The sequence below is a fragment of the Emydura macquarii genome, unplaced genomic scaffold (assembly GCF_026122565.2).
Source record: "Emydura macquarii macquarii isolate MOO-44397 ecotype Brisbane River unplaced genomic scaffold, CSIRO-AGI_Emac_v2 contig_320, whole genome shotgun sequence".
NCBI classification, from domain to species: Eukaryota; Metazoa; Chordata; order Testudines; family Chelidae; genus Emydura; species Emydura macquarii.
The window spans coordinates 13,751,584-13,823,672 of NW_027130457.1; positions in this window are offsets into that span (position 1 = coordinate 13,751,584).

Genomic DNA, 72,089 nt, shown 5'->3' on the forward strand with positions numbered 1-72,089 from the left:
CTCAATGAACCAAGTGCAAGACCAGATGACTGAAAGTGTAACAGGTACTCCATGATGTCCTGGATAGGAGCCAGCATCAGATGAAGTCCCTGAACTAACACCCATATCAAGAACCACTTCCACTTGGCCAAATAGGTCACTCTGACGGAGGGCTTCCTACTATTCAGCAAGACTTGCTGGATTGCCTCTAAACTTCATTCCTCCTCCTCATCTAACCATGCAGCACCTATGCTGTGAAATGCAGGGACCTGAGTGCTGGGGGCAAAATCTGACCATGATGCTGAGTCAGGAGGTTGGGATGAAGAGGAGGGTATATGAGAGGCTGAACGGATAATGTGAGGCTGTCAGAGAACTAACATTTTCTCAGCCACACTGGAGCAATTAGAATGAGCTCAGCCTAGCCCAATTTCAGCTTGAGAATGACTTGCCGAATGATCGGAATTGGAGGAAAAAAGCATACAGCAGTGCCGATTCTCAGCTCAGATGAAAAACATCACTCAAGGAGCCTGGATTGGTAGCAGAACAGCTGGCATTTCTTGTCTCTCATAGCAAACAGGTCAATTGTCAGGATGCCCCAAACTGCAAAAATAGACTGCAGTACTCCGGGCTTCAGAGACCACTCCTGATTCAGGGAGAAATTTCTGCTGAGATGATCCATCAGGTGGATTGTGTATCCCAGGTAAGTGATCAGCCACAGGGAGTAATGTTCTCCCCAATGAAAAACTATCAAGGCCTGATTGTCTCCTGACACAGCAAGATGAGAATAGGGAGCATTAATGTCATTTTTAGTGTGCTGTATGGTCCCATGCACTGAATTTGGAAGTGTGTTTCTTACTTGAAAATAGGTATCACTTCCCTTTTAAGGATGTATTTGCCTCCGTACTTTTTTAAAAATATTAGGATTGGAAACTAGCAAGTACACATCTTTGAAATTCCTAAATTCTGGGACAGTGTGCTCAGGAGGATTAACATGATTTGACTTCCAGAGATTGCCAGCATATGCTATTCTGGATTCAGAAATCGAACCAAATAAATAACTACCCTGTTTACCTATTGTGGTGAGGTGGGCCTGTTTTGACCCGTGGGTCTGTGCTCCTTATGGCTATGCCAATGGTCTGGCTGGGTGGGAGCAGGGGGGAGGCCCGGTCCCGCCCTCTACCCCGGGCCCCGACCCAGGGACCCTGCGAGGAATAGCCTCAAACAACTTAGTCCAAGGGCTACTACCTTCCCTGGGTCGCTCATCTGTAGCCCCCCCTGGCTTGTGGCTCTCCTTCAGGCTCTTTGGGGCCGGTGTCCTCTGGTCTTGGTTGCACAGGCTCCTTCTTACCTCCCATGGCTGGGTGCTCTCGCCACACCCACACTAGCTCCTCCACCAGCTCCACACCATGCTGCTGCTGCTGCTGCTGCTGCTGCTGCTGCTGCTGCTCCACACCTTATAGCAGCTCTGCTCAATTCCCTCTCAGCTGCACCCATCTGCCTGACTGGGAGGCTTTTAACTGCTGGGGCAAGCTCCTTGATTGGCCCCAGCTGGCCTGATTGGCATAATTGGCCTAATTGCCCTGGAGTGGCCCCAGCTGGCCTGATTGGCCTAATTGTCCTGGAGTGGCCGCAGCTGGATCACCCAGGGAACAAGGATTTGCTAAGCCTAGGGCTGATATATATGCCTTCCAGCACCCTCCTATAGCCCTCAGGGCTGGCCCCGTCACACTATACTATTTAACATTTTTCTCAATGACCTGAGGGGAAAAAATTGTTACTGATAAAATCTGCTAATAACAGAAAGATTGGAGGGGTGATAAATAATGAAAACAGGTCACTGACACAGAGTGATCTAAATCACTTGGGAAGCTGAGCTGAAGCAAACAATATGCATTTTGATATGGCTAAATGTAAAAATATATGGTTAGAAACAAAGAATGTAGGCCACACTTACAGGCTGGGGAACTCTATCATGGGAAGAAGAGATTCTGAGAAAAAAAAAAGTCTTGTGGGTCATGTTTGGATAATCAATTGAACATGAGCTCCCATTGCAACACTGTGGCTGAAATGTTCAGAGAAGAGCCACACAAATGATTAAAAGATTGAAAAACATGCCTGATAGTGAGAGACTGAAGGAAGGCAATCTATTTAGATTATCAAAGAGAGTGACTTGATCATAATTTATAAGTACCTATAGAGAGAACAAAAATTTGATAATAGGCTCTTCAATCTAGCAGACAGGCAGAGTAAGATCCATTGGCTAGAAGTTGAAGCTAGACAAATTCAGAATGGAAATATAGTGCAAATTTTTAACCATGAGAATTATTTACCATTGAACAATAATAGTCATTTTTAAATCAATGTCGGATTTTTTTTTCCTTAAAATATGCTCTAGTTTAAACAGGAATTATTTTGGGGAAATTCTGCAGCCTGTATTATGCAGGAGGTCAGATCAAATAATCACAGTCATCCCTTCTGGCATTATAATCTATGAATCTATATAGATACAAGCCTTTTTTTTCATAGTATACCAAGATATACCAGATACTTTTACACTATACTATGCATATAAGCCCAGTCGTTTAGATTAATAAGTAGTGTCTCAAGCTTTACTCATTATTTCTAGTTGAAATGGTAGAGGTCTGGGCCATGTAACTGAAGATTGTGGGTTCAAAACTGTTTGATCATTTTGGGAGATGTAAAATTTATGTCAGTTAGTGTGAGGATATTGGAACATCCAAAGTTATAATAGTTAATGCTAACAACATTTTTGGGAGGTATATAAAATCTCCAGCTGCAGGGTTTATACTACTATCTAATTATAAGGGGTTAGGAAGAGATTTTCCTGGGATCAGATTTGGCACATCTGTTTACTGTGTGGTTGTTATACCTTCTGCTAAAGACTGTGGTGCTGGCCAGTGTTGGAATCAGGATATTGGACTGAATGAACCACATCTCTGAAACAGTATGGCAATTCCTACTTTCTAATTCTGTTTCAGAGGAGTTTTAGCCATTCTTCTTGACTCCCTGTGTGTATTTGTGAAAGCCCCTGCCTACCCCCCCCCCCCCCCCCGACCTCCATATGTTTGTTGAATAATAAATGTACTGCTCTTTTAACACTTGGTCTTTTCCCTTTCCATAGAAGTAATTTGATCATGTCTTGAATTGAGCAGAATTTTAAGTGGTGGCATACTGAATAAATAGGTCAGATGTGGAATTGCTCCCTTTTTTAAAGATTAGATCTAACCCCATGAGGAAAGCATAATTTTGTAAAGAGACACTATTGTCTCTCACCATATGGTCTAGTATTCTGTTCAACAATAATACGCCTGAATACTTTATGCCCTTTCCTAACCATCAGAAATCCTATTTAGATCAGGAGTAAAAGTAGAGAGATTATAAATTCATAAAACGAAAGATTGCTTGTGTTCCAAATATACATTGTTATTTATTTGTACTACAGTGTCACCTCGGGGTCCTGACCAGGACTGGGGCTATGTTGTGCATATACTGATAAGGCAGTCCCTGCCCTGAAGTATTTATAGTCTAACTGAACAGAGAAAACAGACAGTCAAAGTAGTTTTTCCCCCATTTTCTAGATGGGGGAACTGAAGTATAGAGCAATTTGTGACTTGCTCCGGGGCCATACAGGAAGTCTGTATGAAAGCCTGGAATTTAACCTAGATCTCCTCCAGGCCAGTCCAATGCCTTAACCACAAGTCCAGCTTTCCTCTCTCAGGGCTCAATGTGCAGGATCTGCTGTATTAGGCTGAGGTCTGAATATTAATCCCTCAATATAAATTATACATTTCATAATTATACCTTTCATAATTAACTTATTTTCTTGACGCTAGTGAGTATCCCTACTTGAATACATTCAGAAGTTCTGAGAGAGACACTTTTTCCAATCCAATCCTGTCTATCTGAAGCAATGAAAAGGTGGCTAACCCACAATTAAGGTACCAGTAAGGATGTCTGGATAGGGTCACTTAAATAGATTAATGTTTTACCAGAATCACTCATTAATACTACAATCTAGAGGCTAAAATAAAAATGAAGGATAGGTTTCTTTAATGGGAGAAATGGCAAGTGAAGTGCATGCAGTAACAGAAACTGATGATAATGCAAGCACAGAACTAGAGGATTTATTGAAACTGTGTCCCAAACAAGTCAGGAAATTACCAGTAATCTGAATATCAGCTATGAAATATAAGCACCATATGAAGATTTGTGAGGTCACTTGATTTTTTGACTGCTGATGTGGAAGTTCAATCAATATTAGGGGTTTAAATTAGTGAAGAATTGAGTCCTGTCAAATGTATAATGGAAGTTTCTTATGATCTAAAAGAAAATAATATATTGTACTACCAGAATTCAGTGATTTGTTCGATTGGTTTAATTAAGAACACACATCATTTTTTTTTAAACCCGGAGTAACCCCAGTTATTAATCCATCCTAAAATACTCCATCTCCAGTTCTTCAGGAAATAATGCACAAGGTGAATTTAAATGCTATAGGCAAAGTCAGTGAAGCAACTGACTAGTTATAACCAATAGAGACAATAAGATAGGACTCAGATAATATGCCTAGCTGCAAAGGAACATTATAAAGCTTGCAGATTAGGTCAATTTGATCTTCCAGCTGTGGAAGAGATAAGTAGAGGAAGTAGATAAGAGAGAAGATTGCACTGAGTTAAATACTGCTAATATCCAGTGGATTTTATCAATAAAATAGCCCTGGATAAAGCAACAAAATATACAAGGATAGAAGCAATTCTGACAGGTGGTTATGTACTTTTCCAAATTCACACTACAAATTCCATAGATGCTGCTATACCAAGCCTTAATGCAGAAGTCTGTGGGAAGCAGGACGTGTTCAAAGTGGAATTATTGCATTCAGTGGAACTGTTGCAATTGACATCAGTGAGAGCAAGATTGAGCTCAGAACATTTGAGATGCTACAGAAGAACTATAAATGTAATCTCCTGCATTATTTTGCTCAAACAAAATTTAACCACTTGCTGATGCCTCACAAAGTGGACTGGGTGTAGTTTTTATAGGCCATTGCTCCAATCGCTTTTGCTCTCACGATGACTCAAAGCAGAAAATTTCCATGTCCAAACAGAAACAGTGGTACTCATTGTGGGTTAGATTGGAACCTTACAATTTGCTCCAAGTAAAGGGCAGAGCACAGTTGTGCTGCCCCATTCGCTGAACAGGGACCAAACCATGACTTATTTTCTCTTGCATTTGCTTGCTGAATGGAGGAGGTAAGCTATGTGAGCCTTTTTCCTTGCATAGCTTACATCCCCCTCCACTCTGACTCTGCATCTCTGGTAAGCATGTTGTGGGGGTAGAGCTCAACTTCCATATACTCCATACCTGCTCTCTGGCCACTGCTCCTGGAAGGTGAAAAGCAGTCCCCTTGACACTGCTCTCCCCGCTGAATACCACCAACATTGGTAGCTTGCACATGATAAGAAGGGAGTGCCTTGTGCCCCTTAATCCTCTGCGCACAGGTGCACAGACTGGCTCACAACTGAACTCTAACCCAGTGGTTCTCAAGCAGGGGTATGTGTACACCTGGAGGTACACAGAGGTCTTCCAGGGGGTACATCAGCTCCTTTAGATATTTGCCTAGTTTTTCAACAGGCTACATAAAAAGTACTAGCAAAGTCAGCACAAACTAAAATTTCATACAAACAATGACTTGTTTGTACTGCTCTGTATACTGTACACTGAAACATAAGTACAATATTTATATTCCAATTGATTTATTTTATAATTATACGGTAAAAATGAGAAAGTAAGCAATTTATCAGTAATAGTGTGCTGTGACACTTTTGTATTTTTATGTCTGATTTTGTAAGCAAATAGGTTTTAAATGAAGTGAAACTTGGGGTTTGCAAGACAAATCAGATTTCTGAAAGGGGTACAGTAGTCTGGAAAGGTGGAGAACCACTGCGTTAAACTATTGGGATGTGAAAGATGCCACCAGTGTTTATAATAAACAGTTTGACCCAAACCTCAACCAAATAACTACATTTGTTTTTATTTAGGACCTAAGCAAATATCTGAACCCAAATTCTGTTTCCTCTTACATAAGCTTAAACCCGGATTAGCTGCACTGATTTCTGTATTTACAGTAGATTTATACTGATGTAACCCAATCCATTTTGAGCCCAAGTCTCCAGAAGTGAAAGGCTGCTAGCAAGGTCCCCTTTCCCACTTTCATTCTAAATGTGTCTCTTTAATTTTCAGAAGATATTTTGTTTGTGTGTGTGCTTACAGAATGCCTTTTCTGAGATCTTTCAGATGACATTGCAAGCTGTCTTTGGTACTGGAATCTTAAATTAACATTTCCTTCTCTCTAGTATCATATGCGGCAACTCTCTCATGAAAGAACAGTTATTTCTTACTCAATCTTCCAGTCATATATGTCCTCCACAAAGAGACCTCATGGATAAGTGCAGTAAAACAAAGTTATTTATCTTACTTTAGGAACATATATAGACAAACCCTTTGTGATTTATCACAACAGACAAACTAAATAAAATAGACAGAGACTATCTATCTATGCAGTGTCAGCAAATGAAGGAACAATATGTAAGAGTCCAAAGTTGGACAGTGAAGCATATGTATTAAGATAGATTACATGATGTAAATGCAATTTGTTAGTTGATATAGTTAAGAATTTCCAAATACTTCCCCCAACCCCTTTTTCTCAGATAATCTAGTATTACAAAATACACAGAGCTCAGCAGAAACAAAAACAAAACAAAAAAAAACCCTCTCTTTTCCCTTTCTTATCTTTGATTAATTGGATTCTGGATCTCTTTCAGGGTGATTGGCCTGTTGACTGATCATATTCTGAGTCAACAGCAAAAAAAACTATTTCCCTCCAGGCTGTTTGCTGACTAGGTGGTCCTGATCATTCTCCAATGTGCCATCATCATCATAATATTTATTAATAATTATAATAATAATAATGAAACCTTCCCCAGTCTCCCACACAGATTCAACTTGTTCATCTCTGTTACTTACCTCTCTTTGCCTTGTTGTTTGATGATCTGAAAATCCTCTGGTGTTGGCCCTTTCTCTCATATCCATGCATTGAATAATTTGAATCCAGAGATCTGTGGGCCTGGGACTTTAATTTAAAAAGGAATGTATATTTTGGGGGGGTGGGTTACATGCTGCATCTCCCCTATTCTCCCCACCACCGCACCCCACATACACACACAACAAAATGATCACTCAATGCAATTGTCCTTGGAAAACATCTAGTCCTCTGCCACACTTACTCAGCAGCTCTTATCCATTCAGAAATTAAATATTATTCCCCCATAATACTGTCCAAACAACTTGGAGACCAAGTTGTATAAATAAAGTGGTCCCCAATAATCTATCCTACAACCCAGCAGTTAAACTACCTCCTCCTCTCCAAATAGAATTGCCAACTCTGAACCTGTCCTCAAAGTTCAGATCTGCTCCTGATTCTACTACTGTGAGAGTGACAAGAGAAGAGAATGCCAGGGTTATATTTCAGGCATCCAGCAGCCAGTGGAATGAATTAAACTCATTTGCTTTGGAGACAAGTCTGAGGTTCAGTGTAAAGGTGGGAATGGACATTATGGGGACTCCAGAAGCTACATTAAAGGTGAGCCACAATGCTAAGAATGTGGAAAAAGGCAACAAGTTCTACTAGCGTTGCCAACTCTAGCGATTTTACTGTTAGTCTTGTGATATTTGGTGCTTTTCTTAAAGACTCAAGCTTCTGGAATCATGTAATGACATGAAAATCTTAGCTTCCAGTTTTTTAAAAAGTATGTTTCTAGCCCTCATGGTTGCAGAGAAAAACTTGAAAACTTGACCTGAACTCAGAACGCAGAAAGCACATAAAATTAACCCAAAATTTATTATTTTTGAAAATCTCATGATTTTAAAGCCTATCTCAGTATCTTTTGCATTTGAATTCATGATTTTTGAATGCTTGGGGTTGGCAATACAGCTGAACTAAATTCATACCTTACATATTTAGTTCTGAGTCTCTAAATTCATAATCTGCCATTTGAATTTCAGCATTATGTGTTACTTCTGGTTATATTATTAAAGTGAAATCCTTTAGACCAAATTTTCTACTGGTCCAAATTGGCAAAATGCCATTGGAGGCATTGGAACTGCACCCCTTGGCACCAGTGGAGAACTGGGCCATATGTATTGTTCCTTTTATAATCTTGAGGGTTGACTTGCAAAAATGACTCTGTTCCCCTGCTTGGCTAAAGCAGAGGAAAGCTCCTTTCCTCATCCTGGACTGGGTAAGTAGTGCTCCCCCACAATTCTCCCCCACTCCTTAGTTAGTGTGGTAAGAGCTCCCCCTTCTGTTTCAATCTACTATAACCACTGGTTCTGTTCATGAAAATGATGGGAGAAAAACTGCACGGTTCTTTTATGCCTTGCCCTAAGAAAGAACAGTGTGTGTCTGTTTGTGCATGAGTCCATCCATTGCTATTCATTATTATTGAAGGTGTCAATGAGAAGACTCTCCTACTTCACCAGCCTGGAATTTTTGTCACATATAAACTCTTCCATTTTTCTTAACAAGCTATCAAAGCTGTTAACATGAGATATATAGTGAATCAAGGATACCCACTCAGTTTGTTGATTGTAGGTGTTCTGGTCAGATGGGAATTTCAGACTGGTGAAGGCCATTATATTGGTTACATCTTCACTAAGAAAAACATAATGTGTTCTGACCTGGAGTCAGCTAACATGTCATGTCATTCCTGGACAAATCACTTTCCTGGGTCCCATATACAGAGGAATCACTACACCCAAATTGGTGGAACTCTCACAATTGGTGATAGCCCACAGGCAAAATACTCAATCTTAATCTTCTCCAGGCTCTCATACATCTCTGTGTTGGAAGAAATTTGTTTCAGGCTGAATGATCAGTAAGGGCTAAATTCACGATGGTGTTTAAGGCCCAGGCTCTCAAAGGTACTCCCCATGGGAGTTAGGTGCCAAATACCTGATAATCTGGGCTTTAGGAACCTGATTGCATCTTTAGGTGCCTAAGTGCAACATTTAAGAGCTACTGACTTCCACGAAACCACTGCTCAGCTTCCACCTAACCCTTTATGTTTCTGCCAGTGAGCATGCACAAAAATACTGGTGTCCTGATGCCACCAAGCTGTTTGACAGCCTTGCCCAGGTGGGATTTTCAAACTAGGCATTGTTCCCCTACCTAGCACATCAGACCCAGTTGGTGTGCTCAGAGCATGCCTAACCAGCATAAGGGGCAGCAAATAGCAAACTCTGTGTTTGTCCAGTGGGTCCACTTCCTTCACAGGTGGGAGACCCAGGTTTGAATCCCTGCCTTGGAGCAAGAATCTAAACCCATATCTATCACCTCCCAGAAGAGTGCCCTAACCACCAGGCTCCTGGGTAACCTGCAGTGTTTCTATGTCAGCCTCTCCTGTTGAAGCTGAACTACGTTGTATAAATAGTCACTAGAGTTGTGACTTGAACCTGAGTCTCCCACATCCTAGGGAAGTGTCCAAACCACCAAGGCTATAATTTCAACCTCTTGTTTTTCCTCCCTGTCTGGCCCAATGAATATTTAATTATTTATACAAATTGGAACAGCTTCAATTGTAGTGACTGAGAAGCACTTACTCCAATGTACCTCCATAGCCCAGTAGGCAAGACACTTTCCTAGAAGTAGGAGACCTGGATTCATGTCCCTAGTCAAATAGGCAGAGTAGGGACTTGAAAACAGGGCTTTCATCTCTCAGGTGAGTGCCTTAACCACTGGGTTATAATAGGCCAAGGGCCTTTCTCAGAAGAAAGGGCTGGCTAGGCTTAGGCACCTAACTCCAGGACAGGGTTCACAGCTGAAAATCCTGATTGGAGGGAGGCACCTCCCTGCAGCCTCTCAGTTAAGCAACAAAGTTCCTTTCTTGATCTGGGCCCTAAGCCCCACCCCTTTGCTCTGCATTTCCTACTGTCTAGCTTAGGCAGCTCCTTACTCAACTTGCTGGCTTCTGTGAGAATTCCCCTTAGTCACCTAACACTCCCCATGTGCATGGGGAGCCTGGGTGCCTAACCTGAGGCTCTGAATTCCACTGGGCAGCAGGGTACTTAAGGGCTAAGCATAGCAGCCCTCAGCAGTGCAGGGCTTAAGTTTCCTTTGTGAATCTAGCCTTAAGTGCCTGGTGAGGTTGTCTCACCTTTCCTTGGTTTTGTATGCAGTATGTTGCCAATTATGCTAACACAAGGAGATATTTCAGTTTATGAAAGCTCTTTGTCAAAATGAATCTGGGACTACAGGAAATTCAGGATAAAATTAGTCAAACCACAGTTACCTCAGAGGAAGAAACACTTATGCCTACCTCTGCCGAACAGTTAAATCTACAGCTTGTCATGTCAAATGAAATATCCAAGCCAGTGGTTAGCATTAAAGTCTGAAATTAGTTGGAGACAAATTGGTGTCTAACGTGTTCAGACACACTGCAGGAAAGGACTGGCTGGTCCTCATCACACCATCTCCCCTAGCCCTCTTCTCTCTCTCAAGAGCGAAAAGCAGCAATTATTATAGTTCTTCACATTACAAAGTGAAGCTTTTGATCTTAAAAGGGAAGCTAGGGTATTCTATTTCTCATCTCTTGGCTACTATTTACTATTTCACAGGCTTGCATTTCTCTTTAAATTAATAAGAAAACAGTGTCTCATGAGTACAGAGGGTTTATTTTATGACAGATTTAGTCCATAAAATCTAGATCAGCTATGTCACTTTCATAATTAATAGCACATGTATGCTATCCCTAAGGACTTTTACCTCCAGATTATACACTGTGAAACATTGTCATAGAAACAAATGATAAATTTCTCATCCAGCTCATATAAATCATCTCTCTTGGATAAATATTAAAGACAAATAGTCTAAGTCAATTTCTGGGTATTTTAAATTTGTTTGTGAGTTAACAGCTTTAGCCATTTCAATCTTAATAAAATCATAGTTGGAAGAAGCAAGATGTACCAGAATTTGTAGCTGGTGAGTTATGCAGGATATAACGTAAGTACTATATGAAATAACAAATTATAACAGAAAAAGGAATCTTAATTTAAATATTAACTCAAACTTTGATTTTTCCTGATCCGTGATAGACATATCATAAGATTATACTTCCTATTATGTTCCTGTCAGGCTCCTGGAAGGCTTGGTTTTTATTACCTTGTGATATTGTCTCAAAATAATGTAATTTTGGAGCAATAATCCAAATGGACACATTAATCACCTTCTAGGTTTGCAGTGTTTTTTATACTTTCCCCAAGATCACTGCAATTATAAATCATTCTTTCTTTACTACATTCTAGCAGATAATAAATCATATGATCACATTTTCGTGCAGTCTGTAACCTTGTTCATCTTTGCAATAACAAACATGACTTGGGTCTTCTTCTCGAAACACTGTAAGTGTTGTCTAAGCTAAAGTTACCTGCTTTTTTTGGCTTCCTAAGTGTCAGCAATTTAATATATATCATTTATACAGCTGGTAATTTCTAGGTAGGCAAATAGCTGGGAATAGTTTATGCAATCAATAAAACAGTCTTCTAGAACTACCAATACATATGCCAGCCATCACTAGGCCACTGTGGAGGATGCCTTCTTATCCCCATCTCCCAGCCTTCAGTCTTTCGCTTTTTGTTTTGCAGATTATTTTTATTTATTATTTTTGGACAATAGCTCCTAGAGGTCTCAGTTGAGACTAGGGCCCTGTTAGGAGAGAGATCTTCCTACCTACAAGAGGGACCTGCAGCTAGAACCTCCAAGGGTCTGAGCTGTGCTACATCCTGTATGACAGAATGTAGAATAATGAGCACCAGGTGAGAGGGCAAATCAGTGACAAAAGATAAAGAAACAGTCAGTCCTGCAGATCTGTTTATAATTTCTCAGATATATAAACCAAAAGTCTTTTACTAAAAAGCTTCAGGGATTTAAAAGCATTTGAACAGCAATGCTGGATCAGACCAATGGTCCATCTTGTCCACTATCCTCTCTTTCAACAGTGGCTAGTGTCAGATGGTCTAGAAGGAATTAACAGAGCAGGGCAATCATCAAGTGATCTACCACCTGTTGTCCAGTCCCAGCTTCTGGCAGTTGACCCTGACCATCTTGGCTAATAGCTATTGATGGATCTCTCCAGCCAGTGAAGCCTACCTGTTCCTGTCAACAAAGCTTCTGTATGCTAGTACATAGAGAACAAAGACCATAATCCAAAATCCTGCCCAGTTATGTCTCCTTGGGGCCCTACAGGCAGCTGGAAATATGGGTCAGCTTCGAACTTCCACTTCTTAAGTGCAAACAGCCAGATGACAATTTGGAGGTCTAATGGGCATTTAAGTACTGACATAGTCCCCATGGATTCCCATGGTTGTGAGGCACCTGACCATTACCCACCCTTAGCATGAAGGAGTCTTATCTGTTCCTGCTAGGATCAGCTCCCTGAGACCACCAGCCTCTGGCAACACAAGCACTGCTTTCCAGGCCTCCCTTCCAGGCTGCCCCAGCTCTTGCTATCCAGGTAGCAACAGGCACACACCAATCACCAAGGTTATTGTGACAATAGGTGATACGGTGTTTTTGCCTTTTATCATATTTCTGTGTGAGTTCATTTGAAAGTGTGTAGGTGAAACCAGACTATCACTACACTCTCGAACAAAGTCACACACACAAAAATGATAGAAGACAAAAACACCATATCATCTGTGCGTGAACACTTTTCACAAAGCAATCAATCTATATCTGATCACTCAGTCCTCATCTTCAAAGGAAACCCTCACAACACCTTCAAAAGATGAGCCTCAGAGCTTAAATTCATAATTTTGCTAGACTGAACAGCGACCCTGGATTTATGCCTTATACAAGAATCTATAACCCACTAAACATGTCCCCCACCAGCTTTTTCCTCCCTGTGACTGGAGATGTTAACAGACCATTTCATTGGAGTGGTTCCTTGAAATGTGTGTTATATTAAACAATCTGTTCCAACCTGTTCCAACCTGCATTTAGTTGTCACACTCTGCGGACATTTCCCAGACCTGAAGAAGGTTTGTGAAAGCGTGACAGTTTGTCTTTCCCACCAATATAAGCTGGTCCAATAAAAGATATTATCACGCCTACCTTCTCGCTAAATAAGTTTATCTTACCAAGATACAGACTCTCCGAACATATTTTCAGTATACAGATAACTCTTTCATAGTTTCTGTACATATATTTCATGATGATATTAGTAACCTGTGTCACCTCAGCTTTCATTTGAGAATTCACATGACATTCTTTGGTGAGCCAGAATGTACATACCAGAATCAGATCATTCCTCTAACCCACTTGCCAGTTGGCATAAAGAGGATGTTGGGTCAAAAGTACCTTAAAATAACATATCTATGTGCCTAACATTAATTTGAAATGTTGGCCCATTAGGGGCCTCCAGAAACCTCCAGAATCTAGCTGATACACACTAGAGCAACCATAATTTCAGACATTATAACACTTCAGATCTAATTTTATGAACCTATAGGCTGTAAAAAGATCTACAGCCCAGGCTTCAAAGAGCTGGCTCTCAGACATGAACTCCACTGAGGCCAGCATATCTAAAAAGACAGCTTCTGTTATTCTTTTCCTAGAGCCCATTGTCTTTAAAAAGAAGATCCCTAATATTAAGATTCAGTAAATATAGTCACAGCATTAGACATAGATATTACAACGATGGATGTGATATAAGAATCTGAACAGAACAGGATAACAGTGGGCATATTTTCTTGAGAGAAGTCTCTCTCATTCTCTGGTGTTTGAAACAAAAGTAGATAATCTGAAAGAAATGTAGATACATTCAATTTGACAATGCAGTTCAAATCACATTTTGTTCTTATAATAGTGATTTGGAGGCAAATTTGTTTCTTACTTCCACTTTACAATCACAGTTGAGCTCTTTCTTCAAATACTGCAGTATCTTGCATGTAATGGCATCAGCCTGTCATATGCTGTTAAGAAACAGACAGAGCCGGACTTTAAACAGATCTATAAGAATAAGTGAAGAGAGAACTAACACACTATTATATGCTCTGAGTAGAGATAAACTCCTCAGATAAGGAAATTCAGAAAACAATACATCTTTCAAAGACTGGTCCTTTTGTTTTGCAAAAATATTCAGACAGGAAGGTTTGCAGCCCTGTCTATCAAAAAGCCACAGAAGAGGCCTTTCTTTCCGATCTTTCTCTGCCTCTTCCTCCTCCCCTCCTCCCACCGCCCCCAACTCCTCGGGAGGCAGTGGGGATTTTTAGAAGAAAGTCTTTGTTACATTTTTGGTCATATTTGAAGCAGAAGGTTCAGTATTATTGCAATAGCGCTTATGTGCCCCAGAGACTACATCAAAGGCAGTAATGTGTGCGTAGACTGTTTGGGCTGGCAAAGTGTTTCCAAATAGGGAGTAGGATACTCTCCTGCCCCATGAGGCAAAGTTAAGTGACGTTATGTAGTGGAATCTTAAAGCTACATTCTATAACATTATCTGTCTCCTGTATTATACAAACAGTGACAACAGCGCAACACAATCAAACAGCTGCAGCAAGTTCTGCTGTTGTTACCAAACAGATAGCCTTGTTATATGGTACCTCAGTGAGGAAGGTAGGTGCAGTGGCAAAGTGCATTACATCCCCCATGCTACCCCCCAAGGACACCCTTCTCTGGATAAGGCAGGTGGTGTCCTAAGTTCCACTATTGGAATCAGTCTTTTTTTACAATAAAAAGAAAAGTTTCCTGTGAACTCATGGGGGCCACAAACCAGAATTTATAAATGAATTGTCATATTGAAAATAGCTTGTACAAACTAGAGATAGGAGAGAGTCACGATATTTGGATCCAGAATCATATCAGAATTCCAACTGGAAGGGTTGTGGGGGGCTGAACCATGAAGTCAATTTCACATCCAGGTCTGAATTTCTTATGAATCAGTCATACACACAAATACATGCACTTCATAAGTAGATGATGATAAACGGCAGAGCCACAGGATCAATGATACTATTCACCTCTGACAGCCTTCCTTCTCTCTGCTCCTCCGCCTTCCTCAGAATGTATATTCTAACATCACAAACCCATGAACAGCTTCAGGTAGACACCATTTAAAAAAAAATAGCCTGCCAGAAAAAGGTTTCCTTTTTTCCCAGAGTATGGAATTTTTCCTCCAAAATTACACCAAGATGAGGTCCAGGAGAGATAAGATTCAGTCAAGGACTGTAAGAGTTTTTCTGTACATAAAAATGTACTGACTTTAAAGTCCATAATCCTGAGTCTCTGCAGGACTAGCATGTGGAATTTCCATGCAGGAATATTACACCACTGGAAACAGATAATCCCAACTTTCCAGTGAGACAAACAGCACTGGGAGTTTCTGAGATGACAGACTTTATATTTGTGACATTTTTATAAAGCAAAAGGCTATTTTAGGTCATTCATGGAGGTATTATTACCCTCAGCACGCTCTGAACATTTGGACTTAGTAATTCTGCAAAAGACATCTGTTTGAGAGGGTTTTGGAGAAGACAGAGAGTGTGCTGCCCACAAAAATGAAGGGAGCATATTGGAGGTTTTGTAGCAGGTTCACTGGCTGAGTTCCTGCTGAATTATTATTTTAATGCTGTTGAGACTTAGTTGTATTGTAATTGGTATGATAAGGCACCTAGAGCCTTGGGTACACATCTTTTTAGTTATTTAAAATTGAAGTAAATTAAATAAACAAACAAGCAAACACAAACTAAGTCATCTGGCTTTACAGATGGAGGGTCACAAACACAATACATTATACATCAGTTTCTAAATCATTCCTGACAGGGAGGTGAAGCAATTAGGCCAGGAGCACACCAAAGGACAATGGCAAAGCAGGAACAGAAGCCATGAGTCCTAGCCGCCAGTGCAATGTCTGATCAACTTGAGCATGATGCAGAAAAGTTTTCCCCAAGAACCTCCCCTCTCCAAGTGAAGGGAAGAATAAAAGCAGGAAGGCCCCAACTCGGCAGAACACCTCACTCATCTAGTGATGAGAAGGAAGAAGCTATCTCCTGTTTCAGGAACCCAAAGAGTCACATAAAAGAAAAGAGAGGAGAAGCCTGGGTATGTGGGCACAGGAGGCAGATTCTTACCTAGCAAGCCTGATTCGAGAGGAAGGAAGAGAACAGGAGAAAATGAATAATTCACCTGAACCCATATAGGGTAAAGTCCTTTATCCGATGCAAATCTCTGTACCCTCTTCCCTTAGAAACCATGATCTGGAACATTATTTCTAGAGTTCTGTTTCTAGTTTTCCATTGACCTGCTGTATGACCTTGGGTAAATTCTTAAACCTCTGTGTCTTTTTCCTCATCTGTAAATTCATATACATTTAGAAGCCACCTCATTTAAACCCAAGGTATCAGCCTTTCTGACAAATTTGGGAAATGGAAGGCTTCAACTAAAAAAATCTTTTAGAGAAAAATAATTTTCTATTATATTAATTAGTCACAAAGTTCAGTTCTCTTTAGTTCAAAAGTTTTCATTATGTTTCATTGTGTTAATTGTCGGCAGATCTGCACCTAATTTCTTAGTGTAACTGCATCTTATGTAACTGTTGGCTATAATTTAATATTTCCAACCGTCCTCCTGCTTGCTCTTAATTGACAGATTTTAATTCAGATCCATAACCAACTGCAGCAGGCAGCCTCAAACTTTCCCAGCAGACCCTTCTGGAGGTTAGTTCTTTAGTGAGAATTAATTGAATGACGTGATATTGAAATATTCAGAATCCATTGAAGAATACCTGTGGGAATAGTTCTTCCTGCAGACAAAAAGAATAAACATGCATAAGATGTCCAGGATGTTCTGCTGAAGAAGCAGCACTGAGTTTTTAAAGGGAATGAAAATATACTGAATTTACAGCCAGTGCAAAGAGCAGTTTCTTATACAGAGATCTAAAACCATTTTATAATCAGAAGGGGGAAAAAAACCCATAGCCCTGGTCACATTGCTAATCTGAACATCATACTAGAGAGAAAACTCTTATCCTTAGCCTTAGAAATAGTGAGACAAGGAGCTTCTCTCAGAGTCTGTAGCAGTGGTTCCATCCACTGAGCCATACCACAGGTAGTCCAGTCAAAGGAAGGCCAGCATCTGGCCTTAGAAAATAAGATTTTAAGAACAGGTTGTTCTGGTTTTTTGCTGCTATTTTATATATATGTTTACAATTTATCATTAATAAATAAATAAATTACTTGGTACTATTTAAAGTCCTCATTCTGCATAGACATATACATCTGTTTAACTTTAGCACCATGAGTAATCAGTTTGGAGTCTTACGCTACGTTTACACTGACGGCGGCAAAATCGCCACCGACAGATTGATCTTTCAGGATTGATTGAGCGGTCAGTGAGACCCGCTCAATCGATCAGGAAGTCGACTGAGAAAGTCCACCCCCTCAAGTAGCATAGCGCTGAGTCGATGGGAACACTGTTCCCATCAGCTCAGTGCAGTGTGAACAGCGTGCAGAAGGGAAACTGAGCAGTCGACGTCAGTTATGCAAACTACTCTGTGTAGTTTTTGTAACTCCCATCGACTGCCGCCGAATCACGCCGTCAGTGTGAACCAGCCCTTACTGTTCACAGACCCAGTCTATGTAGTTTTTGTTCCTCTCGCCAACAACCTGCCACTTCTATAAGGAACTGGAAGCCAGCCTTGGCAGCTACCCCACCTCCACCGCCAAGAGACCCATGGATACTTCAGCGGGGCTGGAGACAGTGGACACTAGACTCAACCCTGAGGAAGAGGAAGTGGATAAGGAGGTCAAGTTGAAGGACAGGGGACAGGTCCTTGGCAGAGCTGCTTTGTTCCTTCCCCTTTTGTAGGAAACTTTCCTATACCAATCAGCAATCACTTGTGCAGGGATCAAAGCAGCACACAGGTGAGCAGCATTATGGGCCCGGTCGGAAGCTGCTTGCATGCACCTTAGTATCTCTGCTTACGCTCAGGAGTGAGATAACAGCTTCTATGGCCCCAGCTATGGGAAATGGTGGCAGAATTTACAATTTTGTCCCTAGCTACCTGCAGTGATTCCCTTAACAACAACCAAGATCCTTTTCCTCATCTTCAGGCCCCCGGGCAGAACTCAACATGTTCAGGGCATTCACATAGCTATGTCCTTGCCAGGGGACAGTGAGAAAGAGGTGTATTTTACTGAAATCAATCAATGCTGTTAATGCACTAATAATCATGCTTCTGTTCATTGTTTCTTCTACTTCTACAGATGTGGCCTTCAAGGGTACCCCCTATACACTTGCTGAGCACCTCCACCTGATAAGAAAGCAACTGTAGAGGAGCAAAAAGGAAATATTTCAAGAAGTGTTCCAACAACAGTGTAAATGAAAATCAAAAAATAGATAGGCAGGAGAGGAGGGAGAACCAGGATCAAGTGTTAGCAGGAAATGAGCAGATGATAAAAGCCATGGAGGAGCAAACAGAGATGTTAAAGTCTCTATTAATGCTGCAGACTAAATTCATGCATGTTCACCGACCCCAGCCAATACAGAACTGTTTACCATGCCCTCCCCAAACTCCACCCACACATTCCTTCCACCGTCACAGCCTGTCTCAGTACCCCATTCACTCCACTTCTTCAGACAGCTTCCAAAATGATAGCTAGAGTTACACACAGTTGTGAGAGTCTACACTGCCCCCCACTGCTTTCTCCCATCCAGCCCAGCATTTTGTGCATTGTTAATTGTTATTTAACAAAGACATGACCTCTGACGAGCAATCTTTATTTGTCTCTTACACTGCTGACATTGATACACAGTGGCAATTGGATCATTTGAGAGTACAAATCACAGTCAGGAATCATCCAAATTTTCATGTAAGCTGACTAGCAATCAGTGCATGGCACAGTGCTGCTTAGACCAACACCTTACTGGTGCTCATTATCAAAATGATTTCTCAAGGCCTCCCTGATTCGAAGGCCCCCCTCCCCATTGTGCCCCTCTAATATCTGGTTGCTCAAATTCAGCTGCTAGGCGATCCACCCACCTCAGTGCTCCACCCAGCAGGAAACTTTTCACCCTTAGCTTCACAAATATGATGTAGCACAACAGCAGCAACAATAACCATGGGACTATTTTCCTCATTTAGGTCTAACTGGGCCATAAAGGCATTGCCACTGAGCTTTTAATCTGCCAAACACACATTCAATGGTCATTTAGCACCTGCTAAGTCCGTTATTGAAGCTCTCCTTGCTGCTGTCCAGGTTGCCCGTATAAGGCTTCATGAGCCATGGCAGCAAGGGGTAGGCTGGGTCTCCCAGGATCACTGTGGGCATTTCAATATCTCCCATTGGAATCTTTTGGTCTGGAAAGAAAGTCTCTCCTTGCAGCTTTCTGTACAGGCCAGTGTTCCTGAAGATGCATCCATCATGCACCTTACCTGACCACCCAGCATTAATGTCAGTGAAATGCCCAAGGTGATCCACAATCACATGCAGTACCATAGAGAAGTACCACTTTCTATTGATGTACTCTGTCAAAGATGATCCCGGGCCAAAATTGGGATATACGTACCATCTATCACCCCATCACAGCTAGGGAATCCCATTGCTACAAAGCCATTTGGGCAAAACAACTCCATGTATCACATTTTGTCATTTCTATCGATAAAAGTGTCATTTTAGAGAGTTAGTATCTTGGTACCTCCTATACCTGCTACATATTTTAGTAATATTTTGGCAATCTTGCAGTATCAGCACTTTCCTGTTCCAATTTCAGTTAACTTGAGTGACCCCTTATACTTCTGTTCACTCGGCTTTTTCCATTTAGGCCTTAGCCTGTTTTACAGACCTTAAGCTCTCACTTCCTACTACAGAGGCTATAGCACTGTAACAGCTATGGGCTAGATCAACAAATGGTCATAGGTATGACAATGCTGAGAATTTTTGCCCTGTCTTCCTATAAAATGCATGGGGAGAGTTAGACACCTAAGAAAAAGAAGTCAGTAAGCTGAGTGGAGAGCTGCCTAATCTAGCCAGTTCGAAATGCAGAGTCAGAGGGATTCACAGCCATGGACATTGTCCTAGAGTTACACAATTAATCCAGATCAGCCTTCTCTCCCACCTCTTCTCCCCAGTAGCCTGGTGGTCAGTGCACTCACCTGGGATGTGGGAGACTTGAACTTGGATCTCATATCACAGAGGAGTGTGCTAACCACCAGGCTATAGTGCCAATCTCTTGCATTGGAACAATGAAAGGGGAGGAGGTGAGCAGCCCTCAGTGCTGAAGGAATAGGTTCAGGACTATTTAGAAAAGTTGGACATACACAAGTCCATGGGGTCGGATGCTGAGGGAGTTGACTGATGTGATTGCGGAGCCATTGGCCATTAACTTTGAAAACTCGTGGAGATTGGGGGAGGTCCCAGATGATTGGGAAAAGGCAAATATAGTGCCCATCTTCGAGAAAGAGAAGGAGGAGGAACTCGGGAATTACAGACCAGTCAGCCCCACCTCAATCCCTGGAAAAATCATGGAGCAGGTCATCGAGAAATCCATTTTGAAGCTCTTGGAAGAAAGGCAGGTTATCAGGAATAGTCAGCATGGATTCACCAAGAGCAAATCATGCCTGACCAACCTGATTGCCTTCTATGATGAGATGACTGACTCTGTGGATGTGGGGAAAGCGGTGGACGTGATATACCTTGACTTTAGCAAAGCTTTTGATACTATCTCCCACAGTATTCTTCTCAGCAAGTTAAAGAAGTATAAGTTAGATGAATGGACTATAAGATGGATAGAAAGCTGGCTAGATTGTCAGGCTCAATGGGTAGTGATCAATGGCTCGATGTCTAGTTGGCAGCCGGTCACAAGTGGAGTGCCCCAAGGGTCTGTGCTGGGGCCAGTTTTCTTCAACAACTTCATTAATGATCTGGATGATGGGGTGGATTGCACCCTCAGCAAGTTTGCAGATGACACTAAACTGGGGGGAGTGGTAAATACCCTGGAGGATGAGGATGGGATATAGAGTGACCTAGACAAATTAGAGGATTGGGTCAAAAAAAGTCTGATGAGATTCAACAAAGACAAGTGCAGAGTCCTGCACTTAGGACAGAAAAATCCCATGCACTGCTACAGTCTGGGGACCAACTGACTAGGCAGCAGTTGGGCAGAAAAGAACCCGTGGGTTACAGTGGACAAGAAGCTGGATATGAGTCAACAGTGTGCCCTCATTGCCAAGAAGGCTAACAGCATATTGGGCTGCATTAGTAAAAGCATTGCCAGCAGATCGAGGGAAATGATTATTCCCCTCTACTGGGCACCGGTGAGGCCCCATTTGAAGTACTGTGTCCAGTTTTGGGCCCCCCGCTATAGAAAGGATGTGGAGGGCACCAAAATGATTAGGGGGCTGGACCACATGACTTATGAGGAGGTGCTGAGGGAAACGGGCTTATTTAGTCTTTAGAAGAGAAGAATGGGGCGGGGGGTCAATATGATGCCACACGATGGAATTTTTTATTTTTCTGTTCATTTTTTATGTGTATAATTTCCTAGATTTTTTTTTTTAAAAACACATTACAAGAACATTATTAAAGTTGCAAAGTCAAGCACTCAAAAGTTAAGAAATGCCGGAATTAAGGTTAATTGTGCAAATTTAATGTGGGCCCCTTGTACAGTCTTTACATGATCACATACTGTTTTTTCTACAGGACCCCTGCCTCAGTTGGTGCACAGGATGGATCATGCTTTGGGGATGAATCAGGGTTGTGCAGTGAAGGAAGCTGTTGTCTATATAACCCTGGCTTCATTTGTTGCAGAAGCTGGAAGATATATAATGAGGCAGAAGACTGCAGAGAGAAAAAGGAAGGTGTTATGCTTAAGACAGTTGAATATTTCACTGGAGAACTGGATTCTACTGCTGCCTCTGCCACAAATTTCCTATGTAATGCTGGGCAAGTCACTTAAACCAGACTTTTCACAGGTGGCCACTAGGTGTGTGTTCTTCATGTTCTGGGTGACAACTTGAGTGCCTGGGGTCTGATTGGCAGAAGTGCTGAGCACCTCCAGCTGAAGTCAATGAGAGCTGTGCTTTGAACACATAAAGTGCTCTGTAAGGCTCAGTACTCTGAAAAAATCAGGCCTTAGGTGTCTCAAAAGGGCACCCAAATATAGTGAATACTTGTGATCTTAATCTCTCTGCCTCAGTTCCCCATCTGTAAAATGGGAATAACACCACCCCTTCACCACACAGAGCAAACCCTCTCCTCCTCCTCCTCCCCGCCCAAACTTAAATTAATGTTTCTGAAGCATTCAGATTCTATAGTGATGAGTAACCTAGAAAAGCTCATGAGGAAATTACTAATTCTGTATTCAGAGCAGGGTTTCAGTAGTGTGCAGTAAATAAGGCCAGGCCACACATTCACCAATAAGGAGAAAGCAAAATATTAAATAAGTGCTCATTAATTACACACCACCCATTCTGTGCATTGAATAAGGCAGGGGTCCTAAGGAAACTATAGCATGTGATTAAAGAGTGTATCCTAATGCATATGCACAAAGGTACTGAATTAAGGTTGCCAGGCAATCTTAATTCTGGCATATCCTAACTTTTGAATATTTGACTTTGAAAACTTAACATTCTTTTAATGTAGTTTTGTGTGTGATATTTCATATAGAATTCTTTGGAATTCATATAGAATTCTTTGGAATTCTTTGGAATTCCTACCCCAACTCCACGCACATCCCCCAATAATCTGAATAATTTACAGTTTTTGTGGTATATGGTTTCCTATGACTGTTTGCTTTTTTGTGACTGATCGGTAAACTCCACAGTATTCCTCAGATAGTCATCAATTGTGTCCATTTTTTCTGCACAGGTGCTTAGGACTTTCTCTGAGCAGAGTGAAATCTTTATCAGTACTGAAACATCAATTTTTCCTACTTCCTCCAAATATCCAGCATGTACCTTTGCCAGTGACTGAGTACATGCACAAAAATAAAGTTCACTATAATCATAATAAAAAGATAATGTTAAAAGATTAATAGCAGGCCACTTTCAATCCTACACAAGCTCCTTCACTAGATAAATCAAAACTGAAGAGATTTCACAAATGGCTGTCTTACATATAGGACAACTAATAACATTTGAAGTGTATGTGTGCTCAGAAAAATAACTGTAGAAATGACACTACAGGATTTCATATTTCTTTTATTAATATCAGTATCAAAAGTACTTAGTTTACATGTCAAAGGACAGCTTTCCTAAGTGCTAGCCCAGCAAATTCAACATAGGTTCTGAAGATCAAACTGTGTTCTTTCTTCTTACACCCTCACCAGTTTTAAAGAGTCTACTGACAGAATTCAGCTGATAATTTTGGCCATGAGGCACCACCCTCTTACTGTGCTCCACTATGAAAAGCTGCCAAGTGAAGCAATTTAGGGTTGAGCAGCTGCTGGGGAGGGAGAAGGCTCAGCAGGGGCAAAATTGTGGCATGATGATCAACAGGAGGAAGAGGAAAACAACAATAGATGAAAAGAAGAAAAACTGATTACGGAATTGAAAGAAAAGGCAGTTGGGAACAGAGGGGAGAGGGAAGCAGCCAGGGACAGACAAGGGATCAGGGAGGGAGGAAAAGGCAAGAGACAAATGAGAATAAAGGAGACAGAAAAAGGAGTAAGTATCAGAAAAGAGAAATCAGGGAATAAATGAGAGAAAAAATAGCAAAAGAAAAATAAATGACAAAGACGACAAATTTTAAAAAGAAAAAATCTAATGTTTGTGGTGATTGGATTGGGAGACATGGAGCTTGTGCTAGGAGAAAAAGAAAGGACCATATGAATGGAAAGGAGCAAAGGAGAAGCGCACAGCATGCATGAGACAAAAGGATTAATTGGTAAAAGGGAAATGTTTATATATGTATTTGCACACGTGTGTGTGTGTGTGTGTGTGTGCGCGTGTATTTGCTGCCTCTTCTTCCAACACCCTTATCCCTTTCTGATACCAGTGTTGCCCTTCTGCTGAATGGTGATAGGTGTCCAAGACTTTGCAGATTGGTTTCCCATTAAGGAGAAATCAGTGATGCAGATTCTGGGTACATTCAAAGTATAACTTGTTTCATTTATACATATAGACCAGTCCTGGAACAGAGATGATCAAACAGCATGCAGGCAGTCCCTTCTTTCTGGAAACTCAGATCGACATCAGTGTGCAGTTTCCAGAGAGCAACTCTGCCACAAGAATTGACTCTAATCAGACCTTAAGGAAGAAAACAAATTCTCTCGTTGATTTCACAGATTGTCATGTACCCCTTGTATATTGCACAGCTTCCAGGACTACTACTAACAGGTCAGGCTTCTATAACAGATATGAACTGGCTACAGAGCTTCCTACCCAGACTGAACACTGATGTATCTCTAAAATTCCTTAAATGCCTGTGGGAATGGTTGTTATGAACTTAAGTAAGGTATGTTACACATGGCACCACATAGTGGCTGAACAGTATAATACAGTTTAGCATTCCATTATTTCTCCCCTTGAAGTTTTATATTCCTACCATTTACAAAATTTATACTATCACACTATCTTTAAAGTTGAGTGTGGATCAGTCTGTTAAGTGTCTCTGAATCATGTTGGTTTTCTAATTACACCTGAATGTATCACAACGTGGTCATCTGGCTGTCCATTAGTTGCGACAACTGTCCTTGGTCAGTTTGGAATCTTTGAGACTTCTTGTTCTGCCTCTGCCATTCTTAGAGTTTGCTCTGTTGATTGTTCATTCCGAGGAACAAACTGAAAATGTCTGCTGTTGCTGTTGAACTCTCCACTGTCAGTCTTGATCACAGCTGAGATGGACAATTAATATTTTTTCTTTACAACAGCTGGAGTTGTCCATCCTTTTTCCCCAGCCAGTTTTACACAAACTCGGTAACCTGGTTCTAGGTCCAGCAGATCTCTAACTGTTGTAGAAGTATTTGTAAATTATTTTTGCCTCTTAATCCAATCTGGCTGCTTTCTTCATGTCTCAGCGCTTTGGAGAAAGGTTCTTTTCCAAAGTAGAAACAGTAGTTCTGAGTTGTTTCCCCACCAAGAGATGTGCTGGACTATATCCAGTAGCTGCTAATTGTGTTGATCTCCAGCTCAGAAGAGCGAGGAATGAATCTTCCTGCTGCAGGATTTTCAAGCTCTCTTTATAGTTCTGTTAGCCTCTCCATTTGTTCTTGGATAATGTGGGCTGCTAGTAATATGATCAAAATTATATTTAGTTCAGAATTATTTAAATTCTGCTACAGTGAATTGTGGTCTGTTGTCCACCACAAATTGTTCAAGAATACTGAAATGAGCAAAAGTGAACTTCAGTTTCTCAGTAGTAATGAGACATATTTTGTCTTTCAAGTACACTATTTCTATGTACCTGGAAAAATAGTCCCCTGTGATCAGGTAATGATGTCCTCTGAATTTGCAGCTAGTCTCTTCCAAGGTATGTATGGGTAGAGATGTGGTTTTTACACTATATAGTTCAGCATTGTTTCTTGAAGTTCTTTGTACTGGATCTTGCATCAAAAGTCCAGTATCACCAAATTCTCTTGCACCTTTTTTATTAGACTCATTGTGGCTGCCATGCTGCATCTGAGAAGGTTGTTGGTCTTTGATCACATGCACTCTGTATGTAAAGCTTTTGTCTTTGTAAGCTGTTTCTGTGGTGAACTAGCCCATACTGTTCAGAATACCTCCAGGGCTAGTCAAGGCTGTGTCAGGTGACTTCAGCTCTGTCAGGGGATGAAGGTGATAGTAAGTCTCTTCTGAGATGACTGTGATATCTGCTCCTGAGTCAATTTTGTCATGTATCCCTTGTACACAGTAGGTTGCAGGACTGCTATTAGGAAATCAGGCATTTGTACCAGAAATGGACTGGCTACAGAGTTTCCTTCCTGAAGGCATACACAAGTGGTGTTCACTATCATATCCTTTAATGCACTCTGAGGAATAGTTGTTGTGAGCTTGTTATGGTACAACTGGTGCCACCTAGTGGCTGAACAATATAATACAATTTAGCATGTCGCTACACCACCCCCTCTTCAAGGACTATTGGCTCTACAAAGAACTTCACGTAACCAAAAGAGCCACACAACATGCCTTCCCAAGACTGAACATTTCTTTGCTTGCTAAGAAAGATAACTTGGAAGACTGTAACAGTGCCACCTGGTGATGTCTCCTGTCATGTACATTTGAATGGACAGGTGCATGGATGAGAAAGAGAGGAACTAACAGTGGGGAAACAGTGAATGTGAATGGGTGGAGGGAGTGAGAGGCACAGAGACTGGGTCTTTAGAGGAGTTTTTTTATGACAAAAGAAAGCTATTTTCAATTTCATTTTTATTGTACAATTTGCCACTGTTTTTCTTGGGAGTAGGATTGGACCTTTAATGGGAGGTTACCAATAAACTAAACAAACCAATTTCATCTTTGCATATTCTTGTTTTTAAATTAGATCTTCTTGAATTTGTGTGTGTGAGAATGTGATAAAACATGCTTAAAGTGCAATTCTAGCTGGGGTATAAGTTAACTTTATTGTAATAAACTAACTCCTAAAACATGTTGAGATGTAAATCGTGATTGTTATTTACATGATTTATTCCTTTAAAACATCTCATTCAGAGGATGCTTCATGGAATAACTAATCAGTATTGTATAGTCTTCATAGAAGAAACAATTTACGCTGACCCAAGGCAAACACTAGCCTAGTCTCCCAAGAAAACTCCTAGAGTGCACCATCTGCATTCAGCATTTCCTCCCAGAAGAAGTGCTCAATTGCCCTCTTCGGGTTCTTTAGGAATTTTGTCTTTGTCTGAATAGAGCAAAAGGTACATAAAAAAGCAAACTCTTTAGAATGATTAAAAGGAGCTTTAAGGAGCTAGCAGGTTTATTAATCACTTAACAGAGGAACAATGCATCACTCCCACATTAACATTTCACAAGTGCCCAGACACAGTGTAATCTGATGGGCTTGATAGAAACTCCCAGCATAATTTACAATTGAAACTACACACAGGATTTTAAAGCAATGTGAAGCAGGGTTTGAGGATGGGATTTTCAGAAGTCCCTAAGTGAATTAGTAGCACAATTCCCATTAACTATCAATGAGACTTGTGCTCATAATGTGACTTTTGAAAATCCCAGCCCATATGTTTTGTGCGCTACAGAATCTAGCACACTGTGAACACTGAATAAATAAATATACATCATTAATACAGGCAAAGGGGACCAAGTTACCTCTGCAGTTTAAGTTGACCATGTAAGCAGTGTGACAGGGTCAGCCCTGACGGCTATAGGAGGGTGCTACTATTTGAGTCCAGAGTGGGTGGGCAGGCACAAGCCTGCCCGCCACCGAAGGCCCCTCCCCCAGCCTAAGGGGAGGAGCCACCGGATCCAGGACTCAACTGAATACGGGGAACAACAAATGAGAAAACAGGAAGGGGTGTGATGGTCAAAAGGTCAAATGGAGGGAACCAGAAAGGGATACCAAGCAGAGAGCCCCGGACAGCGCCCACTGTATAGGAGGGTGCTAGAAGGCATATGTATCAGCCCCAGGCTTACCAAATCCCTGTTCCCTGGGTAACACAGCCAGGGTTACTCCAGGTTAATTGGGGCACCTGAAACCAATTAAGGAGCTTGCCACAGCAGGTAAAAGCCTCTTTTTCAGGCAGGCAGGGGCAGCTGAGAGGGAGCAGAGTGGAGGAGCGGAGCAGAGCTGCTACAAGGCGTGGAGCTAGTGGAGGAGCGGAGCGGAGCGGAGCGGAGCGGAGCGGCTACAAGGCTTGGAGTTAGGTGGGTGTTGCGACAGCACCCAGCCCCGGGAGGTAAAAGGAAGCCCATCCAGGCAAGGCCGAGGGACGCCTGCCCCATAAGCCTGAAGAAGGACCACAAGCAGGGGGGTCGTGGACAGGCGACCCAGGGAAGGTAGTAGCCCATGCACTAAGCTGTTTGAGGCTACTCCTCACAGGGTCCCTGGGTCAGGGCCCGGGGTAGAGGGTGGGACCGGGCCCTCCCCCCTGCTCCCACCCAGACACACACCGGCGTAGCCGAAGGGAGCGCAGACCCATGGGGCCAAACAGGCCCACCTCGCCACAGCAGTTACCTATTAATTGTTCTTGTTGTTGCCAACTATATGGGGTCCATCACTGTGGTGGTGGTGGTTATTTATATTAGTGTAGTGTCTGGGAGCCCTAGTCATGCTTCAGGACCCCATTGTGCTGGGTGCTACAAACAAATAGTCTGTGAGTGTGACCCAAGGACCGCTTTGGGACAGCTGACAGTGGGTACAAGGGGTGCTCAGGGTCTTACAGGGATTGCTTGTCAGGTGTATATATTAGTTCACCAAAAGGTAACACGTGAGGTCTCTACCAAGAGCTAGTACCCACTAGTCATCATGATCCATTGCAACATGTACATAAGATCATATTTAAGGAGGTATGTATCTTTGCAAAATATTATGTTTTTAAGGTCTTGAAAGTAAGCCCAGTCACAGGCTCCTTTCAGGTAGAAGGTAGCAGATTATTATCTCCCTGTCAGTCACATGCATATTACGTGTTATGTGCCTCACAATATTTGCATATTGAGCCAGATGCTGATTAAGATATTGTGACATCTACAAGGAAGAAGTATATAGGAAAAACAACCAGTAGGGGGGTGTCCTGCTTATGAATAAGGGCAATGGATTGTTCTGATATATTGGGGGTGTAAACAGATATCTGGGATCTTTCACCAAGGAGACAAACTGACAACATGGCTTGTCTCATGAACAGAACATCACAGCCAGGCCTGTCTGTAAAACACTGCAAAGACAGTGGGTGAGCATTAATTTATAAAACAGGAAAGTATCTTAACTAGATACTCAACTAAGTCCAGGTTCTAGAATATATGTTATGATTATTTTATATGTAACCATTTGTTTCTGATATTGCTACTTGCTTTTACTTGAATCTCTATTCTTTGTTAAATAAACTTTTGCTTGTTTTCACTGTAAACATGTCTAAGTGCTGTATGCTAAGAGCAGTGATCTAAGGTGGAGCTGCTGAGCTGGGATACACTGTTTCTTTGGAAGCAGTGAATCTGTGAAGACAAATTCCCGGTGGAACAGGTACTGGACGCTCCAGGGAGATGCTGGGAGAGCTCTGAGAATTGAGCACACCTATTGCTAACTTATAGAGAGACAAAGGTGAGTGCTTTTGTTGCCTGTGGGTGGGAGGCCAAATAAGGCTTCCTCATGCTAAGAGCAGGTGGTGATTAGGTGCTTCACAAGTATATATCTTAGTGATCTGGACTGTATTCTGTTTGCACATTGTATGTGTGATCAAGTGATGATGACTTGTTACTAAGTTACCATCAGTTTTTAGTTTTGTGATCACTTCCTCTTTATAACGATGAGGTCTAATATAGAAGAGAGAGAGAGAATATAGACAGGGTCTAAATTTGTGATGAAATCAAATGGTTTTCATGTAGATCTGTCTCTGCCAGACATTGAATTCAAGCTCAACATTGTGGTGAGGAGTTGTTTGATGCTTTGGTATGTGATCACTCTTGGTGCCTTAAACAATAGTCTATAACTGCATGCTATGCTGTATGTGTTGGATAAATCTAACAGTGCTGTTCCAATTATTATGTTCTGCTGGAAGACTAACTCAGTGTGACTAGAAATGGAGAGAACCTGTTTCCAGCAGCTTTGTCCTGGCCTAAAACTGGTTTGTTCCCTTGGCAGGATGGCGTCAAAGTTAGGGAGGAAATGGCCCAGTAATACCCGCTCCACTAACTTTATCGGGTGTTCAGAAAGAGCTCTTCCTGAGCCTTCTATCTAGGCAGCTTATTAATTTTGGTCTTTGAGTTATGGAGAAGGTGTAAAGTGACAGAATTGTCTGTTACTTTTGGTTGATGGTGATTTTACTAGGTCAGCTTCCCCAAGCTTACAGAGGAGGTTTTGCAACTAGAATGAGTGAAGTCAAGACCCACCACTGTCTCATTTCTTCTCTTTAGTTGAGCAGAGCTCCATGACTCTGTTAATGCTTTTACGGTGTCTGGATCACCACTCTTCTCATACTCTTTGCAGAATGCTTCTGTCTCTGGCTGTCAGCAAGGAGTATAGATCTTATAATAACAGTGGAGAATATGTTTCATGGCAGCTTTGGTAAAAAGGTGAACAAAGCAGTCATAGTTTTCTGGGTTCAGCTAGATACACTGTATCCCATCTTAAACTTCTGTGGACTATGCAACCCAGGTCACTTAGCAGAAATTTCAGCACAGTTTCTGTGTTGATTCAGTCAGTGGAACTCCAAGAGACATGAAGAATAGTAAGATGGCAATGGCTGCAAGGAAAGTTTCCAAGCACTGTTCATGATGCCTGCTGAGGACCACTGCTATCGTCTTTCATCAGAAAGTAAAGGTCTGGGATCTGTTCATTGTTCCACCTGGCTAAGTGAAAATTCCCTGGTTGCTTGGGTGACCTCTGCTCAACAGCAGCATCATTTCTGCTATAGCCTCATTGTGAGTGGTGGCTATTACAGTCACTAAAATATATGGATGGATGGAGAAAAGATGGTAATAAGACCTTCAGCCATTCTAAATTTGGAGATCTGTAGATATTTGTTATAGTCAGTTGTCCCATCATGGTCTTGGATTCCTCCAGGACTGCGACATGGGCAAGACTATGCCTGGTATATATGATGAGGTCATATTTAACATAATTCAGTGTCAATGAGTTCATAGCCATGAATTTTGTATCTTGCAGCTTGCTTATGGTCTGCAACATGAGTTTCTTGTAGAGCAACAATGTAAATGTTATTCACTTTGAGAACTCTTGAAAGATAGTCACACTTAACAGAACTTTGGCAATGTAAGGAACAAACTTTTAAAGTGTGGCCTATATTTCTGTATGCAATTCTTTGTACATCACTTAAACAATTGTTTACACAAATGTAAATAATTGAGTTTATAAAGCGAGCCACAATTGTATGCACAAAGTGGGTCATAATCTGCTTTCATTTACATTACTTTAATCCAGTGTAGTAACTGCACTGACTTGCATGAGTTATTCTAAAATTGCAGCGGTGTTAATGAGAGGTGAAGCAAGCCCAAAGAGCACAAATAAGTTTAGCTGCATAAATGCTTTTGCATAAGAAGTGATTGTGCATGCCCAAGCAAAAGCCATGTTCAGACTCTTTGGAAAAATGTCTCCTGAATGTTCTTTATCTAATGTCTCATTAGACAAATTTTAAATATTTTCTGAATATTTTCCCCAAAATAGTTGCCAATGCACAGCAAACAGAACCACGCACTTGCAAAGAATTCCATGTCCCCTCTCTCTTACAACTTGATGCTGGCAAATATACTGGCAAATTGCATAAGCTTTAACCCTAAAAAAAAAAAAGCTTTTCAGTTTACTACTAAGATTTTATGTTCAAAGACCCAGGATAACACTCATTTTCTGGTGCTCTCAGAATGAAGGATCAACATCATGAATCAATGGATTTAGAAGTGGGTAGTGGAACTATTAAGCATAGTTCACAGTGGCAATGTTATATATCAGCAGAGACTTTTAATATCAATGTATAGTATCAATTACAGCTATGACGAAGAAGAAATTATTTAAATTCTACTGAATAAGATTTTGGGCACAATAAATTATAAATTGGCAGGTAGGTAAATTGCAGAATAACCCCTTATTCCTGTTTACTGGTATTAGCTGAAATCACAGTAGTCACATCTGAAAATGAAGCCAGTTTTCTCCTTTCTTGGAGTCTTAGGGTTGGCAAGAGAGAATTGGTTTTAATCCCCATTAGCTTTTTGTTGACAGGTTAAGATATATTCAGAAAAATGTACTTTGCAACCTTTTGATATTCATTTTAAATATATTGGCAAATTGTGTACATTTTGGACAGTTAAGGAAAATCTTCTTGCAATTTACTCTCCTGACTAAATCAATTTGGCAACATGAATTCTCCCGCTATGATACTAGATAAGCTTTATCTAGCTTTTTATAGATCCTTTAAATTCAGAGTTTTAATGCACTGTTTTACAGCTACTGTCACTTTTTACAAATCTCATGAACACAGTCTAAACTAATAATCGTCCTTTCTATAGAATGTACATACAAATCATTGATCCCTAAAGACAAGGTCCAAATAAGGGGTTTGATTCACAACTGTGTTACTGCACTTCTACTCTAGTGAAATTCCATTGATATACATTGTTGAGATTCTCCTGAGACCTCTTCCACTTGGTTTCTCAAGAACTCAGTTTGATTCCAGTAAAGTACAGCAAAGATACACTGAGTTAATTAGACTCAAGCATAGGGGGTGGGTATAGGGCATACCAGACATCCAAAGTTACACAGACAACCTCTTCCTTTATATTCATTTACACATTACATTGCATTTACTATACATTGCATCACACATTATGGGAATGGCTTGGTCACTTTCAGGGAACCAGTCCCTGTACAACATGTTCTGTTCACACACTGTCCATGTATGACTGACTTTTTACCTTATTTTACATTCATACATATATCTTATCTACTGTTATCTTGTCTATCGCAAATGGCTCCCTGGGACTTCCTCCTTGCCTTAGCAAGTACAGACATTCTGTTTCCAGCCTGCTGATTCATTTACCTCTCTACTCCTGTCTTGCAAGAAATGAGGCCTCCCCCATGTTCAATTAAATTACTTATGTCAAGCCTGGCCTACATTGCACTGGGTTTTTTTCTTTTTTGTATTAGCATTAATTTCATATGCATCATATTCCTGTCTTTCTGAGCTTTCTTTTTTCAGTTCCTTACCCAGCAACGCATTCCCAAAATCAATGTAGTTGTAATTATTTGATCCACCATTAATACTACGCTCAAAGTACCAGCCTGAGGGTGCAAAATCACCTTCTGTGGTATAGCCCACCAGCATGTAATTCCACATTATAAGTTTGCTTTATCTTTAAAGCATCCTTTTGTAATTTTAACTTTGCTTTTATTACTTACAAAAAACTGCTACAATATATAAAAATCTTTCCACAGGACAGATTTTTTTATCACCACAGGAAATTTAGATGTGAAACAGAACATAGCTCAGTTAAAATAACATTCTCTGGGTCCACACCAAGTGCGTTCCTTTCAGCCACTACACAATACTTGCTATCACTATCATTGGCAGTTTTTAGTTTACCAACATCCCAGTGTCTCAACTGTACTTGTGCAATATGGAGACTGTTCCCCTAGAGTGAACTCACATGCTGGCTACCCTTTCTCTAAGGGTAAGCGTCCCTCAGGTGAAAATAGCAGTACAAGTCTGGGGCCTTCCAGACCTTGTATTGTCTTGCAACAGTGTTTGAGGAGGGAAAAACTCTTCTTGCACACTATATGGGGATGCAGTGGTTTCACATTTAACTTCATGGTATTCAACCCTTGTTAATTTTTTTTTACCCTGCATCAACTTGTGTCAGGTCTCTGGTACCAAATTTTTAAATTTTTTCTCTAGTGAAAAAAGAAGGCAAGTTTTCTTGCTCCATATCACTTATGGTAGCTTTTACTTTGTGTAGCATGTATCTCCCCTCATACTACACATGTTGTTATAAGTAGGACACATTGACTTCCTTCCATACTTCCTTTAAAAAAAACCCAAAACATTATTTCTATATTTATGTAGTTAACAATGCTTCATCAAGGAGTCTGTTGTTTTGCTCACTGAATGAATGCAGTGCTTTTGCTGCTATTTTCTGTTGAAATGCTTGGTCATGTTCCCACAGCATCCCTATATTAGCAATATACCAATTTTAGACAGTCCAGTTCCCGTACCAATCCTATTATGTTTCTTTCGATATAGTTGCCCCAGCACTGGCAGTCTTACGCATTCCAAAGTATTCTTTGTTGTTCAGAACACACTTATTCACGCATCTTTGGCCCTATTTTAGTAATCTAGTTTATGAAACTCTGACTCTACCAGTATCCACCATAACCATAGGCTGGGATTCCATTAACTGCATAAAAAATATTTGAAAAATCCATTACATTAAAGATAACACTTCAGTAAGTTTACTTATCATCCACACTTTGTGGCTCTGGGCCTTCTGCTTGTGCTTTGATCTACTCAGTATTAGAGCTGCTCAGAAAATTGTCCTCAGATTCTTTTTCCCCAGTGAAAAATGAATGAGAGAAGGGTGAGAAAAATCATAAAATGGTTACAAAATATTTTGTCTCCATTTTCTAATCATCCAGGAACAAAATACGTGAATCATTGTACTAGTTCAGACCAATTGTCCATCTGGTCCAGTATCCCATCTCTGACAGTAACAAGTACCAGATGCTTCAGAGGAATGTGCAAGAAACACCCAAGTGAGCAATTATGGGCTAACCCCTTCTCTTAGAGGATAACTAATGACATAAATCCTGATGGTGTGTGCTGCCTAAACTTTTGTTTAGCTGCTTTTTCAAAATTTATATGATGTTACTGTGGATTTCTTAATACCTATATAAAGGTTCAATCCTTTTTTGAACTCTGCCTCAAGATATCATTGAGATCCATATCTTAACAAAAAGTTTCTCACGCAAATTGTGCATTATGTATAAAAGTATTTCTAACCTACTATACAGCTGACTAGAAAAATTTAGTCAATCTAAAAAAAATCAGGACTTTCTTTACAAAAGTTTCCCCCTGTTTTTCAACAAGCTGTACCGAGAACAAGGATTCATCTGTTCCTATTAGAATACAAAACCACAGCAGTATAGGAGAATAGAATATAAGAAACCCACACCACTGCAGAGTGCTCAAAGCACCTGTGACAGGATCACTAAGAAAGGAGATGACTCAAAACATGAAGCTAGGACTGATACCGCAGACCTTTTCAGGTTCAAGTGTAGCAAACTGGAATCCACAACCCCAAACACAGTAATGTGCACACTGCAGGTCAGTACCCAGTTTCCTTTATTTTGGGAGACATATATTTATCTGCTTCTTCAGAGTTCATCCCATAAAGTGCTGAACACTCCTGTGAGGTGAGTGACTTCTGAAGTTGGGGGAATTGAGGGAGCTCAGTACTTCACAGAAGTTCACAAGCACCTTGCAGCCTTTTGAAGAACTATGGGTAAAACAGGGGTGGCTTTCTGCTTTAATATGAGATATAAATATGAGATATAAAGAGCCCACCTCCCCTTCCTTTGAGCTGGTCTGAGTCAGAAAGGGATGCATTAATTGATAACAGTGATTACCCTGTGTCCTACACCCCTGTGGGAGCCTTCTCCTGTTGGTGAGGGACCAATTTTGTTTTTAGTTACCTAATAGGTTCAATGAACCAAAGAAAATTATTTTGGTTCTAGACTATGTAATTCAATCGAATACGTTTGACATGCAAGCTTTACATTGCAGTGTTCTTTTAAAAGGTTGCTTCTGCATAGGTGTGGAACAATGGACAGATGTAATCATTGTTCTGCCGAGAGCGAGAAGCAAACACAAAGGCTTGCTTGATTAGTTTCACTCTCCATTGCCCAGCTCAGTCCAAGTCATTCCTGTGTGACCCTTTCAGAAAGAAAATAAGAGGTTGTCAGCTTTTAGTTATAAAAATAACTTATGCTAAATGTGCAGAATAAAAATCCAAACCAAAGTAGCTTAAATTATTTCCAGTGGATGATTTGACAAAATGTACATTAGTGATTTCTGCCAGATTAGCATACTGTGCTTGGACGTTTCATATTCTGGGACTTCCCCTGGTGAACTATAATTTTTGAGACTAAAGTATCATAGAGCTGACTAGTTGACAGCCTCAGCAGCAGCAGGATTTAAATTGGAAAGCTGCACAGAACATACCTGCGGTGACAATTGAGGGTGAACCAAATTTGATCAAAATCTTATCTACTTTCAAATTTTAATATTTGTCGGTTGCACAGACATGAAGAACTGCATATCAGTGGGTTGCAAGATGGAGAGTTTACTCAAGAGGTCTGCAAGTGTTTTCTGAAACAGTATGTTTTTAAATATTGACTTTGTTCCATTTGCTCATGGATAAGGTCATGTTTCTCATAACGGGACATCATCAGTGAGTATAGAATGTGTCACTCTGCCACAATTAGGTGTGCAGTAATATGTTCATCATGCATTTCTTGTATATATTGTACAGCAAGAGACAAGTTGAGATAGAAAGCCCATTTGGGAGCTGACCAAGAGGTCACCGAAGTCAAAGGCAGTCTTTCCATTAACTTCAGTTGACTCTTGATCATGCCTCTTAAATGCTTACACTAGCAACCTATTAATGCCAAATCTTTTGTTATCAGAGTATAGCAACTTTAAAATACATTTCTTTCAAAAACCCTTTTAACAATCAGTGTGGTGAAGATGGGAAAAGGCTGCTATGTTCGAAACACTTTCCCTACACTTTTGAATACATGTATTGTTAATATTTTTCTCTGCCCCCCCCCCCCCTTCTTTTTTTTTTTTTTTTTTTTTTAAAGTTTCCTAGACTCTTTTCAGGTGTCTTAATCCTTTTCAGCCTGATGCTCCTGGCTGCTCTTTCAGAAGAGATTTCTGGCTTATTATAATTTATTGTATTACACTACTGTTGGGTGACCAGATGTCCCAATTTTATAAGGACAGACCCCGATATTCAGGTCTTTGTCTTATATAGGTGCATATTATCCCACCAACCCCATCCCCTGTACTGATTTTTCACACTTGCTATCTGGTCACCCTACACTAGTGTCTAGTGGCACCAACTGAAACCAAGCTCCCATTTCAGTATTCACTGCACAAACACTTAGTGAAAGACAGTCTACAAACTCTTTGGGTGGGGACTAAGGGTGGCAAGGGAAACACAGGCTTAGAGAGGCGAAGTGACTTGCCCAAGATCTCACAGCAAGTCAGTGGCAGAATCAGGAATACAATCCCACTCTAAATAGCCACTTTCAACCCAATTTGGATTGGGAGTTTTTTAAAAGGCTTCATTTTAGTTTTTGGATTCTTTTGATGGAGAATTGAAAATGACTGGCAACCACAAATGATACATGTGGCAATCAGGCCACATGGGGGCCACTGCTATTCTTTTGCATGGCTCCAATCTGGAGGTGAATGGGAAGCAAGGAAAAATAATGGTGGCTGAGTATACAATCTCCTATTTAAAAGGTAGAAACTGAAATGGGAAAACATGTTCAGAATAATTGCCTGATTCACTTCGAGGAGTCACTTACTCTCTTTGTACCTTGGTTCTCACAGCTGTAATAATAAAGGAGAGTTGTAAAATCAGATCCTCAGCTGCTGTACATCAGAGTGGCTGCATGTACTTCATATCGAGGATGTTGTCCTAAGTTTTGTTTTGTTTTTTATTATTGTGCTCGTTTGCCACAGTGGTATCCGAGCATCATACACACATTTCTTTACAAATAACTTATATTTCTTAATTTTCTCTGTGCCATACAGATTTTAAATGTTAATTAATTATTTTAATTACTCAGACTCAGACTTTAAGGTCAGAAGGGACCTTTATGATCATCTAGTCTGACCTCCTGCACAACGCAGATCACAGAACCTCACCCAACCACTCCTATAATAGACCCCCTAACCTATGACTGAGGCTATGCAGCACTAATTCAAATTAGCTTAATTTGAATTACAGAAAGCAATTTATAGAAAGCGCTGCAGACTGTCCATACTACAGTGTTTGTGCTGGTTTATTGCATCCACACTGGCCAGCCTTAATTAAAATTAGAAAGCAGTGCAATGTGGGAAGCTATCCCACAGTGCAACTAACCATAGAGGCTGTTGTGATGAGTGTCATCATCCCAGGATGCAGTGCTGCTTCCCCCACCCCCAAACAAACAGGAAAAGGATTTTCATGCTGTTTTTTTACTCCCTCGATCACCATTACTGCAGGCACATGGAGCCAGCTGAACTATGCTCTCATTTTGACCGTCACAAATACATCGCAGTTTATACTGGATTAGTTTAGAACTGTATGCTGTTTGCCTTTTATGCCCCCCCCACCACCCCCTGTATATTGCTTGCCTTTGATTTTGATTCTACAGGTGTCTGTAGAATGTAAGATAAATAGCAATGGAGTCAGTTAGTATATTAATACAGTGATACAAATGTTTCCATTTCAGTGATGGAAAGCATGATATAATGTATCCACATGTAGCACTGTGAATAAACTCTTAAGAAAGTATCAATTTCCATGATTGGCCACTGAAACAATGTAGCAAAGAATTTCCTCTCACTGCAGGCATTTAAAACGCATTCACCACGCGGGGAGGAGGGTGGGTGGTGAAATCTTTCAAAGGGACAAACTTTAAAGAGCTAAACTTTCAAAGGGACAAATCTTAAAGGGACAAACTGCAAAGGGTTTGTGGGGGTGTGTGTGTGGGGGGGGTGATCGCAGCTTGGATTTTAAACCCATTCACTGCAGGAAATGAAGATTTAAATCTTCCCTGGATTGCTTTGGGGGAGGGTACTGAAATGGAGCATCATGGGATACAGTCTGGAGGCCAATTAATTCGAATTAAGTCCCATTGCGTCCACACTCTCTCTAATGCGAATTAACTGATCCACTTCAGGCGCTAATCCACATGCAGAGGTGGTTTTATTAATTCGATTTTAAAGGCTCCTTAATTCGAATTAATAATGCACAAGTGTAGACACGGGAGTAATTAATTCGAATTAAGGGACTTTAATTTGAATTCAGCCACCAGTGTAGACCAGGCCTGAGTTATTGAAGTCCTCAAATCATGGTTTAAAGACTTCAGGGTACAGAGAATCCCACTAACAAGTGCCCCAGAACCAAGGTTGCAGAGGAAGGCAAAAACCCTCCAAGACCTCTGCCAATCTGTCCTAGGAGAAAATTCCTTCCTGACCCCAAATATCTCAATCAGCTAAACCCTGAGCATGTGGGCAAGACTCAACCAGCCAGTCACCTAGAAAGAATTCTCTGTAGTAACTCAGAACCCACCCCATCTAACATCCCATCACAGGCCATTGGGCTTATTTACTGCTAGTAGTCAAAGATCAGTCAATTGCTAAATTAGGCTGTTCCATCATGCCATCCATTCCATAAATTTATCAAACTCCGTCTTAAAGCCAGCTATGTCTCTTGCCCTCACTGCTCCCCTTGGAAGACTGTTCCAGAACTTCACTCCTCTGATGGTTAGAAACCTTCATCTAATTTCACGTCTAAACTTCCTGATGGCCAGTTTATATCCATTTGTTCTTGTGTCCCCATTGGCACTCAACTTAAATAATTTCTCTCCCTCCCTGGTATTTATCCCTCTGATGTATTTGTAGAGAGCAATCATATCTTCCCTCAGCCTTCTTTTGGTTAGGCTAAACAAGCAAGCTCTTTAAGTTCCCTCTCATAAGGCAGGTTTTCCATTCTCGGATCATTCTAGTAGCTCTTCTCTGCACCCGTTCCAGTTTGAATCCATCTTTCTTAAATATGGGAGACCTAAACTGTACACAGTATTCCCGATGAAGTCTCACCAGCACCATGTATAACAGTATTGTCACCTCCCTATCTCTACTGGAAATACCTCGCCTGATGCACCCTAGGACCACATTAGCTTTTTTCATGGCCATATCACATTGGCAGCTCATAGTCATAGTGTGATCAACCAAGACGCCCAGGTCTTTCTCCTTCTCTTTCACTTCCAACTGATGCATCCCCAGCTTATAATAAAAGTTCTTTAGTCCCTAAATGCATGACCTTTAATTTTCCACTATTACATTTCATGCTATTTCTATTACTCCAGTTTACAAGGTCATCTAGATCTTCTGGTATGATATCCTGGTCTTTCTCTGTATTAGTAATACCGCCCAACTTTCTGTCATCCACAAACTTTATTAGCACACTTCCACCTTTTGTGCCAAGTTCAGTAATAAAAAGTATAAATAAGATTGGTCCCAAGACTGGTCCCTGAGGAACTCCACTAGTAACTTCCCTCCAGGCTGACAGTTCACCTTTCAGTATGACTCATTGTAGTCTCCCCTTTAACCAGTTCCCACCTATCAATTTCCATATTAATCCCCATTTTTTCCAATTTAATTAATAATTCCCGATATGGAACCATATCAAATGCCTTACTGAAATCTAAGTAAATTAGATCCACTGCATTTCCTTTGTCTAAAGTATCTGTTATCTTCTCAAAGAAGGAACCAGGTTGGTCTAGCACAATCTACCTTTTGTAAAACTATGTTGTATTTTGTCCCAATTACCATTCATCTCGATGTCCTTAATAACTTTCTCTTTCAAAAAATTTTTCCAAGACCTTGCATACTACTGAGGTCAAACTAACAAACCTGTAATTATCCGGATCACTTTTTTTTCCTTTCTTAAAAATAGGAATTGTTAGCAATTCTCCAGTCATACGATACAACCCCTGAGTTTACAGAATTGTTAAAAATCCTTGCTAATGAGCTTGCAATTTCACATGCCAGTTCCTTTAATATTCTTGGATGGAGATTATCCAGTCCCCCAATTTATTCCCATTAAGCTGTTTGAGTTTGGCTCCTACCTCATATATGGTAATTTCTACCTCCATATCCTCATTCCCATTAGCCACCCTGCTACTATCCTTAAACTCTTCATTAGCCTCATTAAAAACCTAAGGCAAAGTATTTGTGTAGATATTGGACCATGCCTAGATTATCCTTAGCCTCCACCTCACCCTCAGTTCTTAGCAGTCCCACTTCTTTCTTTGTTTTCTTCCTATTTATATGGCTATAGAACCTTTTACTATTGGTTTTAATTCCCTTTGCAAGGTCCAACTCTACTTGGCTTTTGTCATTTTTCACTTTATCTCTGCATGTTCTGACCTCCAAGAGGTAGCTTTCTTTGCTGATCCCTCCCATCTTTCACTTCTTGTAGGCTTTCTGCTTTCTTTTAACAATCCATGTATTATAGCAAAGGTATGTCAAAGAGGGGAGTTTTATGGTTTTTCTGACTGTGGTAAGATTTGCAGCCTTTAACAATACCTATATCTTAGATTTTTTTGTGAGACTCATGTTTGTAAAATGTCTTGAAAATGTAAAGATAAATATTAATTACTGTATTTAAATATCTGAGGGACAGATCCTTAGTTCGTGTAAATCAATGTAGCTGCATTGATTTCATGAATGTATAATGATTTACATCAGCTGAGGATCTGTCCCTACTGTGAATACCTCATAGAGAAGTAAGTGATTATTAATTATAGCTAAGAGCAACAGAATTATTGTACTGCATCAGAAAAATCAAACTGATCTGTTTTCCTTCCATATGGAAACATACTGAATAGTTTTATAATGAAGCTATAAATAGTCAACTAGACTCCATTTCGCAAAGTTCATGTAGAAATGGGATCATTATTATTCCAAGCATGTGAAATCAGATGTTTCGTAAAGAAAAATCTTTAGTCATAACCTTGATAAGCATATGAATTAATAAGGCTTTTAACAATTCAAATCCATGTTAATAATTTGACTCTGCACAGCAGTTTGCTTTAGCACTTTCTCTCAGAATAGCAACTAATTTCATACCATTCACTGCACATAATAATAGACTGAAATGCTGGTAGAAGATTTCATTGAAAAATCTTTATTTTTTGTAAACTTCAAACTGTATGATTGCCACCTAGTAAATTTTAAAACGTACCAATTTTTAAAATGATGAGTGTATGGTAGCATGTGTGCCCAATGAGTTATTGTCCTTCTTTCAGTGATGTGCTACAAAGAGTTCAAAATGGAGGGAGTCCCACAAAAATGTTCCCACTTTTTCTCAGATAACCACTGTGGACTGCATCCACAATGGAGACTTAGGCTCAGAGTTGTAGAGCCTAATGCTTAGTGCCATGCTGCCAAGTGGAATGCCCAGTCCCAAGTTAGCACCAAGACTCCCTACAAAATGTATGGGGAGAGTTAGGCCCATAGGATTAGAAGCCCGCAAACTGAGCAGGAAGTCACCAAAGGCAGCCAGTAGGAAATGCCAAGAGGAGAGATTGGGTCTAAACCCTGCCCTTCAAAGGGAGTTTGTTAGATTTCAAGGTCAGAGGGAACATTATGATCATCTAGTCTGACCTCCTGTATAACATAAGCCATAGAACTTCCAACAAAATAATTCCTAGAGCATAGCTTTTAGAAAAACATCCAATTTTGATTTAAAAATTACCAGTGATCGAGAATCCACCACAGCCCTGAATAAATTGTTCCAATGGTTAATATTACCCTCACCATTAGAAGTTTTTTCTCCATTTCTAGTTTGAATTCGCCTAGTTTCAACTTCCAGCCATTGGATCGTGTTATACCTTTCTCTGCTAAATTGAAGAGCCCACTATTAAATATTTGTTTCCCCATGGAAGTACTTATAGACTGTAATCAATTCACCTTTTAATCTAAATAGATTGAGCTCTTTGACTCTATCGCTATCAGATATGTGTTCCAGTCCCTTAATCATTCTCCTGGCTCTTCTCTGAACCCTTTCCAATTTATCTACATCCTTCTTGAATTGTGGGCACCAGAAATGGACACAGTATTTCAGTAGCAGTTGCACCAGTGCTAAATACAGATATAAAATAACCTCTCTACTCCTGCTCGAGAGTCCCTTGTTTATGCATCCTAGAATCACATTAGCTCTCTTGGCCACAGAGTTAAACTAGGAGCTCATGTTCATCTGATGTCCCCAAATCTCTTTCAGAGTCACTGCTTCCCAGGATAGAGTCCCTCATTCTGTAAGTATATCTTAAATTCTTTGTTCCAAGATGTTTATGTTTATACATATTGTTTACTTGAACCCAGTTTACCAAATGATCCAGATAGCTCTGAATTAGTGACCTGTCCTTTTAATTATTTACCATTCCCCCAATTTTTGTCATCTGCAAATTTTATCAGTGATGTTTTTGTGTTTTCATTCAGGTCATTGATACAAATGTTAAATAACAGAGCCAAGAACCAATCCCTGTGGGACCCCAAGGCAATAGACATGCTATATGATAATTCCTCATTTACAGTTATATTTTGAGACCTACAAATTAGCCAGTTTTAATCCTTTTAATGTGTGCCATGTTCATTTTTTATCGGTCTAACTTTTTAATCAAAATATTGTGTAGTACAAAGTCAAACACCCTACAGAAGTCTAAATATATTGCATGAAGACTTCTATCTTTATCAATCAAACTTGTAATCTCATCAAAAAAGGATACAGTTAGTTTGACAGGATCAATTTTCCATAAACCCATGTTGATTTGCATTAATTACCTCTTTTAGTTCTTTATCTGCTGCTCCATTATCTGGCTTAATTCGCACAACATTAGCTTGCTTCCAGTCTTCTGGAACTTCCCCAGTGCTCCATGACTTATTGAAAATCAACATCAATGGTCCAGCAAGCTCCTCAACCAGCTCTTTTAAAATCTTGAATGCAAGATGTCTGTGCCCACTGATTTAAAAATGTTTAATTTTAGTAGCTTCTGTTTAACATCCTCGAGAGCAACTAATGAAATGGAAAGAGTGTTATCACCAAAATTATGAGTCTGCGTCATCTGTTTTTTACCTGAATACAGAACAGAAATATTTATTGAACACACTTCTGCCTTTTCTGTATTATTATTGATAATTCTACCATTTTCATCTAAGAATGGACCAATATCATTGTCAGGTTTCTTTTAGTTATCTAACAGGAAGTGACTGCCTCTGCTTGGGGTTCACAACTGTGAAACCTCTCGTGGAGCTAAGGGGCTAAGCCATCTTTTTGTGTGACATGCCATCCACCTTGACCAAAGTTAGCTTATGGACTGTGCAAGATGCTGAACACGCTGGCCTGATCCAACAAAACACTTAAGCATATATATAACTTTAAGCACATAAGTAGTTGCACGGACTTTAATGGGATTGAGCTCTGTCCATACGGTTGAGCTATTTCTTGAGGCCAGGCATGAAGCTAATGTTTATGCATTTCTTCCAGTTAATTCAATTATTCCTGCCAATATTTTGAACAAGTGATATTCATATATTAGTTCTGATGGGTCCAGGTGTAAGTTTTCACTTCCTAATAACTTCAGAGCTGTGTATAATTGGTTCATTGATGACCGATTCATGCAGCTTGTTGCAGCTGACAAGAAAAATATTAAATCCCATGGTAATTCAGTCCCCTCAAGGGCACTGTATTGTATTCCAGGACCATTTCATTTGATATTTGCAATCTATACTCATAAGATATTGCTTACTGTAACTATTAGCCTACACTCTAATTTTCATTGCATTGTGTAAAATAATGTATAGAAAAAAAGGATTTCTAAATAAAATTAAAATTAAAAACATTTTCATTTGAAAAATCATTATGCCTGCATCAGTTCCAAAAAATCCCATTCCATACTCAGAAAAAATAGAGGGGACTCTGGCAGAATATTTTACGCCTTCATAACTAGAGAAAAGAGTCTATAACCAAGTTAGCAGTTTCCATGAATAAAAAGATTTGGTTTTTGATCAGGTAAAACTCCCTTTGAACATTTTTTGGTGGATGAAAATCATCCTTAACCTGAATTTTCCAACTGAGCCCTTTTAAGTAACTGTGTCCAGGAGCTACATGTTAAAAATTCTACAGAATAGAAAGCAGTTATAAATGAATTCAGAGCTCGGCTATGGAACACCTAATAGTCTTGAGAAGCCCCTGAAATGATATTGTATTACTCCAAAATTTGATCATTGATGGAACGTGCCATTGGCGGTGCACTGCTGAAGCATACAGAAATGTACAATCAGAGTGCTCAGCCATACCCACACAAGTTGTGATAAGACAACTGTAATGAAATCAAACATGGATAATGAAAATGTGCTTCAAAGGTTAATTGTCAGAGAAAGATTTTATGCCTTCAAATATAACAAAGACAAAAAACTCACACACCAAAAAGTGAGAAAAGATGATATAATATGAAATTGTCTGGCTAGATGGACAAATTCATGTTGTCATCTATTATCTTCTTCCCTATCTTAAACGAAAAATGCCTGGAGAAAATTTTATGCTAGTTTTAGTTTGTATAATAGGAATTTCATAAAAAGAATTCATAACAATTACAAGACTGTGCAAATAATCAACTGGAGACCTTATTAAAGTGCTCTAAAAATAAGGCCATTTTACAGCCAACTGTTTCATAAAAACTAATATACTATACATGGGCTAGCATTTTTTATACTGTGAGGAAACCTTTAATACCATTTACCTAACAGTTGGGGCATTGCTACTGCTATTAGTGCTTTTACTTGACTGTATTGTGCATTCCTCAATTAACAGAATCTATGCATAGCATAACATAGCATGTTCCAAGGATACATATGCTCCTTTCTCCCCGCAAAAAAGAACTCAACCTATTTAAACTCAATGTTTCTATCTGATCCTTCTTTTCCAGAGACATGGTGGTAAGAAGGGGAGTAGCCTGGGAGGAAACACATGGCAGATCACCGTCTCCCACCATCAGTTAATCAGCCTCTCTCTACATTCCCCAAGCTACACAGCTCCATACGGCTCCACACGGCTCCACAGCAGACTCATAACCATGCTCCATATGGCTAATGCCTCCCCTGTATTTGTGACTTACTCTAGCCTCCTACTGTTAACCTCACTGGTGAACCAAAATAACTTTAAGTCATTATGGCCTATATTTTTTGTTCCCATATTGCTAACTGGAAAATGTTTACAGATGTTCTGAGACAGGACAAAGCAAATAATAACAAGAAGCAGAAACTTTGAAAAGGAGGCACATACCATCTATGTGAAATAGTGACAACAGTGTTACCTGCCAATATTTGGAAACTTCAATAAGAGTAGTATTTTGTTTTTTATTAAATATATAAAATCTTCACAACTGACATTTACAAAATAGGGATAGCCTTTAAATCCCAACAAAATACTTCCAACTAGGAGAGCTTTGCAGGGGAATATACTCTGAAAACGGTAAATATTTGCTTTAAAAAGAGATTTTCTCATTAGCAACTCCAGTGTATGCCAAAAAAAGGCATGAATTGTGACCAGAGAAATAGTAATACTTTGCTTTTATAATATACATTGCCTTCTGTCAAAGATCTCAGAGTGTTTACAAAACTTTAATTGATCCTCACATCGCAATGAAGTATTAGCTAATTAATTGACAGACCGCTATGCCAAGACACAGAGGGCAACTTGCCCCCAGTCACACAACATGGTTGCAGAGTCAGAAAATCAGGAACTCTGACTCCCCGCCCCATGTTCCATCCACCAGGCCATACACCTGCTCAGGATGTGCCTGAACCTTTAATCTTCACAAAGGTGAGGAAAGCACATGATATTGTAGCTAATGCTGATGGGCAGGAAATTTAGAAATCCATTTGCCATGGAAAAACATGGAATTTGCATTTTTACAGAGAATTTTAATTTTTATATTTTGTGGGGGAAAAAAAACATACAGTGGAACCCCGATTATCTGATCTGATTGGAACCAAGGCCACAAAGGATAATCAAAAAATCAAATAATCAGGAGTATGGGCAAAGAGCTTTCCATCCCTTATTTTAAGATTGAGGGGGAGGGATTGGAGAGGGCTTGGGCAGCCAGCCCTGCGCAGCAAGTTCTCAGGCGGTCAGCCCCAAGTGGAGCCCACTCACACCAGTGTAAACCAGATCTCACTTCACTGAAGTCAGTGGAGTTATACCAGCATAAAACTAGTACAAGTGAATTCAGATACAGGCCATTTATCCTTTGGCTCTTTTCTGCTACAGTAATGAAGTAAGAGGGTAAATTTGTTTCAAATCAGGAAATTAACAGTTTCAGAAGAGTGCCTGGGAACAACTCAGGAAAAAGACTGATTCCAAATGTTCTCACAGAGAAGCAGCTGGAAGGAATCCTAATGTCTGAAAGGCAAGAGGAGAGAGAAGCCCAAATCTCCCTGTTATGGACAAAAACAAACAAACTTAATTGGATTTCAGAGTATTCCATGAATTGTCCACTGAATTACATTTGTATTTTCATTTTATGCTTCTTCCTATAACATGCTCATCCAGATTATACTATGCTAATCAGCATTTATATAGTGCTTGACATCAAAGAGTTCAGTGCACTTTACTAAAGGTGGGAAGGTATCATTATCCTCATTTTACAGAGAGTGTAAGACACATGTACATGGTCATATGATGACTTATTACTTGCACTAGGATTAGAACCTAGATCTTCTGGTGTCCATCTCAGAACTTTTTAAGCAATGGGCCCATATCATCCTGCCTCACAAAACTTTTTTCATAGCCTCTATAGTTTAATGACGAGAGCAGCAAGTTTGACTACAAACCCAAAATACAACTAAAGATTGTAAATATGAAAAGGAGGTCAATAATTTTCTTTTAAAAAAAAACCAAAAACCTAGGAGTAACATTAAACATCTAGTATTCTTGGAACAAAAGTGTTGCAACTCATTTGCTGGATTCAAATGATAAACATAAAGGTCGCTGGTTTAAACCCAGCCCATGGAAGTAGGAAACAGCAATGAGGCACAATATTATGTGAAATAATGGGCTGTTGGTACATACCTCAGGTTCCCTGTGGGACACAAGGTCTGAGGGCCTTCTTGCTGAGACATGCACCATGCCAATGTGGGTTATTCCTATGAGAATATGGCATGCTGATTTTTCATTTAATTAAAAAACAACTTTTAAAAAAATAATCTTTTGGGCATGGGGGTGAAGGGATGTAATGGAACAGTGAAGTGCTGCAGAGGGCACTCAGTGGCTCCAAAAACCTCCTCATTAAAATTCTGTGTCTACAGGGGGAGTCCCAACTGGCCGTTTGCAACCAGATTGTCTCTCCCCTTTGTGCCAGTCATCTGACACAAATGGGATGGACCTGGGGCTTGGAATCTGTCCTGTAAGATTACCATAAGACTTATGCTCTATAATGGATTCATCAGTTCCCTTCTTTTTTTTTAATAAGGGAATGCGTCTGACATTCAAGTGTAAGTTTTACTGTAGGCATGTCTACACTTAACACTACAACAGCACTACTCTTGTCATTGTAGGTAATCCACTCTCTGAGAGGTGGTAGCTAGGCAGACGGAAGAATTCTTCCATTGACTTAGTGCTGTCTATGCAGGGGATAGGTCTAATAGCTACATCGCTCAGGGGTGTGGAAAATTCTGAGAGACTTAGTTATACTAATGTAAATTCCTAATGTAAACCAGGCCTTCATCCTATTTCAGTCAGAATGATGACACTATGTGGTCTCTCCTCTTTATCAAGGGAGTGATCTAAAGACCATATCACTTTCTCTCACAGAAAAACCCATTGGAGGAGGTTCTGGAGAAGGAACTTTCTATAGGGATCCCCTTCAAGATAGTCTGACTGAAAGCCATGAAGTATTAGAAATATCTGGTGAGCACCACAGACCAAAGAATTTGGATACAACAGTCACTCTTAAAACTGTTTCTGTCTTTGATAACTGAATAACAGCATTCACTAGGCAATAACATTCCCATACTATGCATAAGGACACTGCTTTAAGGTTATCCAGTGATCAAAATCAAAACTGGAAAGTTCTAGGTAATCACTGTACATTTGGATAAGCATTGAACATTTGGGGTGCTTATCTGAACTGAACCTTTTGGGGTTCATTCATCACTATTTCAGATAAATCCTGTTCTGTCTCTTGTGGAAGGGAAGAAACAGGACTTGCTTACAGTGAATATAAAGGACATTCTTTATTGAGGCTGCCAGATGTAGCCTTAAACTCCTAAGTGACTAACTTACCCTAGCAAATATCCCTGTGTCCTGTCCTGGATTGAGAAAAAGGATTGACTGCTATCTACACCACAGCTTCCTATATTTTCCACTGACTCATGATTGACCACTGTTCTCCCAATTTAAAACCCCAGTCCTGCTGATTCTTACTCTAGCATACTCAGTGGATATATACTGATTAGTTATTATTATTTATATCACAGTAGTGCCTGGAGGCCCAAACCAGAGGCTAGAGTCCCATTGTGCACTTCACTTTTGTATTTATCCTTTAGAGAATTAATATTGTAATAGTGAGTTTAATAGTCATTAGAGCTGGATCATGCAAAATTGTTAGTACCTCATGGCAAAAGCAGTTGCCCGTATTGGCTGAGAGGCATTAAGAGCTGTTTTCAAGAGAATCCTTTACATTCCAATGTTTGGTGTGTTATATTTTTCTGCTGCTAACATTCTCAAGTTTGGACAAAACTGCTATTTCTAGTTAGCTAGAGAAACTATCAGTATCACACAGTTCTTTTCACAAGGGCATTGCGTAACAAAAATAATCTTCACTGGATGCTAACATAATTAGGAATCTGAGCACCTGAGCTGCATTTATGTAGTTAAGGGACTCAGGGTCCCACAAGAAGAAAGCAATATTTTGGTATCTGTAACTATAAGATGTTATGATTAGCAACATATTTGGAATCAAAGGTAAGGCTTCACAGATGCCCCCTCAAAACAAAAACAATTGCTTCAGTCACTTACCCATTAGAGAGGTTACTGTAAATAAAATGTTCTGTATATAGTCAAATACCAATTTAAGTTACAAATGAAATTACTTTTAAAGCTACCCCCTGCTTCAGAAAAGAATATTGAACATGCTTCAAGCTACCAACATGAGCAGAAATGGACATTCTGAATTTATTTTGCAAAGGGGATAAAACTCTAATGCAAGAGTGCCCCCTACCTACAGCAAGACAGCTCAGCAAGAGTGAATAGAATTTGCTTCAGCAAATGACGTAGAAATGTTTTAAAAGGCTGCTCAGAGACAACTAAAAACAAACAAAAGCAAACCACCCCAACCCAGGCAACATAAAAATATTGCAATTAGCAAAAAAGACGGTTACTTGCCTTGTAACTACTGTTCTTCGAGATGTGTTGTTCATGTCCATTCCATTATAGGTGTGTGCACACCTCCATGCACAGTTACCAGAACTTTTTTCCCCTTAGCAGACCCCGTAGGGCCGGCTTCGGCACCCCCTGGATCCCTGCGCACATGCTGCAATATATGAGGCACTGCCGGCCCTACTCCAGCAACGGGGGGGGGGGGGGAGGTGGGTCATGGAATGGAGATGAACAACACATCTCGATGAACAGCAATTACAAGGTAAATAACTGTCTTTTCTTCTTGGAGTGCTTGCTCATGTCCATTCCCTTATAGAACATTTCCAGAGGGGTAGCCATGTTAGTCTATATACAGCAAAAACGAGAGTTCTGCCTACAAAAAAGCTTATGCCTACAAAAATTAAATTTGTGAGTCTTTAAAGTGCCACAGAACTCTCGTTGTTTTTGCATTCCATTATAGGTGACTCACAAGCAATACCTTGGAGGTGGTCGGAGGTACAGATGAGCTGCCTGCAGCACTTCTCTGCCAAAGCCCGCATCATCCTGCGCCTGCTGGACAATGGTGTAGTGGGACGTGAAGGTATGCACTAACGACCAAGTGGCAGCCCTGCAGATGTCCTGCATGGGCACTCTTGCTAAGAAGGCTATAGATGAAGCTTGAGCTCTAGTTGAGTGTGTTGTGATGGTTCCCGGAAGTAGCACCTTCGCTTGCTAGTAGCAGAACTTGATGCAGGAAGTTATCCACGAGGAGATGCACTGGGTGGAGACAGGTAAGCCTTTCATCCGATCGGCCGCTGCGACAAAGAGCTGTCTTGATCTCCGGAACAGTCTCATGTGCTCGATGTTGAATGCCAGGACCCATCTTACGTCTAGCGAGTGCCACCTTCACTCGTCCTTCGAACCGTGCAGTTTGGGGAAAAACATGGTGAGAAAAATATCTTGGTTATAATGAAATTGGGAAACCACCTTGAACAGGAAGGCCGGGTGCAGCCTCAACTGAACTTTATCTTTATAGAATATAGTTTAGGAGGGCTCCGAGGTCAGCTCCCTAATCTTGGCGACCCTCCTTGCCGAGGTAATGGCCCCCAGGAAGGCCACCTTCCAAGAAAGCAGGAGTAGAAGGCATGAAGTCATGGGTTCAAAGGGGGGCCCTTGGAGTCATGAGGGGACCAGATTGAGGTCCCAGGGAGACACCGGGTCATGGACCTGAAGATAGCTTTTCTCCCACCTGATGATGATTAGGTTTCTGAAAGGGGAGGAGAGGCACTATCTCCCCTCCAAAGGCTGGTGAAAAGCCAATATAGCCGCTAGGTGGACCTTCAGGGAGGCCACGGCCAGCCGCTGGAGCTTTAGCTGTAGCAAATACTCCAGGATTGCCTGTATTGACAAGAGACTAGGCAGGATTCCCCAGGACTCTGCCCAGCAGGTAAACCGCTTCCATTTAACCCAATACAAAACCTGCATGGAAGGCTTCCTGCTACCCAGCAGAATTTGCTGGATTTGCACCAAACAGGCCCACTTGTCTGCACTCAGCCACAGAACCTCCATGCCATGAGGTGTAGAGAGTCCAGGTCCGGGTGCAGCAGGCAAGTGTGATCCTGGGACAGGAGATCGTGCCATCTCAGAAGTTCCAGAGGAGGGTCAATCGACAGGTCAAGCAGCATGCTGACCCAGTGCTGGCATGGCCAGGCCAGTGCAATTAAGATAACATCCGCCTTGTCCCTCTTGATTTTCAGCAGGACTCTGTGAAGAAGGGGAATGGGTGGGAACACGTACATGAAACTCCCCAACCACTGCAGGAGGAAGGTGTCGGATATTGACTCCCCCACTCAACCATGGAGAGAGCAGAACTGCGGGCATTTCTTGTTCCACGCTGATGCAAACAGGTCCACTTGGGGAGAGCCCCACCTCTTTAAGATCATAGACAATACCTCCAGATGTAGTGACCAATCATGGTGGGGTAAGAATGACCTGCTGAGGTGGTCCACCTCATTGTTCCTCACCCCCAGGAGGTGAAATGCTATCATGTGAAAATCATGCCTCGCTGCAAAGTCCTACAGACTAATAGCTTCTCTGCAGAGAGCTAAAGAATGGGCTGCCCCCTGCCTGTTGGTGTAGTACATGCCTGCTGTATTGTCCGTCAGCACCTGCACCATCTTGCCTGCTAGGTGAATAGCCCGCAGTTCTTTCACATTGATGTGTAAGTGCCTCTCTTCCCTCGACCAGACCCCTTGTCTGCCAAGGACAGCGCTGATATGGGCCCCCCCAACCTTATGTCCAAGGCATCCGATATCAGGGTGACCCAGGGGACTATCTCTTTGAACGGCACACCCCTTAATACTGCCCGGGGGGTCCGCCACCAGTCTAGGGAGGCTAGGACCTGGGGAGGGACTGTGACCACCCGATACAGAGGGTGCCTGCTCAGAATGTAAACTGAGGCCAGCCATGATTGAAGTGGCCTGAGCTTCAGGTGAGCCAGCCTCACCACATAGGTGCAGGCTGCCATGTGGCCTAACAGCTGCAGTCAGTGTCTGGCTGTCATCATTGGGCATAGATGCAGGTGAGCGATAATGGAGAACACTACCTTGAAGCACAGCTGTGGTAGGAAGGCTCTGGCTTGGGAAGCATCCAGGATCGTGCCAATTAATTCTATCTGCTGCACGGGAATTAACATGGACTTCTCCTTGTTTATCAGCTGGCCCAGCTGGCAGCAGATGGCGCATGTCAGGTTCACACTGTCCTGGGCCTGGGACCTGGACCTGCCTCTGATTAGCCAATCATCCAGGTAGGAGAAAATTTGGACCCCCTTGCATCTCAGGTGCACCACCACCACTGCCATGCATTTCGTAAACACCTTGGGACCAAGGACAAGCCAAAGAGCAAAGCTGTAAACTGGTAGTGGAAGCTGGCCACCATGAAGCGAAAGAAACGCCTCTGGCTGGGGAGGATAAACACATGAAATTATGCATCCTTGATCCAAGGATGGGATTATGGAAGCTAGGGAGACCAGGCGAAACTTGAGTCTCTTGAGATATTTGTTGAGACGACCGACGCGATTGTAATATGGGCCTTAAACCCCCTTTTGCTTTGGGAATGAGGGTTACTTTTAATTACCTCATGTTGAGAACAAACAACATAGTCAGCCACAAGAATACCTTTAAAATTTCTTTGACAAGAGCCAGTAACATAGAAAACCAATTTTGGGTTCTGCAAAGGGTGGATAACAATGAGGCAGGATTAAAAACTGGACATTGGGTGAGTGTAATATGACCTGCAAACAACAAAAGAATTTCATATTTTGTTAAGCAAACATGAGGTACAGAAATGATAAGTGGAGAACCAAGGACCAGAGTTTCCGAGGTTTTACCCACGGCAGCTGCAGCTGCAACGGCACGAAGACAAGGTGGAAGCCCTGCAGCTACAGGGTCCAGGGCATTACTGTAACAGGCAATGGTCTTATGCTTATCCCCATACATTTGTATGGGGACACCTAAAACAAACCCATTTTTTTATAACAAAACAATATAAACAGTTTTGAATAATCAGGCAAACCAACTGCTGGTACACTAGACAGTGCATATTTTACAGAGGTAAAAAACTTATTCTGTCTCGGCAGACCAGGGAAGAGGTTCAGAAATCTCAAGTCGAGTGAGTTCCTGCAGAGGCTTAACAATAGAGGCATAGCCCAAAATCCAAAATGAGGGACCCATCTCACGAGCAACTCCTCATGCAAGAGGTAGAGACCCTTCTCAGCCTTGGGACAGTGGAAAAGGTCCCATTGGACATGACGGGAATGAGGAAGTACCTCGAGTAAAATCCCTGTTCTTGAGATGAGTAGACAAACTGGAGGGCATAGCCCGCTGAAACCATGCCAAGGACCTAGCAGTCTGAGGTAATTTTGTCCCATTCAGACCGGAAGTGGGCTAGGCAGTTTAAAAAGGGATGGGAGGGATGGGACGCCGCCCTCAAGCTCAGCACCATCAAAATGTCCTCCTTTGGTTGCCTGACCACCTAGATGACCTTTGCTGTGGGGCTGAAGAGGAACCTGGGGGTGGATGGCTTCTCCTACACCCCCTTTTTCTGTTCCTCTGTCTTTAGGGTGTGAACGGCCGTGGCTGATACCTCTGCTGTTCCTGGCCCTGAGGATGTGACTGATGCTTAGAGGTTTGGGGTGTGTAAAGATCCAGGGAGCAGAGCATGGCCCTCAAATCCTTCAAACCCTGCAACTTTGCATCCATCTGGTCTAAGAACAAGGCTGACCCATCAAAGGGGCAGTCCTGGATGGACTGTTGGACCTCCCGAGACAGCCCCGAGGATTGAAGCCACAAGCATCTGCACATGCAGACAGTGAAGACCATGGCTCTGCCCGCCAAATCAGCTACATCTGAGGATACCTGGAGCGCTGCTCTAGCCACCTTGGTACCCTCTTCCACAATGGTGTTAAAGTTCAGCACCTGGTCCTGGGGCAGAGTGTCTGTGAAGCGCTTCAGCGAGTCCCAGAGGTTAAAATTGTACCTGCCCAGGAGAGCCTGCTGATTGGCAATCCTAAACTTTAGGCTTGCCATTGAATAAATCTCCCCCCCCAAAGAGGTCAAGCCTTTTATTGTCCTTATTTTTCAGTGTAGAACTGGGCTGCCCCTATCTATCCCTCTGGTTGGCCGCATCTACCACCAGGGTCCCACGGGAGGAGTGGGTAAACAGGTACTCAAGCCCCCTGGCCGGGACATAATATTTTTTCTTGGCCTCTTTAGATGTCGGGGCCACCGATGAAGGGATCTGTCATAAGGCCTTCACTATTTTCAGAACCCCTTCATGCACAGGGAGGGCTATCCAAACTGGGGAGGGCGTTGCCAGGATCTTAAACAAACTGTCTGATGCCTCTTTTAGCTCCTCCACCTCCAACCCCAAATTTTAGGGCTCCTGGTGTCCCCTAAAATCATCCAGGGGCTCTAAGCGACCCTGGGAGTCTGCTTCATCTGGGGAGGAGGAGGAGGAGGAATGGAGGGGCGCAGCGTGAAGTTGCACCCCTTCCCACCAATGAGAGGTACGCACAGAAGTCCCTTCCTATGTGTCTGATTTGTCCTCTGAGGGTGAATGCTGGCCCTTCTCCAGCACCGGTGGCATTGACTGCACCCCTGAGGACTTGAAGGACTGCAACCCAGGCCCCACCAGAAATCCCCAGGTTCCCCAAAATGGCATTAGGGAGGCCACTACCCGTAACCCCATCCAGGGGTTATTTCCACCGGGGACTCTGTCACCTTCTGATGATGATGCCTCACCCAGCAGATGCCCCCCCCCCCCCCCGCCCTCGGGAGGACTATGCTAAGCACTAACTACCACTATTAACAGTACTTAAAGTCCTATCTACCTAACTAATACAACAAACAATTAAAGTTGAGAACAAGGGGAACTGATCACTTACGATGCAAGTAGGAACAGTTTCAGCAACCATCACAGGCGGAAAGAAGGAACTGAGGGGGCGTAGGGCCAGTAGCCTCTCATATACTGTGGCATGTGTGTGGGGCTCCAGGGGGCACCGAAGACGGCCCTATGGGGTCTGCTAAGGGGAAAAAGGTTCTGATAACCGTGCACGGAGGCATGAACACACCTATAATGGAATGGACATGAGCAAGCACTCCAAGAAGAATTATCATTATGTGCAACATTCCATTTTCTAAACTTTGCATTTTGTATGAAGACGGAAAAGCTTCTATGTAAATCCAATATTTTCCTAAATGGAGAAAAAAAAAGCAAAAGTAATTGTAAACTGTAAAAGTAGATTATAGTAATCCTATTGTTACTACAAGACTCTAGCATACTGTGCATTGACTGTGGTAAACACAACATAATCAGAAGATACAGTACAGTCCTTTTTCATAACAAAAAATATGAGAGTAAATTAAAGGGTTAAAGATTTTGAGATATTAGAATATCATGTTGCACTTAGAAATGAGGTGAGATTTTTATTTTAAGCATCTATTTTTAGGAATTTACACTATTGTAACTTTCTAAAAAATATTATTTAGGGTTAAAATTTCTCATAGTTGTTTTTAGATTAGAAGATAAAGATTTGTTTGGGAATTTGTTTGGGAAAGTGGTGTTTTTATTGTTTATTTAATTGTGGGTGGAAGGGGGCCTAGACAGTTCATGTAAAATTACTTTCACTGTTCTGGAATTATCCAAAGGTGATAAACAAAACCTTACTACTGAAGAATCCAGTAAAACCCCTTTCCTTAATAAAAAGTATATGGGGCATATTCATAGAATCATAGAAAATTAGGGGGTCATTTAGTCTAGCCCCTGCTCAAAGCAGGATCAACCCCAACTAAATCATCCCAGCCAGGTCTTTGTCAAGCTGCACCTCAAAATCCTCTAAGGATGGAGATTCCACCATCTCCTTAGGTAACCAATTCCAGTGCTTCACCACCTTCCTAGTGAAAAACTGTTTCCTAATATCCAACCTAGATCTCCCCCACTGCAACTTGAGACCATTGCTCCTAGTTCTGTCATCTACCACCACTGAGAACCACTGGAACCACCTTTCAGGTAGATAAAGGCTGCTAACAAATCCCTCCTCATTCTTCTCTTCTGCAGACTAAACAAGCCTACTTCCATCATCCTCTCCTCCTAAGTCATGTGCTCCAGCTTCCTAATCATTTTTGTTGTCCTCAGCTGGACTCTCTCCAATTTATTCACATCCTTTCTGTAGTGGGGATGTTAAACATAGGGAGCTTATCTTTAGCTGATTATCCACCATTACTCCCAAATCTTTTTCAGAGTCACGGGTTCCTAGGATAGAGTCCCCTATCCTGTAAGTATGGCTACATTTTTTGTTCTTAGATGTATGACTTTACATTTAGCCATATTAAAATGCATATTTGTCTGCTTAAGACAAGCTTACCAAACAATCTAGGTCTTTCTGTGTCAGTGACCTGTCCTCTTCATTATTTACCACTCCCCCAATTTGTGTCATCTGCAAAAAACAAGGTTACTTACCAGTAACTAATGTTCTTCGAGATGTGTTGCTCATGTCCATTCCACTATAGGTGTCTGCACACCTCCGTGCACAGCTACCGGAACTTTTTTCCCCATAGCAGATCCTGTAGGGCCGGCTCTGGTGCCCCCTGGAGTCCCATGCACATGCCACGGTATATGAGGCACTGCCAGCCCTATGCCCCCCTCAGTCCCTTGTTTCCACCAACTCCGGCGGTGGGGACGGGGGATGGGTTCTGGAATGGACATGAGCAACACATCTCGAAGAACATCAGTTACTGGTAAGTAACCTTGTTTTCTTTTTTGAGTGATTGCTCATGTCCATTCCACTATAGGTTACTAACAAGCAGTACCCTGGAGGTGGGCCGGAGTTAGCGGTGAGCTGCCTACAGCCCAGCTCTGCTGAAGCCCACTACTTCCTGCAGCTTGGACAGAGGCGTGGTGGGACATGAAGGTATGTACCGCCAGCCTGGCTGTTGTTTTGCAGATGTCCCACCCTAGCATTTCCCCTGGGAAAGCTGTGGATGGAGCTTGAGCTCTGTTGGGTGAGTAGTGGCATCTGGAAGTGGCACCTTCACCTGCTCGTGGCCAAAAGTGATGCAGGAAATTATTCCCAAGGAATTTGTGGTGGCCGGATACTGGTGAAGCTTTCATCCAGCCGGATGCTGCGAGGAAGAGCTGTGTCACTCTCCTGAACTGCCTCATACATCTGATGTAGAAGCCAGGGCCCCACTCACATTTCAGGGAGTGCTGCCTTCTCCTCTCCTCTGAACCATGTGGTTCGGGGAGATGTGGGGAGAATATATGATTGGTCCAATGAGACCGGGCAACAACCTTGGGCCGGGGGGGGCCAGTGTGGTCTCATTGAATCTTATCTATAGACTACAGTATGAGGGAGGAGCTCTGGGGTCACAGCCCTGATCCTTGAGACCTTTCTTGCCGAGGTAAATACCCCCAGGGAGGCCACCTTCTCGGAAAGCTAGAGTAGAGGGCATGATGCCCTGGGTTCCGAGGTTTGGAAAGGGGCATGGGCCGGGAAGGACCAGGTCAAGATCCCAGGAAAGCACTGGGTCGTGGGCCTACAGATAGAGCCTCCCATCCCCCTCAGGGGCTGAACCGCCATCTGACGGGAGGACCGCAATCCCCCTTCCAGCAGCCGATGTGCAGCTGATATGGCTGCTAGGTCGAGCTTCACAGAGGCCACAGTCGGTCCCTGGAGCTTTAGCTGTGGCAAGTATTTCCCGGATCACCTCCCCTGGTGAGAGGCCGGGCAGAGTATCTCGGGACTGCTCCTGGCAGGCAATAGCCACTTCCACTTAACCCGGTAAATAGCCTGCATGGAGCTGGGGGGACCATGCAAGACTTGAGGCCCTTGTTTGGTATTTGTGAGATGACATAGGTCTGCCACCATCCTCAAATCCCCCCCCCCCTTTTTTTTTTTTTTTTTTTTTTTTAAAGAGGGAGGGGACGAAGAAGTACCTTGAATAGGAGCTCTTCTGCCATCACCTGCGGGACCTCTCCCGCTGCTCTACCCTAGGAAACCAGTCTGCAGGAGATCTTCCTCCCCATACAGGGGATCTCCTGAGCCATTCAGGGTGTCCCAGCACGGGCTTCCCCTTAACACCAGCTCCTTCTCTCTCATGGAGGTATGGGCAGCAATGGCGTGTGCAAGGCCAACAAGGCTTTTGCCACTCTTTGGCCACCAAAGCCAGTAGGTGCCACAGGGCTCCCCCACTCCTCGAGTCAGGGGAGGTTCCCTGGCTGGAGACGCTGACTCCAGCAGTGGGTCTCCAGGATCCGACCTCAGTGTGGATCGGTGCTCCACCCCACCTGCTCCAACGGTGCGGTGGAGTCCAAGTGCATACGTCTCTGAGGTGCCGAGTCGGGTCGGTGCCAATGGTGCTCTCCGCACCGGCAGCATGCTGGATACCGCAGCGAAGTGGTTGGCTCGGAGCCGGCTCAGAGCTCTGTGAGCTGGGCTTTCATGCAGATTTTCCAGAGGTCTGAAAGCCTTATCGATCTGTTCTCTTACAAAGAGCTTCCCTCCCCCACGCTTCAAAACTATTTTAATGTTGAGTCTGTGCAGTTCTCATCAGCATAGTGAAGGTGGGAATACTAGTCTTTTCTATTAATTTTTTCTTTGAAAAAATCCTTGCACAAGCAGACTTTTCCTCTCCACTTTCCCCCATTCCCCACATACAGTCACAAACTCCTGTATTCTGTGAGGCTGCTTCAAACATTCATTTCATTGAAATGAGAATGGGAAACCACATATAATTAATATTTGGTGACAATTATGCAGTTCAAAGTACAGTAGAACCTCAGAGTTATGAACACCAGAGTTATGAATTGACCAGTCTACCACACACCTCATTTGGAACCAGAAGTACGCAATCAGGTAGCAGCAGAGACTAAAAAAAGCAGCAAATACAATACAGTACTGTGTTAAACATAAACTACTAAAAAAAAGGGAAAGGAGCATTTTTCTTCTGCGTAGTGATGTTTCAAAGCTGTATTAAGTTACTGTAAACTTTTGAAAGAGTAACCATAATGTTTTGTTCAGAGTTATGAACATTTCAGAGTTATGAACAACCTCCATTCCCAAGGTGTTCATAATGCTGAGGTTTTACTGTACATACCTCACCATAAATACTGACTTGTTTTCAGCCAAGTTGAAGATTTATTGGCTTCATTTTCATCAGTGTCTTGGGACAACAGATTTTGTTGTTACCCTCTATACAAGTCAGTGTCTTTTTACTATTATGATCTAGAATTTGCAGATACATTTTAATAAGCCTGAGATAAAGAAAGAAGTGCATTAAAATAAACTCCTACCTTATTTTGCCTCTTTAAGATGTAAATACTTCACAGATAAAATAAAAATGGAGTTCAACAAAGGAAAGAGTTACACAAATCATTTTAATGGCTCTCATAACAATAAATGTCTGTGTGTGACACTTCCTGGGCATACCCTTAGCTCTGGGGTACCTCACTACCACCTGCCCTTAGTGCCAGGAAGCCCTGTCTGTGCCTGCCAGGAGCGATCTCCCTGACTTCACAGCACCAGGCAACTAAAGCATTCTCCTCTATGCAGGACCCGCTCTCTCTCTACAGGCTAGAAATAGGCACACTTCAAAACCCGAGCTTTCCAAGTATCTCCATGGAGTATCCTGCCCCTGGTCGACTGGACACTTGCAGCATTCACAAACCCGCTGCTTCCAAAGAAGCAGTACACCCTGCTTACCAGTTGCACCTCAGTTACTGCTCCGCTTAACTCACAGCACTTAGATATTAGAGAGCCACTGTGGGTGAAGTAATATATTTTATTGGACCAACTTCTGTTGGTGAGAAAGACAAATATCCTAATATCCTGGGACCAACCTGGCTACAATACCACTATACACAGCTCTTAATTATATGTTTATAGGGAAATCAAGAGTAAGTTTATTTAACAAAGCATAGAGTTTCAAGTAATAGCAAGAAACATTGGAAAAACAGGGTTACTTACCAGTAACTGTTGTTCTTCGAAATGTGTTGCTCATATCCATTCCAATATAGGTGAGCGCACACCACCGTGCATGGGTTCCTGGAACTTTTTTTCCCTTAGCAGACCCCGTAGGGTCGTCTTAGGCGCCCCCTGGAGTACCGTGCTCATGCCACAGTATATGAGGCACCACCGACCCTACAGCCCCTCAGTCCCTTCTTTCTGCCAACTCCAACAGAGGGGACAGAGGGTGGGTATGCAATGGACATGAGAAACACATTTAGAAGAACAACAGTTACTGGTAAGTAACCCTGTTTTCTACTTCGAGTGATTGCTCATATCCATTCCAATATAGGTGATTAAAAAGCAATACCTTGGAGGTGGGTAGGAGTTACCGGTGAGCTGCCCTCAGCACGGCTCTGCTGAATCCCGTGACCTCTCTCACCTGCTGCACGATGGCGTAGTGACACGTGAAGGTGTGCACCGACGACCAGGTGGCAGCTTTGCAGATGTTCTGCAGGGGCACCCTCTCCAGGAAGGTCGCAGACAAAGCCTGAGTTCTGGCTGAGTGTGCTGTAATGGCCCCTGGAAGTGGTACATTCGCCTGCTCATAGCAGCACCTAATGCAGGAGATGATCCACGCAGAGATGCGCTGGGTGGAGACAGGTGATACTTTCATCTGGTCCGCCACTGAAACGAAGAGCTGGGTCGACTTCCGGAATGGCTTTGTCCTGTCGATGTAGTAGGCCAGGGCTCATCTGACATCCAGTGAGTGCCATCTCCGCTCCTTCTCCGACCCCTGCGGTTTGGGAAAAATACAGGGAGGAATATGTCTTGGTTATAATGAAATTGGGAGACCACCTTAGGCAGGAAGGCTGGATGGGGTCTCAGTCGCACCTTATCTTAATAAAACACGGTGTAGGGGGGCTCCAAGGTCAAAGCTCTAATCTCGGAAACCCTCCTAGCTGAGGTAATGGCCACCAGGAAGGCTACCTTCCAAGATAGGACGAGCAGTGGGCATGTAGCCATGGGCTCAAAGGGGGACCCCATTAGTCTGGAGAGGACCAGGTTAAGATCCCAGGGAGGCACCGGGTCACGGACCTGTGGGTAAAGCCTCTCCACCCCCTTGAGAAACCTGACTGACATGGGGTGGGAGAAAAGAGATCTCCCCTCTAGCAGCTGATGGAAAGCCGAAATGGCCACCAGGTTGTCCTTTAGGGATGCTAGCGCCAACCCCTGGAGTTTTAACTGGAGCAGGTACTCCAGAATCACCTGGATAGGTGAGAGGCTCAGCCAGATGCCCCAGGACTCTTCCCAGCAGGTAAACCTTCTCCACTTGGCCCGGTACATGACCTGTGTGGAAGGTTTTCTGCTGCCCAGCAGAATTTGTTGGACCCGCACCGAGTAGGCTCTCTCCCCCTCCGTCAGCCACAGAGCCTCCAGGCCATGAGGTGCAGGGAGTCCAGCTCTGGGTGTAGCAGACGACCCTGGTCCTGGGAGAGCAGGTCATGTCGTCTTGGGAGCTCCACTGGCGGGGCGATCGACAGGTCCAGCAGCATACTGTACCAATGCTGTCTCGGCCAGGTTGGGGCAATGAGTATCATGTCCGCTCTGTCCCTCTTGATTTTCAAGAAGACCTTGGGCAGGAGCGGAATGGGGGGGGAATGCATACATGAGGGCCCCCTTCCACTCGATGAGGAACGCGTCGGATATGGAGCCCGGCTCGTGACCCCGGAGCGAGCAGAATCTTGGCCACTTCTTGTTCCAAGACGACGTGAACAGGTCCAGTTGGGGAACACTCCACTCACAGAAAATGGAAGTCACTACCTCCGGGTGCAATGACCAGGTATGGTGGGGTAGAAACGACCTGCTGAGGCATTCTGCCTCGTTGTTCCTGACCCCTGGGAGGTGAGAGGAAGACAAGTGAAAGTTGTGCCTCACTGCAAAGTCCCACAGTCAAATGACCTCCTGGGAGAGAGCCAAGGAGCACGCTCCCCCTTTCCTGTTGATGTAAAATATGGCTGCGGTATTGTCTGTCAGCACCTGCACCACCCTGCCCTTCAGGAACCTGAGGAACACCTTGCAGGCCAGCCAGATGGCCCTGAGTTCTTTCACATTGATGTGGAGGTTCTTCTCCTCCTCCGACCACAGCCCCTGTGTGCCCAGGTCAGCACTGATGTGGGAGCCCCATCCCACGTCCGAGGCATCGGAGATCAGGGTGACCGACAGGGCCAGATCCCTGAAGGGGATGCCCCTCAACACCACCCCATGGCTCCTCCACCAATTCAGCGAGGCTAGTACTCACGGGGGAACCGTGACCACCCTGTTCAAGGGAGTCTGCTCGGTGCATACACCGAGGCCAACCATGCCTTGAGCGTCCTGAGTTTGAGGTGGGCCAGCCTCAGCACATAGGTGCAGTCCGCCATGTGACCTAACAGCTGTAGGAAGTGCCTGGCTGTCGTCGTGGGGCATCAGTGCAGCTGGGCAATAATCACGGCCATAGCCTCGAACCGAAGTTGCGGGAGGAATGCTCTGGCCTGGGAAGCATCCAGGGTGGCCCCAATAAACTCTATGCACTGCACCGGGGTTAGAGTCGACTTCTGCTCATTTATGACCAGCCCCAACTTGTTCCATGTGGCACAGGTGAGGGACACACTGTCCTGAACGTAGGATCTGGACCTGCCACTGATTAGCCAGTCATCCAGGTACGGGAAAATCTGCACCCCTCTGTGCCTCAAATGGACCACCATTACCGCCATACACTTAGTGAATACCCTGGGGGCGGACAAGAGGCTAAAGGGCAGGGCCGAAAATTGGTAGTGGGACCCAGCTACCATAAACCAGAGGAAGCGCCTGTGGCTGGGAAGGATAGAAACATGGAAATAAGCATCCTTCAAATAGAGGGCAGCATACCAATCTCCTGGATCCAAAGCAGGGATAATGGAGGCTAGGGAGACCATGTGGAACCTGAGACGCTTGATAAACTTGTTTAGTCGGTGTAGGTCTAATATGGGCCTCAGGCCCCCTTTTGCCTTGGGAATGAGGAAGTATCTGGAATAAAATCCTCTCCCTATTTTGGGCAGGGGGACCGCTTCCACCGCCCCCAGATCGAGAAGGGTGTTCACCTCCTGTAAGAGGAGTTGCTCATGAGAGGGGTCCCTGAAAATGGACGGGGTGGGGGAGCTCGGAGGGAAGGCTGTAAGCTGAAGGGCGTATCCTCGGAGACCTATTCTGAGGACCCAACGGTCTGATGTTACGCTTTCCCATTCTGCGTAGAAGGGTTTTAGCCTGTCTAGAAAGGGATGGGACAGACCTGGGAAAAAGGTATGAGTGCCACCCTTGGGTACACAATCAAAACTGTTTTTTGTTATTCGGCCCCTTGGGGGGCCCTTGCTGGGAGGTTATGGACGAGCTGGGCTGATTGCGCCACCCAAACCCCCTATTCCTCTCTCTGCCCCTAACGGGCTGAAAGGGCCTAGGTGATGGCCTAGGCTGTTGTTGTTGCTGACATTGCAGCTATGGCTGAGACTGACGCCTTGAAGCCTGGAGTGTGTAGAGGCCTAAGGAACGCAAGGCAGCCCACAAATCCTTAAGGGCGTGCAGCTTTTCATCAGTCTTGTCTGAAAACAGGCCCGACCCATCAAAGGGGAGGTCCTGTATCAATTGCTGCACTTCTTGTGACAGCCCTGACGACTGAAGCCATGAATACCGCCTCATAGCAATGGCAGAGGCCGTGGCCCTGCTCGCGGTGTCTGCGGCTTCATTGGCGGTTTGTAGCACTGCCCCCGCCACTGTGATCCCCTCCTCAAGAACCGTGGCAAAGTCCGCCGCCTGGTCCTGAGGCAACCTCTTCGTGAACCGCCTCATGGAGTCACAGAGGTTGAAGTTATAGCGCCCTAATAGGGCCTGGTGGTTCACTATGCGAAATTGCAAGGCCCCAGTACAGTAGACCTTCCTCCCAAACAAATCCATTTTTTTGTTCTCTTTGTTTTTGGGAGTGGTGCCTTAATGCCCCTGCCTGTCCCTTTGATTGGCCATGTCCACCACCTGGGTTCCTGGGGCCGGATGGGTGAAAAGGAACTCAAACCCTTCCACGGGGACCTAATACTTCTTCTCAGCACCCTTGGATGTGGGGGCAACCGAGGCAGGGGTTTGCCACAGGGCTTAGCAAGCTTAAGGACCCTGTCATGCACAGGGAGGGCCACCCTCGATGGTCCCTCTGACCCTAACACACCAAAGAGGGGATCCTCCTCCTCTGATAGCTCCCTCGCCTCCAGATTGAGGTTGGCAGCCACCCTTTTCAGGAGTTCTTGGTGCACCCTGAAGTCCGTCAACAGCGCCCTGTGGTCCCTGGAAGCCGCCTCATCTGGGGAGGAGGAGAAGGATTGTGAGTGCTCGCCCCCTTCTTGACGGGGCCCCGTGGAGGGACCCTTCTCTGGATCCGATTTCTCCTCCGAGGAATGGCCCTTGAGCTCCTTGTGTGGCATAGGGGGCACCGACTGTGCTACTAAGATGGGACTGACACAGTACCCTGTCCCATCTGAGGCCCCGCGAGCGGTGCCAACGGGAGGAAGCACGCTCCGATGAACTCGAAGACGACATCGTCTTCTTGGCACCGACAACTTGCGGTGTCACTTGCCCTTAGGGGAATGGGAATGATGCCGTCTGTGGCCTCGCAGTGCCAAGCCCGACTCCGAGTACCGGGATCTGCAATGCGCTGAGGTGGCAGAGTCCTTCGGTGCCAGGCTCTGTGCCGGAGATCGGGTCCGGTGCCATGCTGGTGAAGGGCTCGGCGCCGGGGTCTGGGAGCGGAAGCTGTCTCTGCTCCGCAAGGTGGTCTTAGAGTAGCGCTGCCTTGATCATGTTGCCTCTGGTGCCAGGGACTGTCCTCAGTGCCGTGGGGAGGATACACTCGACAAGTTAGACTCAGCGCTATGAGGGGAGCTTCCACGCTCCATCCTCAGTGGCCATCTGGTGGGAGACTTTTCCCCTGCTGGAGGTCTTGACCAGCCTCTGGGGGGACCCAGCTCGGGTTTACCCCAGGACATGAGCCCTCTCTCCCTCGGTAGAGGGTGGGGAGGTGCGGAGGCGTGGGCATGGCCATTAAGGTTCGTACTGCCTGGGAAGCCTCCAGCATTGATGGCACCTGCAGGGGCGCTCCCCCACTCCCAGGCTCTGGAGCAAGCTCAGAGATGCAGGCTCTGGAGCAAGTTTTACAGGCCATGGCTGGTGCACCTCCGCACTCAACCCCAGCAGCGCAAGCAGTGCGGGGGAGTGTGAGCGCTCCGTGCACTGACGCCTTTTCTTCTTCAGCACTGGGGATGACTTGCATCAAGTCGACTCCGGTGCCGGCGGAGCGCTCTGCACTGAGGAAATGCTCGGTGCCGAGGTGGAGCTGGGCGGCTCGGAAGCCGGTCGGAGTGCCGCTTTCATCAAGATAGAAAGAGAGAGAGATCAGGCTGAAGGCTGAGTCCCAGGCTTGAAGGCTTTACAAATGTGGCACTTCTCCCTCCGATGCTGCTCTCCCAGGCACTTGAGGCAGCGATCCTGAGGGTCACTAACAGGGAAAGCGTTGCCGCAAGCGGCGCAAGGCTTAAAGCCAGGTGTGCCGGGCATGGCCCGGCCACCCTAAGCCCCTAAGGGCTCATATTCAAACCTAACTACTGTACTTAACTAAACAAACACTTAACTAACTATAAACAACGAAGCTAAACCGAGGAAAGTACTTGCAGAAGCAAGAGACGTTCCAGCAGCCGTCACGGGCTGAAAGAAGGAACTGAGGAGCCGTAGGGTCGGTGGTGCCTCATATATCACGGCATGAGCGCTGTACTCCAGGGGTCGCCTAAGCTGACCCTATGGGGTCTGCTTAGGGGAAAAAAGTTCCAGGAACCTGTGCACAGTGGCGTGCACTCACCTATATTGGAATGGATATGAGCAATCACTCAAAGCAGAACATACTTCTATTTTATATGTAACCATTTAACATGAATTCCAGATCCTAGGCTTAATTAACAAGATATCCTCATGTCTAATAAACTATTGCTCACCAGCACTTTATAGTCAGGCTGGCTTTGACTTTTTTTTCCAAGAGACAAACCGCTGTCAGCTTCTCTCTTCGGTGGAGGATCTGTATGGTTGTGTGCATTCCTTGTTACACCAGACTATTCTTTTGAGCTTAGACATAAATAGGACACCCTCCTGCTGATCAATTTTTCCTGTAGGTATTTCTCTTGTAGATTTTGCAGCCTTTCTGGTACCTGGCTCCATCTGCAAATAGTCTTCCATTGCAAGGCACATGGTACACAATACTGTCATGACTAGACAGAGATAAGTGTCTGTTGCCTGGCTCTCGCCTGAAAGGAAAACCTCCTGAGGTACATCACCTGCTCACAACCGTTCTTAATCTCAAATTCTTAGAAACCTTAACTATCAGTTTAGATATATAACTTCTTAAATATTATCTGTACTTTCATGTTGCAATGGTTTTGATGACTAGCAGGCTACTGGCTCTTGGTAGAGACCTCACATGCCACCCTTCAATGAACTATTATGCATATATCTGACCTAAGGGATTCCTCTAAAACCCGATGCAAACCCTGTGCCCTCTGCCAGTTAGCACTATGGGGTCCACAAGTCACAGTATGGATAACCCACATGAAATGCTTTTAGCCAGTGCCAATTCTACTAGGCCAAAATTCACGAGAGTCAAAGGAGGACATTTTGTTGGCTGTCCATAAAGAAAGATGAAAATGAGTTTGCATGAGAAGTGCAAGACTGGAGCATGGGTGATGGTCCTCAATAGGTATTCATTCAAATTCTTCTCAGTCATGAGCCTCCAGCCTTCCATCAGGCTGCCTAGACAAAAGAGCCATTGCTGCTGTCCCTCCCAGAAGATCTGAGATTTTACTCCCAGCTTTTCAAGATTTGAAAACAAATGAGAGGCTCCAGAACATTCTTGATACGTGTCTTCTCAACAAGGGGATCTACAAACTTGTGATTCTGCCTGGAGAAAACCAGATTAATTCTCCTCTCTCTATTCCCTGGTATCTGTCTTTGTTCTGTGGATTTGAAAGATGCCTGTTCCCACTGTCCTATTTAAACAAGCTCAGTTTGTCACCCCAACCCATCAGATCACATGTAAGAGGGAAGTAACCTTCCAAACCCACTTCTTTTATCATGAAATGCCTTCCCAGATCCATAATCTTTCAGGTCAAGGAAAAGTTTGTTCCTTAAGTGAGGGACAGCATTTATTCTGGCTGGATCCAACAACTGTGTGCTGTGGATCTTTCAGTATCCATGAGAGTCCTGGCACCCATTTCCCATTAATTAATGTTGACTAAATAGTTTGTTTTAACAGGGATTGGTCGAAGCTAGGTATATTAAGGGTTATAACCTGTGAATTTGCTGCAAAGGTCCCCTGTTTCAGACCCTGCCTGCCCTGTTGCTCTGTTGGACAATTATATGAAAAATAGCTCAAGTCTCACCACCCTCGCATTTCTTCTGTTTTATCTTGAAAGGGGTGGTCTGGAAATGGTCTTGCTGAGATGTCACTGACATATGACTGTACCTAAACCTTGGCCTATCCTTATGACTTTGAATTCTCCTTTCTCCATCCCTTCAAGCCTTTGGTGTCACATGGCTAGCTGGGCAGCATTTAGTTTGTATTCACATTTAAAGCACTTCACCAGGAACTCCATGAAAATTTAAGAAGCCATTCAGCCCATGTTGCCCCCATGTTCTCCGTGAGCAACCTCTCTATTCATTTTGTTCCTTTAGTTCAGAAGTACTAAGTGCCTTTGAACAAAGGACATTTGAACTCTGACTGCAAACTCTGTGATCACAATATCTGAGAAAATGTGTTTGTACCACAAAGACGATGACAACAGATGAAACAATTCACTTTATAATTTTTCCTAAAGAATTTTATTAAACCAGACTCACCATTAAAAAATCCAAATCAAGCTAATTATTCTGTAAAATCTGGAGTCTCCAGGAGACTAAATTGCTTTCAAGCACAGATAGAAAAAGGAAGGACCAACATGTCTCCAATGTCTGAGGCTCCAGCAATGGCAGGAAAAGGCTGCATGAGATGGGCCCAGATGATGCAAGCAAAAGAACCCTGCTCAATGCTACAGAGGAAGGCAAAAAAAACCCCAAAGGTCTTGACCAATCTGACCTGGAGGAAAATTCCTTCCCAACCCCAAATTTGGTGATCGTTTAACTCAGAGCACATGAGCAAGAACCATGTAGTAAAGCACTAGGACCAAGGGATTTGATGCACCACATTAGGTCTTAGGTCAGATATATGCATAATAGTTCATAGTTGGTACATTTAGTATGCTGTCCTGTCTCTACTGCTGGGCAACATCTGATGTTTCCAAGAAAGGAGGGAAAATCATATAATCCACTTTATAATGATACATTCATGATAATGAACTTTGCCAAAGTTATCCATTATGTTGTATGTGAGAAATTATTATGTAGTGAGCCTAATCAGCAGAAGCAGGTTGCTTGCACTTGGAACCAGGCAGAAAAGCCAGAAACATACTTTTGTACAGTTCTCAACAAGAAGTTAAGCAGCATGTTTACTGTTACTTAAAAAAGCCTCCAGTATCTTTTTGTATGTTATAATAGCAAGTTGGCAACACCTGGCCAGTTATGAATGGAGGAGGAAGAATCCTTCCTGACTCCTGTGCTAGTAATCAGCTAAAACCTGAAGCATGACATTCCTTATCATCTCATAGATATGATATAGATGCTAAGTTGAGCAGCAAAGCAGAACTTTGTTTTCTTTGCAAGGACTGCAAGTGAGAGATATGGGACATTGGAGGAGAGGTATTAGAAATGAAATAGGCTATGTTCTGTCCTTTTTCCTCGCTTTAAGTAGCACCTTACTCTGCAAGCAGCCCCTTTCATTCTGATGGCCCCTCCTGCAGAGTAAGGGAATCCTCAGCCTGAGTGAGGATGAGAGAATCTGACCCTGATGTCACCATAAGTATCCGTAGCACTTTACAGAGTCCATGGATGCAACATGTCCCTGCCCCAAAGAACTGAGAGACAAAGGGCCGGATAGTGGAGCCCCTTCTCACCCAGCTGAGCACTCACTGAGTTAATTGCACTATAATCAACAGGACTGTTTGTGTGAGTAACCATTCCCCAGTAGGAGTGAGGGGTTCACAGCATGGCCCTAAACGTGACAGACAAATATAAAATCTCTGCTGCTCTAGCAGGTGTGGGTTTGAGGCAAAGTCTAAACTGCCTCAAGAGGCTCATGGGCTTCACTGATGGTCTCTGATCTCTGGCTGTCGCACTTGTATCTTTCTCTGTATGAGTTTCAATGCTTGTGCACTGTCAGACCTGTGGCAAGAAATGCCATTGTTATAACAATAATGGTGAACTGACCCTGGCTCTGGCTGTGACTCTGACTGTGTCTCTTCCTGACCCTGCCTGAGACTCAGTGATAGGAGAAACTGTAATGGAAAGATGGGATGGAGGATTCCCATTGTGACACCCTAGTGAGGCCATCACCATAGTGACAACCCCTGTTAACTGCAGCTGAGCAGTGAAGTGGCTGCATTTTCACTAATCTCTCTCCCCAAAAGTTATTTGCTTCCCACTCAAATTGAGTCTTCATCCTTTCTCTCATTCCGAAAGGCTGCTGGTTTCTTTGGAGGGAATTAATTTAATAGAATCAGACCAACAAAGATCACTTGCCAGCCATCACCCCCCACATGGTGCCATCGCTTGGCTTTCTAGTCATAGGCTCGGCTTTAAGAGTTCTCCAACTCATTGTTAAGGGTTTCTCAACATCCAAGTGCAACATAATCAGCAAAATCACTCGTCATCACAGTATCAATGTTGTCTTTTTACAGGAGACTCACTTATCTACTGAAGAGATATGCCATCAATGGATTTCATCTTCTGTGTCACACTGCACATGCCAAACATGGTCAAGCAACATATGTTCGTTCAGACAATTCTCTGATACCACCCTAACTGTCATCGACCAACTACTGCAACACCATTAAGGTTGATGGCTTCCAGGTTGCAAATGTCTACAAACCATAAAGGGTAAACTGGGAACAGGCAGTCTTGCATATCCTTGCTCACCCAGCTGCATATGTGGGTGATTTCAACAACCACCACATTGATTGGGGTTACTCAGAGCCAGATGCAGATGGCAAACAACTAGTGGAGTGGGCATCAGACAATGATTTTGTTCTTATCCATGAACCAAGAAAACTAGGTACATTTCACTTGGCCAAATGGTCCCGTGATTACTCACCTGACCTCTGCTGGATGACATCACTAGACAGTCACCCCCAACTGGCATTATGTGTGGTCCTAGATAACTTTACACACAGTCAACACAGACCATCACTCATCCATGTTGGCCTTCAGCTGCTCATTGTAAGAAGCTTAATCAAAAGAAGATGGAATTTCAGGAAACCCAACTGGGAGAAATTCAGCAAAACACTGGAATGAAGCATCATTACCATCCCGTCATGTTTCATCCCAATCAACAACACCTACAACTATTTCTTTGAAGCCAACTTCAAAACAGCATGTGTGTCCATTCCATGAGACTATCCCCCTCTCTACACTGTTATGATGCCCTACATTCAGAACTATTGAAGTGGTATAAATCATCTTTAGATCCAGATATTGCTGACCACTTAATAGAGTCCTTAGATGCTGTGAGATGAGAAAAATGGGAGGAAACAGGGAATATGAATTTTACCCATTCCAGCTGGAAATCCTGGAGCCTTCTGCATCGATTTAGCACGGTACAACCACCAGTTATGCCCCATCCTCCTGTCACTCCAAACCAAGTTGCTAGCCACTTGCTTCAGGTTGCTAAGGTTCTCCTGAATAAGCTAATCAAACAGCAGATTCAAAATGAATGGCAGCAATTCAGATGATGTACACCACTTTGTCAGTGCATTGCACCATTCACAAGCACTGAATAAGACACTGTACTGAACAACAGCAGACAAGAGCAGCAGCAAGATACAACAACGTTTCTCCAGAGCTCCTGAAACACTTCGGAACCAATGCTCATCAATGATTACCCAAATTCCTGACATAGGTTGTCAGGGATGGTAACCTGCCAAGGATCTGGAGAATATCAAAAGTGATTGCTCTTCAAAAGCCCAGAAAGGACCCACACAATGTGGCAAGCTACCGACCAATCTCTCTGCTATCTGTACTCCTGGGGGAATTCTGTGCCAAAAAATTAAAAATTCTGCATATTTTATTTGTTAAAATAACACAATATAATCATGCCAGTTTCAATTATTTTGGTAATTTATTTCAAAATAAATGTTAGCAAATACGTGTAACAATACAGACAACAAAAAAGATTCAGGAAATGTTCTTTTTTTTGACAAATAGATTCCTTACTAGGCATATTTATATAGAACTTTGAGTAACAATTCATTTCAACTACAATACAGAGACATATTTCCTCAGAAGCAATGCAAAGGCTGGGAGGAGTCAGGTGTAATGGAGCAGCTGAGGGAGAGTGAAGTAATTGCTGGGAAGGAGCATGGAAGTGAATCTGGAGGGTTTTTGGGTGTGTGAGAGAGAACTATGGAACAGTGTTTTTCTGGGAAGGGGCAAAGGGTGTTAAGGCAGTTGGAGAGCATCCCCCATGCAGAGCCTGGCTGACCTCTATCCTCTACCATTCAGTCAGGCACATATGCCTCTGTTCCCATGTGTCCCTGCACCACCATTCA